Source organism: Acomys russatus, chromosome 29 (genome assembly GCF_903995435.1).
Source record: "Acomys russatus chromosome 29, mAcoRus1.1, whole genome shotgun sequence".
Lineage (NCBI taxonomy): Eukaryota > Metazoa > Chordata > Mammalia > Rodentia > Muridae > Acomys > Acomys russatus.
This window is the reverse complement of record NC_067165.1, coordinates 30413765-30477798: the sequence shown is the minus strand read 5'-3', so window position 1 is coordinate 30477798 and position 64034 is coordinate 30413765. Positions and strand designations below refer to the sequence as shown.

Here is a 64034-nt window from a genome sequence, read left to right as displayed (position 1 = left end):
AGGTTTCTCTGTGTAGCCTTGGCTGTCCTGGACTCACTTTGTAGATCAGTCTGGCCTCGAACTCACATCGATCTGCTTATCTCTCCTCCTGAGTGCTAGGAGTACAGGCGTGTGCCACCACACCTGGCCTGAAAAAGAGATTTCTTAAGAACAAGACACTATCACTGAGATCTTCCAAGTCTTTAGGAGCTCTGGGCCAAGAGCTTCAAAAAAAAAAAAATATATATATATATATGGAAAGTGTTTCTTTTGATTGAATTGTACTTAAATTGTTGAAACATGTCTTGCTGCTAAGAGGAACTCAGGAATTTTTAAGTACCCCATTTTTGCATCACATATGCATGTGTTTATGTAAAATAAAATAAACACTCATAGCATAGAGTAGAATTAAAAGGTGACTTTTAGCGAGGTGGTGGTGACACACACCTTTAATCTCAGCACTTGAGAAGCAGAGGCAGGTAGAGCTCTGAGTTCGAGGCCAGCCTGGTCTACAGAGTGAGTTCCAGGACAGCTAGGGCCACACAGAGAAACCTTTTCTCAAGAAGAAAAAGAAAGAAACAAAGAAAGAAACAAAGAAAGAAAGGAAGAAAGAAAAGTGACTTTTAGCCAGGTAGCTAATTTCTCAAAATAGAAATAAAACTCTGTGTGTGTAAATTGGAGGCTTTGTGGTGCTAGGTTCATGCCACACAAGGCTTCTACCACTGAGCCTAACCAAGAAAGACAGGGTTTGTTTTCTTCCTTTTTGAGACAGGGTCTCTTGTAGAAGCAGTCAGTAATTAAGTAATTAAGGATGACCTTGAACTTCTGATCCCTCCTGCCTCTGCCTCCCAAGTTCTGGAATTGCAGTTGTATGCCATTATGAAGGGTTTACACAGAGTGGTGATTGAACCCGGGACCTAGTGCATGATATGCAATCCCTCTATGAACTAAGCCATAGGCACAGCCCAGGAGGCAGTTTTTAAGTGTTCAAGACCTATTAGTTAAGGCCCCGCAGGCAGTAATGTACAGTTGGAACATTTCAGGCTTCGTGCTCACTCTCTTTCATACAGAGTTCAAAATGCTGAACATCAAGGTGGAGATAGGACCTCAGAGAAATCTTTGAAATTTGAAGACACCTATTTTCTGTGAATGTCAAACAGGTGGTTTCAACTTTGGTCTAGGAATTTGTAACCTTTGTAAATGTCTCCTCCTGGTGGTCAGGATAGGAAACGGTCTAATGTGTCTCTCCTATCCAATTTGTCTCTCTTTTTTGGAGAATGTTTCTTTTTCCTCAGTGTTTCTCATCATACAACAAATATTTGGAAGGAAAATCTACCATACAATAGGTCTTGGGATCCAGGATTAGTCACTATACTGCTCCCGCCCCATTTGATTTTGCCTTCCATTTGATAGGCAATAGAGGATAGATAGGTGATCTTTCCTATTCCATATTGTAGAAAGACGTGTGTGTGTGTGTGTGTGTGTGTGTGTGTGTGTGTGTGTGTGTGTGTGTGTGTGTGTGAGAGAGAGAGAGAGAGAGAGAGAGAGAGAGAGAGAGAGAGAGAGAGCACCTGCATGCCCATGTTATTAATTAGCTTAATCCAAAGTGTCCATGGTGTGTCTGCTCTGAGCTACCCTCCTTCCTGTCAGCAGCTGGAGTGCAGGATTGACACTGGCAGATATAAACTAGACTCTGTATTTCTTATTTGCTGTTGTTGTCTGTTTTGGTTCCTACCCACCCCCGGCCCCCAATACAGGGTTTCTCTGTGTTAGCCATGGATGTCCTGGACTCACCTTGTAGAGAAGGCTGGCCTTGAACTCACAGCGATCTGACTGCCTCTGCCTCCCAAGTGTGCCACCACTCCCAGCCTTTAGATTCCATATTTCAAGAAATAATTGAGCCCCAGAGTTCAGAAAATGATGAAGAGTGACAAGGATGCTCCTGAGAGAGGCTCGGACTCACAAGACTAAGGTATGTGACTGGCTGCCTGAGCAGAGGGGCGACTCCAAGCTCTAAAATGACCGACTGCCTTCATTTCCTCCATAAAATCTTTGGCCCATGGTGACATGCTAAGCTGTGATGACCAACTGCCTTCTCAGATCCCTGGTTCTCTGTTTGTTTGTTTATTTATGTATTTATTGTTTTTTTGAGACAGGGTCTGTATGTATTATCCTTGGCTGTCCAGGACTTGATTTGTAGACCAAGCTGGCCTCGAACTCAGCAATCCACCTGCCTCTGCCTTCCAAGTGCTGGGATTAAACCTGTGTGCCACCACGCCCCGCCCCGATCCCTGGTTCTCTGAATAGAGGGCTAAAGACTCAATTCCTGTTTCTGTTCACTGGCAACCCAAGTGCTGGCACTCTAGTTAAAAACACACTGTCTACATGCAGCTAATTAAATTCTTTTTTTTTTTTTTTTTTTTTTTTTCAGTGCTGGGGATCAAATCCATGGCCTGGGCGTTGTTCTAGGCAATTACTCCACCTGGGCCCCAGCCTCCACCATCTCCTCCTTTCCAATACAGGGTTTCTCTGTGTAGCTTTGGCTGTCCTGGACTCACTTTGTAGAGTAGGCTGGCCTCAAATTCACACAGATCCACCTGCCTCTGCCTCCTGAGTGCTGGGATTAAAGGCATATACCACCATGCCCAGTTTAAAGGGAAATCTTACTATAGAACAATTTTTCTTAGAAACTGAAGGATTCTTCCATTTTCAGACTTCTAACTAAAACTATAACTAAAGGGAGGACTGAGCCCTTAAACCAGTGGTTCTCAATCTGTGGATCATGACCTCTTTGGGGGGGGGGGTTCGGAACAACCCTTTCACAGTTGTCGCCTAAGACCACCAGAAAACAAATATTACATTGCAGTTCATAATAGTAGCAAGATTACGATTATGAAGTAGCAACAAAAATAGTTTTATTTTGGTTGGAGATCCCCATAGCTTGAGGAAAGGATCGCAGCATTTGGATGGTTGAGAACCATTGTCTTCAATTAAGGCCTAATTCTGGTGTCTGCTGTGAGTTATGGAAATCCTTCCTTTTTGAGTCTTGCCGTGCCGTGTGTGTGTGTGTGTGCGGTTTTTTGGAGCAGGGTCTCTCTGTGTGGCCTTGGCTGTCCTGGAACTTGCTTTGTGAGTCTAGCCTTTCGTAAGCATCATCTGCTCCCTCCTCTCTAGGCAGCTGTCCTTTGTAACACCTGCCTGTGACATCAGTGGCCCATACATTGACTGTGCCCTTCCTAAACTAGGCAGAGGGGACTGGGGATGATGCAAGCCCTGAATCTCAGCACATGATTGTGCATTTCAAGGACACCGCTATAACACTCTGTGTGTGCTTATATAGCTTACACCTGCTGTAACACAGCCACGTGGCACTGGATGGTTCAATAGGTTGCCCTCTACAATACTGCAAGGGTTCTGGTCATTTTGCTGAAACTCTGAGGTTAATAATTTCTGACAAAAAAATTCACGAGGCTAAAACTTTTTTTGTTGTTGTTTTCTCTTGTGATGCTGGAGACTAAACCCAGGACTGTAGGCATGTAAGGCAAGGGCTACCTTTGAGCTGTATCACAGGTTGCCTTATAGCTCAGTTTTAAATGCTCTAAAAATGTAGTGCCCAATGACTTGTATGAAACTTGTGAGTCATTTAAAACAAAAACCTATAAAAACACCACGTTGACAAAAGGCAAGCCCTGGAGTTCTCTTTCTACATCATATGCCTTGGTCAGCCTGCCTTGGATAGAGACCACTTCCTGGCTTTGCTTTATAGTTTTCTGATCCGTGTGGAATCATACTGTTACTTTTGTTGGAATGCTTGGTCACTATTGATTATAAGATTCACCCAGTGGCTGGGCATGGTGGTGCACGCCTGTAATCCCAGCACTCAGGAGGCAGAGTCAGGCGAATCTCTGTGAGCTCGAGGCCAGCCTGGTCTACAAAGCGAGTCCAGGACAGCCAGAACTACAAAAGAAATCCTGTCTCAAAACACATTCACCTAGTATGGGGTCCTCAGGTATGCTGGCATTCCCAGCTCTACTTTTTTCTTTTCTTTTTTAAAAAAATATTTGTTATATATAGAGTGTTCTGCCTGCATGTACACCTGCAGGTCAGAAGAGGGCATCAGATCACATTATAGATGGTTGTGAACCTTGCTGGGAATTGAACTCAGGACCTCAGGAAGAGCAGGTGGCTCTCTTAACCACTGAGCCATCTCTCCAGCCCGCCAGCTCTACTTTCATATATTTAAAATGACTGTAGTGAGCTCAGTCATTTAAAGCCAATGGTAGATGAACAGCACAGTATGGTGCTTGTATAGCATTCAGGAAGCCATGGGTTTATCTCTGGGAACATACAGTGCCCCTGTTGCTTGGTAAACACCATGATCAAAAGCAACTTGGGAAGGAAAAGGTTTACCTCAGCTAACACTTGCAGGTTAAGCATTCACTGAGGGAAGCCAGGACAGGAACCTAGAGGCAGGAACTGAAGCAGACTTAGGGAGGAGTTCTGCTTACTGGCTTGACTCACATTTCTTTTTTTGAGTGTGTGTGTGTGTGTGTGGGGGGGTTTATGAGCAGTTGTAAACTGCTATGTGAGTGCTGGGAATCAGACTTAAATCCTTTGAAAGAACAGGAGCTCTTACCCTCTGAACCATTTGTCCAGCCCGTTTCCTTTTTTATATGCACCAGGCTGCCTGCCTGGGGGTAGCACTGCCCAGAGTGGGCTAGGCCCTCCCATATGAATCATTAAAAAAAGACAAAGTCCCACAGCCTTGCCCACAGATCAATCTGATGGAGGCAGTTCCTCAACTGAGATCTCCTCTTCCCAGGTGACTCAAATTTGTGTCAAGTTGACAAAAACTAACAAGCACACATGCACAATTCATGTTGTATGTAGCACAGGTTAACTCTATGTGAAAGAACAGTTCACCATTCTTCTTTTGGAATTTGGCTTCTATTTATGCTGGTGCACATGCATTTATCATGGCATGTGCAGTGGCCAGTGGACAACTTTATGGAGCTGTGTTTTTGTTGTTTTTCAAGACAGGGTTTCTCTGTATACCCTTGGCTGTTTTGGACTCACTTTATAGACCAGGATGGCCTCAAACTCAGAGATCCACCTGCCTCTGCCTCCCAAGTGCTGGGATTAAAGGCATGCGCCACCACCGCCCGGCGTGGAGCTTGTTCTTTTTACCTTTATTTCTTTACGTGGGTGCAGGTGGTCAAACCCATCAAGTGTTCTACCCAACAAGTCATCTCAGAGATATCTGGCTCCACTTTTTAACACTTACTAATGATTTTACTATCAATTTTTATTTTATCTCCGTCCCCCCCTAAAGACAGGGCTTTTCTGTGTAGCCCTAACTATCCTGGAACTCACTCTGTAGGGCAGGCTGGCTTCAAGGTCATGTAGACCCATCTGCCTGTCTCCAGAGGACTGGGACTAAAGACATGTGCCACCATGCCCGGCCAAATATTTTTTTCTTACAAAAATATTTTTTTCTTACTTACCAGCTTGGCCTCTAACTCAAGAGATTTATCTGTCTATCTCCAGTGTTGGGATTAAAGACCTTCAATACCAGGCCAACATTCATTTTGTTATGTGTGCATGTTTGCATATGTCAGAGTGCACATCTATGTGTGGCGATCCAAAGATGACATCAGATGTCTTCCTCAATCATTCTCCACTTTATTGAACTCAGAGCTCCCTGAATGTGGCTAGTTTAGCTAGTGGCTTTCCTCAGGGTTTACCTGTCTCTACCTAACCAAGGGCTAGGGCTACAGGTGGGGACAAAGGAGCCACCAGTCCTGGCCAGCGTTTTAGGTGGGTTCTGGGGCTCTCAACTCTGGTCTTCATGCTAACACTTTGTTCACCACATCTCCCTGGCCTTGATTTGTTTTGTTTCTTGAGATAAGATTTCTCCCAAACAGGTCTCTCACTACCATATAGCTGAGGTCAGAACTCCTGATCATCCTGTGTCTGCCTCCAGAGTGCTGGGACTATAGGGTGGTGGCACATGTGGCATCAACCTGGTCTGTCAAAATATGTACAAATATATGTAGTTGTTTTGAGACAGAGTCTATGTATCCCTGGCTGTCCTGAAACTTGAGACTCACCCGTCTTCCTCCCAAGTGTTGGGGTTAAAGGTGTGTGTAACATCACATCTGGCTTCTATTAATATTCTTATATATGTATCCTCTGACAAGTTGTTCTGCAGTTCGGTGTATTTTCATATTTATTCAGTAAAGATAAGCTTTTCTTACAGTTTTTCTAATTCATCTTTTTGTTTTTGAGTCAGGGTTTCTCTGTAGCCCTGGCTGTCCTGGAACTCTCTCAATAGACCAGGCTGGCCTTAACTTCGCAGATCTGCCTGCCTCTGCGTTGGAATTCAAGGCATACACAACCACCATTCTGCTCTAATTCAGCTTCTATTTTTATTTATATATAAGCAGTTGTTTATATATAAACATAAAAATAAGCAGTTATTTATATATAAGTACTCTAACCCCTCTCAGGCTCCTTATGAATTGGATGCCCTGTAACTAAGCAGGCTTTTGTAGATGGTGATTGGCCAGATTCCTCAGTGCAAGGGCTCACTTACAGATCTGGAGTTTCCCACACTACTTGACAGGCATGAGTGAGCCACCTTGCAGTCAGTCAGATCTTCAAATGACTGAAACCTGAGACCAAACCAAAATCACTGTTAAGCTATGTTTTTGTTTTTGAGACAAGATCTAGGACCAGCTATGTAGCTGAGGGTAAGTTTGAACTTTAAAACATCTTGCTGGGCCGGGCATGGTGGCGCACACCTTTAATCCCAGGACTCGGGAGGCAGATGCGGGTGGATCACTGTGAGTTTGAGGCCAGCCTGGTCTATGAGTCTAGGACAGCCAAGGCTACACAGAGAAGCTCTGTCTTGAAAAACAAAAACAAAATCTTGCTGGGCAGTGGTGGCACACACCTTAATCCCAGCACTCAGGGAGGCAGAGGCAGGAGGAGGCCAGCCTGGTCTACAGAGCGAGTTCCAGGACAGCCAAGGCTACACAGAGAAACCCTGTCTCAAAAAAAAAACCAAAAAATAAAAAACAAAAATCAAAAAACCCACAAAAAACAAACAAAACCAAAACATTATAAGTTACAACCCCAGAAGTTGTGAGCTGCTGGGAATTTTGAGTCATCTGGAAGAGCAGAAAGGATTCTTATTGCTGAGCCATCTCTCAAGTCCCAATCTTATAGGAACATGGGGGGGGGGGGGAGAGAGAGAGAGAGAGAGAGAGAGAAGAGAGAGAGAGAGAGAGAGAGAGAGAGAGAGAGAGAGAGAGAGAGAGAACACATGTGCATAAGCCAGAGGTTGAGTTCTTTCTCTATTCCTTTCCACACACACAACCTGGAGCTCACCAAACTTGCCTAGACTGGCTGGCCATGAGTTCAAGGGGTCCTCCTTTGTCTCTCAGTGTTGAGATTAGAGATCTAGAGTCATCTTTTTCTTCTCTAAGAGTTTGTTAGTGTTTGCCTGCATGATATGTGTGTCCCATGTGCATGCCTGGTATCCTCAGTCCAGAGGAGGGCGTTAGAGCTCCTGGAACTGGATTTAGTTTTGAGTCACCAGTGTTCTTAAGTACTGAACTACATTTCTCTAGCTCCCAGTCATCTTAACTTGCTCGAACTTCTAAAAAGAGTGTAAGATGGGCTGGAGAGATGGCTCAAAGGTTAAGAGCACTGACTATTCCTCCAGAGGGCCTGAGTTCAATTCCCAGCAACCACATGGTGGCTTACAACTGTCTATATTGTAACCTGATGCCCTCTTCTGGCCTGCAGATGTACACTGTATAAAGACCACTGTATAAATAATAAATAAATATTTTAAAGAGTATAAGACTTTATTATATATTTTTGTGTATGTGAGCTTTTATGTTCCATATGCATATAGGATCTTGCAAATCAGAAGATGGCATTAGACAGTTGTGAGCCATGACGCGGGCACTAGGAATTAAACCTGGAAGAACAGCTGGTGTTCCTAACCCCTCAGTCATATCTTCGCCCCAAGACTATTTATTTTAAATTATGTGCCTGTGCACACTACATGAGTGCAAATGCCCACAGAAGGCAAGTATTGCGCCTCTTGAAAGCAGTTTTAAGCTACTTGCCATGGGTGCTGGGAAATCAAACTCTGGTTCCCGTGCCTGGGAGAGCAGTATGTATTCTTAACCTGAGCTGCTACAGCCCCAACTTACTCAGCTTTTCACATAGGTGTTGGGGATCCAAACAAACTACTGGCCAGGCGGTGGTGGTGCAAACCTGCAATCCCAGCACTTGGGAGGTAGAGGCAGATGGACCTCTGTGAGTTCCAGGACAGCCTGGGCTACACAAGGAAATCCTGTCTCAAAAACAAAACAAAACAAACAAACAAACAAAAAACCCAGAACTACTGGTTGTGAACTGAGGAGAAACTGAAAGCATGTTGAAGAGCACTCCATAAAGACCATCTTCCAGCTAACAATTTCCAAGCATGAGTTATAGCTGAGCTTCAAATTATCTCACATTTTTGAGGATGAGGACAAGCCCCACCCAGGACTTTGATGACAAGTCACTAAAGAAAAAACTCAAGACTCTTGCTGCCCTTTACTAACCACAATTAGAGTTTAAAGACCATTTTCTGCTAAAATAGATGAAAGTAAAAAACAGACCAACTTAGGCTTATATACTTATTTTCTGATACAGAGTGTCATTTGGGTCAGGCTGGTTGTGAATTATGTAGCCCTGGCTGGCTTTGAACTTTCTTGAAGGCTAGGATGCAAGTTAGTGGTAGACAGCATATGAAAGATCCTAGGCTTGGTCCCCGATAGGGTTATATATTTGACTATTTAGTCAGTCACCAGGGAACAGCACTATTGAAGAATTAGGTGTGGCCTTCTTGAAGGAAGTGTCACTGAGGGTAGGCTTTGAGGTTTCAAAAGCCCATGCCAAGCCCAAAATATCTCTCTGCCTATAGGTAATAATGTAGCTCTCAACTACTGCTCAAGCACCTGCCAGCCTGCCTGCCTATAGCCATGATCCCTACCATGGTGATAATTGCTTTCTTTTTAAAGAGCTGCCTTGGCCATGATGTCTCTTAAAAGCAACAGAACAGTGACTACAACACACCCCTAAACCCCTACTCTTAAATTTAGAACTTAAAAACAACTGCCACAGGCCGGGCATGGTGGCGCACGCCTTTAATCCCAGCACTCAGGAGGCAGAGGCAAGCAGATCTCTTTGAGTTCGAGGTCTGTGTAGCCAAGGCTACACAGAGAAACCCAGTCTCGAAAAACCAAAGGGAAAGAAAGCTGTCACATTGCATATATGCTGGGTCTCCCCCCTCCCCGCCAGAGACAGGGTTTCTCTCTGTACCCTTGGCTGACCTGGACTCTTTGTAGACCAGGCTGGCCTTGAACTCACAGCAATCCACCTGCCTCTGCCTCTGCCTCCTAAGTGCTGGGATTAAAGGCAAGCGCCACCACCACCTGGCTTACGCTGGTTTTCTTGAGATAGAGCCTGTGTAGCTCTGGCAGTCCTGGAACTCACTTTGTAGACCAGGTTGGCCTCAAACTCACTGAGATCCACATTCTCTCCTTCTCAAGGTCTAGGATTAAAGGTTTGTGCTCCACCATAATCAGGCTAAAACTACATGGTTGTTCATAACTACATGCTCCTTCTCACACACTAAAGACTTGACACAGGGATTTCTGTGTGGATCAGGCATCTCCAGGATCCTGGTATCTTGTTCAAAGAACTGAAGCAGCATGTACAAGTATCAAAGGATTTATTCACTCAGCTAAACCAGGCCAGGCTAAATCAGACAGCCCACTGCCCTAGGTCCCTGCTTTGTTCCAGTATGTGTCTGAACTAAGGAATAATTACTTGGGACTGGCAGAGAGCTGTACAGGTTAGCAATGCAGAAGTGTTACATGAAGATGGGTATGTGTACAACTCACTGAAGATGAGTCGCAGGTTGCTGAGTGCTTTCGTTGAAAATGTGTGTATAGTTCAAGCCAAGTAGCATCCTAGGGATGTCGAGCTAACTACTGCCTGCCTCATTCGGTGGCAGTTTGCTAAAGGATAGTGGATAGTGTATGGACACCCTGTCATTTATAATCTAAGTATCTTTGCTCTAACAGCTTAGTATCCTCAGATACACCCATTTAAAAATAAGTCACTACAAATGTGTGTGTGTGGGGGGGGGCACATGTGGAGGCCAGAGGAAAAGGGTCTCTCTGTATAGTCCTGGCTGTCCTGGAACTTGCTCTGTAGACCTCCCCAGTGGTAGAATTGAAGGTGTGTGCCACAACGCCCGGGCACACCATTTTAAGCACATTTTCAACTAAAAATGTCTAGCTATCAGACCAAGAGTCTAAAGTCAGCAACAATAATCCTCAGAACAGTAAGAGTTAGACTGTGAGGCAACTTCCCGGACTTAACCAGCTCACTTCAGTAAAGTCCATGTTCCTTTTCTCTACAGGGGCTGAAATGAAGTCTGCACTCTATCATTCTGAATCTCCTGTTGCTAAAGACATAGGCTCAGATAGCACAGCCACTTCCAGAAAAAGGGTTTGCAGGGCTGGGAATACATCTCAGTGGTAGAGCCTTGCCTAGGAAGCCTCAGGGTCTAGGTTTAATTCCCACCACTAGCACCAAAACACAATTTTTAACTCCTTGAAATTGAAGTTACCATCTGATCCAACAATTCCACTCCTAGTTATGTTACTAAGGGAAATGAACACATAGGCCCAAAAATCTCATACAAAAGTTCAGTATATTATTCATCCCTCAACCCAACTGGTGAACACAAAATACATACCCATCCACTGAAGGTATACTACTCAGCTATAAGAAACAAAGTATTAACAAGTGCTACAGCAGGAATGAACCCTAGACATGCTCAATGACAGTAGTCAACAGAATATATGCAGTCATACATATAAAAAACTTGGACAGTTCAACTGAAAAGACAGACGGTAAATGCCAGAGGCTGGGGGGGAGGGGGGGGAAAGGGATTTAAATGAGATGGTTGTCTTTTTCAGAAGGATGGGGGGCTGGAGAGATGGCTCAGAGGTTAAGAGCACTGGTTGTTCTTCCTCAAGGCCCTAGGTTCAATTCCCAGAAACATGGTGGCTCACAATAATTTCTAGTGGGATCTGGTGCCCTCTTCTGGCATGCAGACAGAATACAGTATAAATAATAAATAAATCTTTAAAAAACAATTGAACCTGGAACCTCATGAGTGCTAGGCAGAAACTCTACAACTGAGCTGAAGCTGTACCAAGAGAGCATCTTAAAATTAGGCAGCAGAGGTAGCTGGACAACTCTGTATGCTGAAGTCCACTTAATGTTCATGGTGAGTGAACTGCATATGTATGAATTATTATTCATATTATTTCAGTAACTTTTGTTTTACATTTAAAACAGGCCCCACTATGAAGCCTGGACTGACCTGGCTATCACGATGGAGACCATATTCTATGTGCCCAAGAAAAGAAAAAAATTCCCAGGTTGGGCAGACCTGAACAAAAAAGTTTTGTTTTTTTTTGAGCCAGGGTTTCTCTGTGTAGCCTTGGCTATCATGGACTCTTTATAGACCAGGTTGGCCTCAAATTCAGAGACCTGCCTGCCCCTGTCTCCTGAGTGCTGGGATTACAGGCATGTGCCACGACACCTGGCAAAAACCAGCATCTTAGTAAGATCCTTGGATGACTTAGATAATGTAATGTCTCAGTAAGTAGTATTCTAAAAGATTACGATCAAAATTGCTCCTCTAAACCCCTACCCAGATCCAGACAATGGACAGGACGTTCTCCACGGTTGAGTAGAGAGTGAGGACTGACTTTCACATGAACTCTGGTGCCCCATACTTGACCACGTTCCCTGGATGGTGAGGCCTGGTAGCACTCAGCAGGCTACCAAGAAGAGACTTGATACCCTATGAGCATATATAGGGGGAGGAGGTCCCCCTCAGTCACAATCATGGGGGAGGGGAGTAAGGGGAAAATGGGAAGGAAGGAGGAATGGGAGGATACAAGGGATGCGCTAACAACTGAGATGTAATATGAATAAATAAAAAAAATTGCTCTTCTAGCTAATCTTATTTCTCACAGACTAATTCTGATTTTACTAGGGCAGAGTTCTTCATTTTAATGGGCTGGGATTGAACCCAAGGCTTTACCCACAGCAGGGAAAGCCTCTTAAGGTTTTTACTTCGAGTTCTTCCTGTCTCTCCAGAGTGCAAGGAATATAAAAGTACATGTAGAGCAGCTTTTTTTCTGTCACAAGTGGCTGAACTGTATGAGCCAACACTTTTCAGATTGACTCTGCAAATCCTGCTTTTTCTTTACAATTGTGAGTGTTAGTGGTAAGTAGAACCTGCAATAAGCTGTTTTCTGTCACTCCTACTTACATCCTCAGTCCTGGCCGGGTGACAGCAACACAGGAACAGTAAACAAAGAATTAAAATCTAATAAGAAATGAGGCAAAATACACAATGATGTTAGAAATCATTTTATTAAAGGTAGAACTATTTACAGAAGTCAAAACAACAGGACAGAGGCACAGAGGTGCTGCAGTCAGCACAGGGCACTCACCTACCTGGGCATCTCAAGGAGCATTTTTTCTCTTCTCCACAAAGTCTGTTTCTGAAAGATTCCTAGAGAAAAGTCTCAGCAGTCCAGTTGTCATGATTTAACAGATAAAATAAAAAGACAAACCAACTACACTACCACCTTTCCCAGTTCACATTCTAGGAAGAAACTCCCCCCTTCTTTTAATTCTGTGTCTGGGAAAAGGAGAAGGTTAGCATGCAAACTGAGTATCTTAGGGTCAGAGAAGGAACTTCTGACTCTGAAAAACCCAAGCTACTGCTGCATTAATCAACGTTCATCACTAATTGTACATTCCAACTTCCTTCCTTCCTTTTTTTTTTTAAATTTTAAAACAGGGTCTCAACTTGCTATGAAGACTAGGATGGCCTTGAACTTCCAAAGATCTACCAGCCTCTGCCTCCTGAGAACTGGGATTAAAAAGTGTGCCATTAGCTGGGTTCAGTGGCCCACGCCTGTAATCCCAGCATTTGGGGGAAGCAGAGGCAGCCTGGTCTACAAAGCGAGTCCAGGACAGCCAGAACTACACAGAGAAACTGTCTCAAAAAACAAACAAACAAACAAAAAACAAAAACAGGAAAAAAATGTGCGACTGTACCTAGCATCTTTTTCTTTCTTTCTTTTAACTAAGACCTGGGATTACAGGCATGGGCTTTAAAACAAGACAAATTGTACTAAGAATCTAGAATGTTTTGGGTACTCACTGCAGGTACTATATATAAATTACCACAACCAAATAGAGTGTAGGTTCTGCAGCCAACCTGCTTGTGTTCAATATTGATCCCACATCATAGTTACACAAACTTAGACCAAGTTTGTTAGCTCCTTTGCCTTCCCTGAATTATTACACAAAAAGCTCCTGGAGTAGCACCTGAAACATGAAGGCTCTAGTAAATGTTATACATACAAACCCACATTAAATAGGGAAAGGACTGTGCATGTGTAGGCTGCACGTGACTAACATTGGTCTCAAGCTGGCTTTAAACTCTTGATGCTCCGGTCTTAGCCTCTCAAGGGCTGAAATTCCAAGTGTACAATACACCTCGCTAGATCTTCTACTTAGAATGTGCTCTCTCAGGTTAGCCTATCAATTATTAGGGTAGACTGCTAGTAAGGGATTTAGCCCCCACCTCACCCCAGATTTTTATTCCTTAAAGTTCTCTCTGTACTTTATGAATTTTTAAGGTCATGAACATGATGCAGGATGCCTACTGTACATGATCAATCTGGAATAACTTCTAGTAATTTTTGAGACTTTTACAAAACTAATAAATGAATGTTAACAGACACCACTAACCACCCCCATTTACTTGCATTTGTTCGTATTAAATGCAAATGTAGCTCTGGTAGAACCTTTGAGCATTAAAAAAATCTAAAATGGGGCTGGAGAGATGGCTCAGTGGTTAAGAGCACTGTCTGCTCTTCCAGAGGTCCTGAGTTCAATTCCCAGCAACCACATGGTGGCTCACAACCATCTATAATGTAATCTGATACCCTCTTCTGCAGATAAAGCACTCATATGCAATACATAAAATAAATAAATCTTAAAAAAAAAAAAAAATCTAAAATGTATATAGCCCAGACAGAAAACAAAAAAAATTCATTGCAACAGAGTCTTGTTGCATTATCACAGCTCGAACTTTTATTTATTCTAAGTTTTTTGAGACAGGGTTTCTTTGTTTTTGAGACAGGGTCTTGTTGTGCAGCCCTGGCTAGCTTGGAACTTGTTATGAGGAGCAGGCTGGCCATGAACTCCAAAGATCTACCTGTCTCTGCCTCCTGAGCACTGGGATTAAAAAGTGTGTCATTAGCTGGGCTCAGCGGCTTTGTAGAACAGGCTGGCCTTGAACTCAAGAGATAGATTCACCTGCCTCTGCCTCCCAAGTGCTGGGATTAAAGATGTCCACCACCACGCCCAGTTGAACTTCTATTTTTTTAAGATTTCATTTTTATGTGTATGAGTGGTTTGCTTGCATGTATGTCTGTACACTATGAGCCTGCAAGGTACCCATCAAAGTCAGGACATTGGATGCCCTGCAGCTGGAGTTAGGGACGGTTGGGAGGTGCCTTGTAGGCACTGGGAAATGAACCCAGATTCTCTGCAACAAGTGCTCCTTACTGCTGAGCCAGATCTCTCCAGCCCTCTCCTTGAACTCTTAATCCTCTTGCTTAAGCTTCTCAAGTGCTGGGGCTGCAGGAATGCACCACCATGTCCGGCTAAAGTGGAATACTTGCACTCTCAACTACTCTAATCTTTTCATAGTCCTGCAACACACAAAATAGAGGCAGGGCTGTGGAATCCAGGAAGGGGCTGCATGTCTTTACAAAAGTAGGGCTATGGCTCTAATGCACAAGCAGTCTTTCTTCAGAGACAACAGTTCACTCACCTTCTCAGTACCTTTCCTAAGAACATCAAATAGAGCCGTAAGGCTTAGCTGGAAAATTCCATCAGCCCAGGTCTTTTCCTCTCACTGGAGAGTGGAAGGCAGGACAAGGCAGGTTTGAGAACGCTAGACATGAATTCCTACTTCCCTTTGCATTCTTCAGATGTCATTTTCCCCAAAGGTCTGCACTGGCTGGCTTCCATTGCAGCATCAGTCACGAAATCTTGAAGGTCAGACACAGTAAACAGGGAAGGACATAACAGTAAGTCACTGGGGCATGGTGTGAGGTCTCACAACTTCAAATAGGAGATGTATGTAGAACTGAATTGCAAGTTATTTTCTTCTCTTTTTTTCTTTGTTTTGTTTTTCCGAGACAAGGTTTCTCTGTGTAGCCTTGGCTGTCCTGGACTCGCTTTGTAGACCAGGCTGGCCTTAAACTCACAGCAATCCACCTGCCTCTGCCATCCAGTGCTGGGATTAAAGGCGTGTGCCACCACGCCAGGCACAAATTATTTCTGAATGAAAATTGGCTCTCTGGCAAGCTTAAGACCTATGTGCAGACATTTTTTCTTCTTTCTCAATTTCCTAGGTTAGGGTATCAAGTAACGGTTTTATTATGGCATCTTCAGTCATAAGCACCATTATAATTTCTTATTCTTTTCTTTCTCAAATATGCATCGAAATGAACTCAGTAAAGAGTAAGAAAAATGTTGAATAAGCATTTGAAATGGACCAAGAAATTCTACACTATTTACACTATAAAATCATAAATTGAAAAACTAAAACTTTTATGGTTCAGGTACATAGTAAAACAAATTGTTTCCTTTCTTTAACTCATAAACAAGTTAGCCAAACTGACCTACTGACAGCTCAAGTTCCAGAGATACTCAAAATTGATAGGAGTAGGTCATCACTTATTTGGGAATGGAAAATACGACCGATGAAAGGAACCCCAAGACTATCAAGACCTGCTTTTAGGGGGATGCAGTTAAGAGTTTGATTATTCCAACCATGTGACCAGGCAGTCATCCTTGCTTGACGGTCCTGGATTCCAAATGACACATTCCTTCTCAAGGCACACTCCAACGGTGGCTCAGAAGTGATCCTCAGGGGAATCATTTAAAATGTGCACTTTGCATTGATTGTTATCTATTTTAGCAGCTAGAAAGGCAAAACAAAAATTAGCACACAAAGCTGCTTTAGAGACCAGGGAAACAAGTTGATTAATAATAAACAGGATGACTAGAAACAACGAAAATAAAGTACTGAGAATGCAGATCCTAACAACAAAGCTCATGTTGACTGTGTTTACTTTATACAGAAGAACAAGGCAGAATCCAATTTTAAAATGAATGTGAATCACATTTCAGATGGTCTCAGCTTAAATTTAAGTAAGAACATGAGGAAAAAGCTGTGTTATCACTTAGCCCAGCTTCAGGTTTCTGGTTCAACAGAATATTCAGTGAAGACAGAATGTACAAAAAGACATGCTCAGAGCTTATCAGTGTGGCAGGGAGCATGCGTTACAACTGGTATCTGGAAAGGAGGCAAAAATAAAGTTAGTTGCAGGGTTGCGATGTACCCTAGATTACATTAAAGAGTAGTCAGTCATAACAGGCAACAGTAATTTCCAGGGTTTGTTCTGTTTTTGATTCACGGTCTTAGACAGCCCAGGCTGGATTTGAAATTGAAATGTAGTGAAGGACCACTAAGAACTTCTGAACCTCCTGCCTCCATCTTTGAAGTAATGGGATTATAAGCAGGTGCCAAAATTTCCAGTTTATGATGTGCTGAGGATCAAACCCAGAGTACTATGCATGCTAGGCAAGCACTCTTAACAACTGAGCTTCGCCCCGGCCCTCCAGGTTGTAGTTTCAAAGTAACTACCCTTCTTCAGTCTAGCACTGGGAGTTTACAGGGTCAACTTCAGCCCTGACTTTTGGCTGTTTCTACTTTCAACACCCTTCTCTAATTCTTACTCAGGTTCAATGGCATCTCAATAAGCCTACAGACTCACACAGAGGGGTCCAATGACAAACGCAATCTGTGCCTTGTTAAAAACACCTTGATACTTGGGTAACTGGATTTTTGTTCCTTTTCCTAGTTTATAAACCTAAGAAAAAGTAGAGGGCGGGCCTTGTAATAAGAAATTCTAAGGATTATCCGAGAAAAGTTCCTATAAACTGTCATGACTGGGCTATTCACATTTGTGTTCTCTGAGGGCATAAATAAGAACCATATAGGTTATGCTCTCACGACACCAGCTGTATTTCTCATTGGCTTCAATAATCTAACTACACTTAAATCTAAGCAACACAATTTTTTTTTTTTAGACAAGATTCACTGTGTCACTTCAGCTGGCCTTAAGCTCACAGGGACCCCTGGCTCTTCCTCAGGAGTGTTAAGGTCAAAGCGTTTGCTGCTGCTGAGCAACACTACTGTTTTAGCACAACACTCAATGCTCCCTGGCGAGACAAGCCCAATAGTGTGTCTAACAATACAAACATATCAGATCCAGACAGATTCTGAATAGAGCTGCTGGTTCTACCCCACGTCTGCTTAGTTCTTTTGATTCATATCTAATTCAGGACCCAAGTTAAGAACAAAACCAAACTCAAACACTAGTCCTTGTTAACATTAAGACAAAATGGCTACAAACATTAAAAGGCAATGTCTTCTCATTTCTGTGCCCTGGAAAATGACAATTTCTGAAATCTTAGCATATGAAATGCATCTTTGAAGGAATAATCATGTGTTTATGAAGGCCATTTAAGTTTTAAGATGTTAATTGTATGAGAAAAAGCCAGGCTGAGTAAAATATCCTGAGCATTTCACTTCCCTGTACTGTCTGATTCTGTGTACATATATTTGTGTTGATGGGAACTGAACCCAAGGTCTCACACAACCTGGGCAAGCCCTTCACACGGAATACTTCCAGGCCCTTCCCAATGACCAAAAGCCACTAATAAAACGCTATTCTTGAACCATATCCTATCTGCAGCCTAAGGACAGCAAAGGTTTCCTCCTCTTGAGATGTTGGTCTCTGGATTGATTCCTTTCTGCTACCTGGCTACAAAGGCACTTGCTGCAAACGTGCTGCCAGGCAGGCTTCCTACTCTTCCACAACTATGTCCTTACATAATCTGTGTAGAAAGGACATAACACAAACTGCATAACACTGTGCTCCATTTCCCTAATGCAGGCTGCTGCTTCATCCCCTGCAACCTTCAAACATTCTAGGCAGGAGCTCTACCCCTACCCACCCTTCATTATCTGAAGAGTCTTACCTACATTTCCTCTAACCCATTTCGTTAAAGACTCTGCCAAGCTCTTGAATATTAAACAAGAGTTGGGGGGGGGCGGTGTTGAAACTAGAGATAGATCTGCAGTCAGAAGAGCTAATTATTATTTTTCACCTAAGTCCCACCCACAGTTTGTCTTGTTACCAACCTCTTCCATTTCTTCTTGCTTTTGGTCTCCAAGAAATCATGGTCAGGAACTGACTTGTCAAAGTGAGGTTATTTTCAAAAAAGGGTGATTCCGTTCTCCCCATGGGTAGATAGGAGCAAGTGACTGGAGCTGCTGCAGTGTACTGGGCAAAGGCTACACTTCAAGGAAAAAGCCTGCTATTGTACGCGGAGCCTCTAGCTCATTAACTAGGACTCTGCCACTGAGCTAAATCTTTAGCCCTTTGTTTTTGCAGACAAGATCTCACCATGTAGTTCTGGTTAGCCTCAAACTGAAGATTGCTGCCTTAGGTTCTGGAGGTCTTTGGTGTTACATCACACCAAAGTTATCTTTTTTGTTTTGTTTTGTTTTTAGATACGATCTCCCTGTGTAGCCCTGGCTGGCCTTGGATTCTGGGAGATCCATCTGTTTCTGCCTCCCAAGTACTGAGGTTAAAAGCATGAGCCATCCTAACAGGGGCTGATCCCCAAGGTTTTTTGGTTTTTCTGTGCAGTCCTGGCTGTCCTGATACACAAAATAACCTAAGAGCAGAGCAAACAGAAGGTTTCAGCTCTTGTCTAATGACTCAGTATTATTGTGTTAGCTAGGTAAATAGGCCTACCACCAACTAAGCTAGGACCCCAGCCATTTCTGTTCATGAGCTAGAATAGCAAAGCCAAAGAGACCCTGACTAATTTAAAGCCATTATTTTTAAGTTTTTCACTTGCCATCCTTTTAACATTAGGAAAAATAGTTTTTCTTTTATTTTCCGAGACAGGGGTTCTCTGTGTTGCTTGGCAGTTGTAGAACCCACTCTGTAGACCAGGCTGGGCTGGGATTAAAGGTGTACACCACCAAGACTGCCTGAAGACAGTTTTTATTATTTAGATAGTCTATGCAACACAGACCAAGTCTCAATCATGTATGAAGCTGGCCTCAAACTTTGGTTTTCCTAACTCTGCTCTTCTGGGTGTGGGGATTACAGGCATTCATAGCGTACATGGCTTGGATAGAATTTTTTAAAAGAATGTATAAGTAGGTTTTCCACACTAATTCAGTGCTGGACTTTTTTGGCTTGTTCAGTAATTCCATTTTTATTTTGTTATTGTTTTGTATTCCTTGAGATAGTATCTGATTATGTACACCTGGTTGGCCTGGAACTCACTGTGAAGACCAGGGTGTCTTTGAACCCCTCTGCTTCTGCCTCTCTAGTACTGAGATTAGGAGATTAGAAGTCCAGCTTTGTGCTTTTACATTCAAACACAAACACATCTGATAAGTAAAACCCTTCAGCAAACTTTCATCACATCCTTAAAAATGTAGAAAGACTGAACGAACTTGAAGATGGTGGGACAGTTTAATAAACTAGTACTTTAAAAGACTTAAATACTACTACTTACTAGATAGAATTCAGGAACAAGAGCCGGGCGTGGTGGTGCACGCCTTTAATCCCAGCACTCGGGAGGTAGAGGCAGGCGGATTGCTGTGAGTTCGAGGCCAGCCTGGTCTACAAAGTGAGTCCAGGATGGCCAAGGCTACACAGAGAAACCCTGTCTCGAAAAAACAAAACAAAACAACAACAACAAAAACAAAACAAAAAAACAAAAACAGAATTCAGGAACAAACATAAATTTAGATTTTTATTTTGTCTTTTTTTTTTTTTTTTCTTCCCCAGAGCTGAGGACCGAACCCAGGACCTTGCGCTTCCCAGCAAGCGCTGTACCACCAAGCTAAATCCCCAACCCCAAATTTAGATTTTTAAAATAAAAAATAAATGACATTTTTAAACGTTGGAAGGCACTTAGGAACTTTGCAGGATAAAGAGGTGGCTCGGCAGTTAAAAGCACTGGCTGCTCTTCCTGAGGACCAGAGTTTGAGTGCCAGCCACCAATTTTTAAAATGGTGCTTTCTTTTTCAAATCAAATATAAGCTTCACTAAGTAAAAACTAGCTCCCCCCCACTTTTTTTCCTTTATGTTTTTACTTGGGTTTCTTATTCAAACTCAAGTTTTGTGTACATCAGACAAGCTCTCTGCCACTCAACTACATTTCCAGCCCCAATTTCTCACAGATCAAAACTTGATAATAATTTGACCTAAAAATTTAAAATAAATGGTAAAAGAATATTCAATTATCAACATAAAACACAAGAGAGAAGCCAGGCGGCGGTGGTACACGCCTTTAATCCCAGCACTCGGGAGGCAAAAGCAGGTGGATCACTGTGAATTCGAGGCCAGCCTGCTCTACAAAGTGAGTCCAAGAAAGCCAAGGCTACACAAAGAAACCCTGTCTTGAAAAACGAAAAAACAAAACAAACAAAAAAAACCACGAAAGGAAAAATAAGACTTTAATAATCCTTAAGTCTTGGGGAAAAACAACTCTTTCACCTTTTCTCTTTTGGAGTCATAGTGCTGAGATAGACCCAAAGGCTTGTACATGATGCCAAGCACACATTCTACCACTCAACCATACCCTCAGTGTATTTTACTTTAAATTCAAACTAGGGTAGCTTTAGTTTTACAGTATATATAAAAGTTATCATTTATTTCATTTTATGTCTATTTCCAATCTAGTAGTTAAGTTGTGTAAATTATGTATAGTGGTCCGTGCCTGTGATTTCAGGGCTTGACAACTGCAGACAGGATATTCAAAGGCAGGCTGTGCTGCAGGGCTAGTTCAAATCCAGCCTAGGCTACACTTGCTTCAAAATAAAAGTACAGGTATACATGGGAGTCAGGGTTCCCACTCCAGCCTTGTCATTTCATAACAATCGTAAGGTTGCCAGTAGCTGTAGATCCTTATTATTAGTTACCTTCCATCTATGAGTTGCTGCTATGTATGTAAGACATCTGCTTAGTATGGAGGATGGTACACAGAACTCAGAGCAGTTAGCATCCTGCTATTAAAAAAAATAGCTTGCTATGCAAAGGAAACAACAGACTACTTGTTTCCATACCTCACAGAATTGAAAATCAAATATTTATCAATCATTCAGTCCCAAGCATAGATGCCGTATATCATGTATCAAGCTTTCTCCATCTGTTCTAAATATACAAGTCGTTTTAAAAAGTCCTACCAAGTTTCTCCCTTTAGTCAGCTTTATTGTCTAGTTTAGGGCCAAACCAAACAACCTGAACTGATATTCTTGCTAATCAGCCAACATTCACTTTCTGAGTCTCAAACATATTTTTAACTTAAGTAACTCCTGAGCCTGTTTTCTGACTGAACTCCTAAACAAGGATACAGTGGCCTTGCCTCAGTGACCTGATTTTCTAAAAACAAACAACAACAACCAAAAGAACCTACTAAAACTATCTTCTAGATCCATTTCATTTCATTCTTTTTGTTGTTGTTGTTCCCCTCACCCCCCCACCCCCACCAAGACAGGGTTTCTCAGTGTAGCCTTGGCTGACCTGGACTCACTTTGTAGACCAGGCTGGCCTCGAACTCACAGCGATCCACCTGCCTCTGCCTCCTGAGTGCTGGGATTAAAGGCGTGTACAACCAGGCCCGGCCCCATTTCATTTCTTATCACTTCCTCGGGACTCGGAATACTAGTGACATTTTCAGTCTTTTATCAGTGTTGCTCAGTAGGAAACCAGGTCCTCAACCTTTACCATAGTTTAAAATCTCAAAACAATTAGACCTAGGCAAATCAGTGTTAGGCATACTGCCAGGTGCGGTAGTATACACCATTACTCCCAGCACTCAGAGGTCAGACCAGCACTTCTGAGTTTCTGAAGCCAGCATGGTGTGTACAAGAGATCAGGCCAACCAAAGCTAAACAGTAAGACTATTTTAAGGAGGAAGAGCAGGAGGAGGAGGCGGCAGCAGTGGAGGCGGCTGGGTGGTGGTGGACGCCTGTAATCCCAGCACAGGTAGGTGAATCTCTGTGAGTTGGAGCCCCACCCCACCCCCACCCCCAAAAGGAGGAGAAGCAGCAGCAGCAGCCTGGTGTGGTAGCACACACCTTTTATCCTAGCAGTCAGGAAGCAAGCAGAGGCACGCTAATCTCTGAGTTCAAGACTAGCCCAGCCTACATAAAGAGAATTACAGGATAGCCAGGAATATAGAGAAGCTCAAAGAATTGAAAAATAATAAAATAGCAACAACAAAGTAATTTTTGGTAGCTCTTTTACCAAGATCTTCGTTTGAATTTCCAAAATGTAAGATAATCATGACTCAGGCATCACCTCGAGCTTATCTTGTCACCTCAGGTCTGATAAATCACCTCAATTTTTAAAAATATTTGGTTTTGGGACAGGGTTTTTCTATGTCTCACTCTGTAAGACCAGGCTGGCCTCGAACAAGGATCGCCTGTCTCTGCTGGGATTAAAGGTGTGAGCCACCATGCCTGGAATTCTCAACTTTTAACAAAACCCTCACCAATCAGGAGGTGAAAACAGGAGAATCAACTGCAAGTCCAGTGTTGGCCTGCACTCAGAGGCATCTCTGTGAGTTCGAGGCCATCCTAGTCTACAAAGGGAGTCCAGGACAGCCAAGGCTACACAGAGAAACCATGTGTCAAAAAAACAAAAAAAGTCAAATAGAGATAGTTACAATAAATGGACATAACTACATTACTCTTCATAACATCAAGTGCGTTTAAGAACAGCATTTACTAGTGCCTATATTTGAAGAACAGTGTCTCCCTGTATAGCCTCAGACTTTGATCCTCCTGCCATAGCCTCCAGAACACTCCAACAGGCCAATAGGAGATCCGTCAACACTAAACAGGCATTACTCTGTAGATCAGGCTGGCTTCCAATTCAAGAGAGCTGCATCCACCTGCCTCTGCTTCCTCAGTGCTGGGACTAAAAGTGTGCACCACCACTGCCTGGCTCAAAATCTTTTGAGCTTTACCATGATTTGCTGGAAGGGCATTTAAATTCTCCTGGGCAAACTAATTGAGGCATTTTAACAAAAGCTAAATAAGTAGGTCCCACTATACTCAACATGTTCAACAGGATTTGTTTAACATTTTGATCAGTATTAAGCACACTTCCTTTCAAAGCCCAAAATTTTAAACAGTAAATTAAAAGTTTTTTAAAAAAGATTTATTTATTATGTATGCAGTACTTTTGTCTGCATTATCAGAACAGGGCACCAGATCTCACTATAGATGGTTGTGAGGCACCATGTGGTTGCTGGGAATTGAACTCAGGACCTTTGGAAGACCAGACAATGCTCTTAACCTCTGAGCCATCTCTCCAGCCCGAGAAGTTTTTGAAGTATGTTATTTTCTGCTTAATCTATTTAAAAGTCAAAGGGAACTAAAATTTAGACTTACAACATTTTTGGCTTGAGCTGAGCATAAAATTGATCCCCCAAGAACACATGGCAGTAATAAAGCCCTCTGCGGAATATTCTGAGACCTAAACTGATGAAGTTCCTTTCTCTGCACAGCTGAAAACTCCAGGCTGAGCTCTTCCTACTGCTGCTGCAGCTTGCAGAACTGACCCTCACACCCACAGCTGGAGAGTTGAGTTAAGATGATTGACTTCTATGTGATTTTGTTTTGGTTTTGTTTTTGAAGACAGGGTTTCTCTGTGTAGGCTTGGTTGGCCTGGAGTCACTTTGTAGACCAGGTTGGCCTCAAACTCACCGAGATCCGCCTGCCACTGCCTCCCAAGTGCTGGGCTTATGGGCATGCGCCACCACTGTGCAGCTATCTTCTATGTGATTTCTAAAGGATGAAGCTGTATAAATTGTTTTTAAATAGACACCGACTACTTTGCCCAGGATAACCTCAGACATGTTACGAGTCTAATTCTATGATTTTTATGGCTTAATTTATTAGCATCTTGTCTTCCCCATCATGCTAGGAAACTAAACCCTGGGCTTTGGTACAAAGGAAAAGGTACTCTTGCCATTGAACTATTACCACAGATTTCTGCCCTATTAACAACTAGGCCCTAATAGTTGCCATCTGGGGTTGGGTATGGTGGCATATGCTTTAAATCCCAGCATTTGGGATGCAGCAGACAGATCTCCAAGTTCAAAGGCTACTCTTAGAAAAGACTCTTAGAAAAAAAACGTAAGTCATTAACTGGAAATGGCAAGTAAATAGTTGAAAGAAAACTAGTTTTTTTCTTTTAAATAACTCTTATTTATTATGTACACAGTGTTTTGCCTGCACGTATACGAGAGGAGGGCACCAGATTTCATTATAGATAGTTTTGAGCTACCACGTGGTTGCTGGGAATTGAACTCAGGACCTTTGGAAGAGCTCTTAACCTCTCAGCCACCTCTCCAGCCTGAAAACTAGTTTCTTCCAAAAATGTTTTTACATGGTCCTGATTTTTCTGAAATTTCTAGAAAGGCAGTATTTTCATAGATATAGGTACAACTGTCCTGAAAAATACTTGTAAAACTCATTTCTATAAACAAACTAAATGAACTCAGTGTCCAGGCAGCAGAGGTGGCCTGCACACATCCCAGACTGAACGTGGCTCACATCTGATCTTGGAGCTAAGCAGGGTAAGGTTGATCAGTGCTTGTACTGCACCTCCCTGGCCCCTGCTCTTCCCTGGCTAGGACAACACAACACCTCCAAGAGCTTTAGATACTGCTGCTTTTACCACAGTCCGTCCCAACCACTGAGTCATCTTTTGACTTGGGGAACAAGGGAAACAAACAGGACAGAAAACGGGAAGCCAGTGATCCAAGGGAAGGGAAGGGTTGTTGTTCTCATCACAGGACTCAGGGTTATCAGCCATCTTCATTCATCAGACAAGGCACAACACATTAAGACTCCTTCTTGCTACTCATTCCATTTGTTTTGATCATTCGACCCCTACAACCTCCCCCTAAAACTGTTTTTGGTACTAACAGCACAGTACAAAGAGAAATGAGTGTATGACTTCAAGTAAATCTCCACTGTGAACTGCACAACTTTCCCCTTTATCACGGGCAGGATCTAAGTAGACTCTCAAGGAAAGTAACAGAAGAGAACCGGCCAGACCAAAACAACCTGCAAGAGAATGTGTGCTGTATGGAACAGAAACTAAACTTGCTTGAAGACAGAGACAGACAGACAGACAGACAGACAGACAGACAGACAGACAGACACACACACACACACACACACACACACACACACACACACACACACACACACACACACACACACGGGGTGTCGGGAGGGGGGGGAAGCACGTCACATGAATCGTCCTGTTCAAAACCCTCCAACACAGCTTTCCTCTTGCCACCTCTTTGTGGCACACCATGCTATAAGATATAGCTGTTACCATCTGCCCCTTCTTCACAGGCTCTCTAGATCAGTTCTAATGTGACTGTTAAAGTTTCCTCAGAAAAACTTTATTGTCAGCCTGTACTGCCAGATACAACATGCCTGCCTGATACCTGTGAGCCCAGGCCTCACCCAAGGTCCTCTAAGTGCCCTTCAGGGCGACCCACACCCAGGAGTTCAGTAGAAGTAACTACTGTGCTACTCCTTAACTAGCTTCCTTCAAATAGGTTAGTATTGAATTTGGGAGGAACTCCTTTTGACTATAAAAAACCTAAACTTCACAGCTAATGAATCTTTTTTGCACAATTGGATCCATCACACCCCACCCCAAATCACCAACACAACAATTTGAACATGTTAAATTTTATTAAAAATATTAACATCATACAAATATTCCAATACAATTAAGGTACACGAACACTGTACCAAAAGCAGGTTTTTCTTAAAATGATTAAATGTAAAATGCCTTGTAAATGTCCCAATTTAGATATATACTGTATGAACACCAAAATTTTAGTGTTTGTAGGTACTTTCAGCCTAATTCTAGAACTAGCCAGAAAATATAACTCTAAACACTTTAGTGACTCATTAAAGCATATTCTACCTATGTTCTTTAGCAGGCCAACCTTTATCTGTGACAGTAAGTAATGCTCTAGGGCCCTGACATGGCTGCTACATAAAATGGAAGATCTTATTTGAACAATTTAAGTGTTCTTCCATAGTGCCCCTTCCCTTTCTGGTCCCATTAAGTGTATTTTGCTGCAAATGCATACAGTCCACACATTTGCACTGTTATTTCTCCTAACTTACATAAGCCTGTCAAAACATAAGTGTCATAACACCAACAAAGTTCCCACGAAGCATGCTCTTTCGTGCAAGCATTCACGTTCTACACCCCATTTTTTTTCTAGCACCAATATATCACAAAAACACAAAACTTTAACCCAACCCTGAAATTGCTAGTTATTCTGATTTCATTGTGATACACTGCTAGCCATTCTACGGTAAACTGAGAGCCAAGCACTTGCATTCACAATGCTGACTAGTACATGTGTAATACCTACAAGACACTCATACTGACAGAAGGCAATGCTCCACATGAATACTCAAACAGTTCTTCAGACCCGAACACCCATAATTACTTTTAATCAATATAATTTACAAATTATACCAAAATTATTTTTGTCTAGTTAATGAATTGGTTTCCCTGAATTCATAATCATGAAATGCTGGGAGGCTAATTATTTTGGGGGTGGGAGGTTGTACTACTACGGATTGAACCTAGAACCTTAGGTACATTAGGCAGGTACTGCACCGCTGAACTACATCCCAAGACTTAACTTTTTTGAGGCAAATTTCCATTATGTTGCCCAGGCTGGCCTGAAGCTCATAATCTCTTTTTGCTTTGTTTTGTTTTTCAAGACGGGATACTTTTTTCTGTGTGGCAACTGCTCTCTTGGATTTGCTTTATGGACCAGGCTGGGCTCAAAATCAGAGATCCACCTGCCTCTGCCTCCTGGGTGCTGGGATTACAGGTGAGCACCACTATACTGGACTGCTCCTCATCTTCTTTCCTCAGACCCCCCCAGTCCTGGGATTACAAGTAAGCACTACCACATGTGGTACAGAGTGTGAATTTCTAGTAATCTCAAGTGTTAGATAATTCTAGCAGTATTTATTAATCTAGTCAGTTGACAGGACTGTGAAGGTTGTTTTTCTTTTTCTTTTTTCTTTTTTTTAAATATAGGACAGGGTGCCGAAGACCAAACTTAGGGCTTCCAACATGTTAAATATGAGCTCACCTTTATATTTCTGTTCACATTCAAGGTCTCAAGACATTAGTCATGTAAACTTCCTCTGGATCCCAAGTTACCATTATCAAGGTATCTTTAGACAAATACTACCATTTTATTAAATTGCCAAAACTTTCAGGTTTAATTTTGCAGTATTAAAGTATTATAGAACATATATAAGTACATATACACACATGCTATTTAAACCATCCAGCCTAGGCAATATCTTTACATTTTTACTAAAAATTAGTGTGCAATATGTATTAAAATGCTTATAAACTAATTTATCCCATAAAAATGTAATAGATATGATACCAGAAAGACTAAAATTACAGTAAAATAAAATATCATTATCACTTTAACAGATGCTCTAGATTGTAAGGGATCTGGCTTGAAAAATTATGACTGAAACATTTCATTACTTAATATCTGTAGGTCATTCCAGTTGATTTACTAATCTTATTATATGTTCCTATTGAGAATACAAATACTACTTAAAATCTTTTTCTATAAGTACAGCATAACAGCCTCCTTAAATCATGGGTAGCATTTTCCCACAATTAATGCCCCACTAGTAAATTAAAAAAATAAAAAATAAAAAATAAAGGAAGGAAGAAAAAGAAATAGAAAAAAAAAGTTCTTACCAACAATTCCACTGGTTATGGTCCCCAGCGAACCCCACCTAGCAAGTCGACATCATGACATGTCAGGGCAGGGCAGCCTCAACCTCGCTTCCCTGATAGTCAGGTGATAAAAGGAAGGAGTTAAAACAGGAAAAGAACACTTGCAGATTTCTGGACAACATCTGAAAATGATATTTAAATTTAAAAAAAAAAAAAAAAAAAAAAAAAAAAAAAAGCAAAACCAAACAAAACCAGAGCTTCTGGTAACCTCAAAATAATAACAACAGTAATGAATATATATATGTATATACACACACACATAAACACGTATTTTAAAAAGAAAAAATTTCTAGAAAGAGTACCAATAACTACTTCAAATTAATTAACATTAAATTACTGAACAATATATCAAATGAGTTAATATTTTAAATATTTTAAGGCCTTGTATTTGCATCTCAAAAATAAGACATGATCAACAAAGTTCTAATGTCAAAGTAAACATGTCTGGTTCATGGATCTGTTATTCTGACTTCACAGTCAGTCATCCAACCAATGGCTCTGCCAGAACTCTACCCCTAAGTTAACAGAAGCTCCCATTTTAGAGAAACAAATACATTTATATGTCCAGTGCAGTCTTTCTATAAGGCTTTCTCTTCACTGCTCATTTGGGAAATTTTAAATAATCAAAGTGCAGTGGAAACAGCAAGTACTGTCCTGGGAACAGTTCAGTAAGACTGTCTTTGAAAAGCAGACTTTTAACAAATTTACAAATCTTTATAACAAACAAGGAATAGCCTTATAGCAAGTATTTACTGGGAGGGTTTGGTTTTACAAATAATACACAATTAATAAAACATAGGTATGACTATATTAAATGGGCAAGAGGCAAATGATGTAATGAGTTTCAAGAATAATTTTATAAGGCTTTATGATAGGAGTGGAATTTTTCTAAAATTTAAAATACGTAATTTACTTTGATGTATGCTAACCTTTGTAAGAGGGTTCACATCCTAAACCAAAGTCCATGAAAAAACTGTCTTTAACTAGGAGAAAGCATTGGGCTTTCTTTTGCAGAATAACCACAGTTAACTAAGAAAAACAAAAATCAATTCTGTTGTACTTTTTTAAAAAAAGGAACTTTAAAACCATAACTCATTCTCCTTATCTTTTCATCAGGCAAAACTGAATTTAATTAGAAATCTGGCAACTTATTAGAACTTTTGTTTTAATAAGAACACCTTCATATAAATATACACATTTAAACAACTGCTATAAATGAGTGATCAAATAAAAATTTGCATTCCATTATGGAGAAGGAACAGCCTTGTTAATGCCAGGAGGATACCTACAAAGAGGCCTACCTCAATATAGGTATTACTTCCCAATACTCATTTAATCTGACAAGCTTATAAGTACAGCTTCATCAACTAGGTTGAGAGGGAGGGGAAGATGGAAAGGTAGGAGTCCCTCAGAACTCATGATTTGCCTATTTACTTACAAGTAAATAAAATTCCCTAGTGCAAATCTACAACTTCTCTTGATTAACATTTGTTCAATTTCCATGAAAAGGTGAGCAATAAGTTTACTTTTTTCTGAATGCTACAAGAGATAATTCCTATGACATAAAATAGAAAAAGCTCTAAAGTGAAATTTTATTTAGGGTCACTGATTCTTAATAAGTAAAACCTATGAAGCAAAGATTAAAATCTCTGCAGATTTATTTTTAATTAGTGAGAGGGACAAACAAAGTGCTCACTTACAGTTTGAAGTAGAATATACAATTAAAGAATTTTGAAATGGAACTTGAGTTTTACTATTTTTACTGAAGTTTGTATTGTAGGATTATTGGCAGAAGCACAATAAACTGCTCTTTTGGACTCACTTCTATTTCCTTTCATGATTTTCTTTATGACTAACATCTAATTAAACATTTTAACATCAATTAATTACATGTGTGTGTGATATAGCACACTTATGGAAGTCAGAGGACACTGGGGACCTGTCCTGTCCTTCTACCGTGTGAGTTATTGAGATCACACTCATAGTCAAGTCTGTCAGCACTTGCTGGACCATCTTGTTAGCCCATAACATATATATTTATAAAAATTAGCAATGAAAATTTTACTTATATATTTTGTTCTTTGCATGAAAAAAAAATTAGTACTTAAGAGTTTAATTTACAGTCAAGGTTTCAAATTATTGTATTTTCAAAGTTTAAAAGCAGCATTTAAAGAGTATCTGCTCTCTTTATTAGTATACATGGGCTTAAGAAAAAATTTTAAACTAGGATCAAAATCTTATTAAACAACACCCATGTTAACTACAGCAGGCCACGGAATTCCTTTACCAACTTCTACAAAATAAAGCCTGTTAAATTATTGTGCTATAATGAGTAAATTTTGAAAAAAAGAAATAGGTATTTGGCTTTCATCAGCAAATGTTAACTTTTAAAATTCAAAATGAAGTCACAAAACTAAAAATGTGATTGATTGACTGTGCCGACAAGGAAGTAAATGGCTTATGATTCTGAAACCTAAAACTGTGATCACAAAAGACACCAAACAGGAACAAAGAATAAAACAAGAGAGCCCATTTTAAGTATTCCTCAATGGCTTATGTCTTATCATTTAAAACATTAGAGGTGTTAGCGATGCAGCTCAAGGGTAGCATTTGTGTAAGGCCCTGGGTTCAATTCCCAGCACCAAATGGAAAAAAAATTTTCATAATGAAAATTTACATTCTTCTCTTCTCGTTTAGCAAAAAGTTATTAGAACAGATCAGAATTTTTAAAAGAAACAAGGAGATACATAATGCTGTCACTTGGCCAACAAAAACATAGCCAATAGACATGGTAAACATTTAAAAAGAAAACTATTAGCAGAAAGCCAAAGGCATAACCACTTGATATTAAAAAGCCTCTTCTAAGCCATGACTGCTTCCCAAAGCAAGATTATGGGGCGATAGGAATCACAGTCCTACATCAGTAAAACCGGGGTGCTGATTGTGAACACTAAAACTGGTTTAGTCCACAGTGCAAAACACGTCACAATACTAAGTTTTCTTTGTATGTATTTTTACTTATCCAGCAAATAAGGTCTTCAGTCACAAATTATTCTTGATTTGAAAGGATGTGGGTCAAAAAAAATTGTTGTCTGCTTCCCCAGCTCCATTTTGCTTAAATGAAATTAATCCAATACCTGTTCAAAAACCTTTGAGTCTGTTTGTTTTCTTTTAAGGATAAAATTTCAAAAAATTAGAAGAGATTATGAAAGAACACCAATCAATGAAATGGTATTTGGAATATGTGAATTTAGAAAACCCTCAAATCTAATATCCACAATACATGATGGAATAGACAAGAAATTTTTCATGAATTTGATCACTCACATAGGCAGTTCTATTTGAAAACAGTATTCCTTCAGGATTATGAATAAAATAATGTTTTAGGACACAATTGAATTTGAAATAGGTAATGTTTTGAATAGATTTTTGAGTTTTATTGAAATCTTACATGAACAAGAAATTGGAAATACAATCACATCAAAGAACAAATTGTCACGGCTTTGACGTTTAAGCCAAACAAATTTTGTAGGGCAGATTTCAAAAAGGTGTGAAGTTATAACAATTTAAAAACACAGTTAACCTGCTTCTAGGAATGCAAAACATACAGTCATAGGTTATTTTCAATACAAGGAAACTTAAATCTGTTTGCTTTAACTTCTTAAAACTACTAAGACAGAGCACTAGCTTGTACTTTTATTTACAGCATACTTCATACTCCTATGTAATCTATTCCAAATCCAAAAAAACAGAACTGTCCAAACCAAAGGTTCTGTAAAATCATGATTTAACAGTTTGTTCTGAAGCTAAAATGAAGCCTGGAACGATAAAAGCATTGTAACCCACAGAATAAGGGAACTCTGCAAGCCCAATAATGTCCAAGAGCATTTAGAAAAGAAGAAAAATAAAAAGCCTTGAGTATATACACAATAGTGACTTCTTCAGCTGAATACAAATGGCAGCAAACTGCTACTTAAAGATGAAACAGTTACGCCAATTTTGTTTTGAAGAATGTAGATCTAGAGCCAATCGAATCTTGCCAGTATCGTTTTCAAACCCTCACTTGTCTATTTCCACTGTTGCCCATAAGTATCCTGATAAAATTCTTGGTTGTCATTATTGTAACCATAGTTACCAGAATAGTCACCACCTTGCTGAAGCGGCTGCTGAGCGATGGGTTGGGAACCCCAGTTCTGTTGGTTGTTGGTCTGACGACGTTTGGAATCAGGCTGGTTGTACCCATCTGCCTTTCTCTTGCCTCCTACATTGCCCCCTCGATTGCCCCGAGCGCGAGAACCACGGCCTCTCTGCTGTTGTGCAGGACCCCCTCTGCCACCCCTTGAGCCTCTTGGTGGTCCCAAAGGTGCCCCCCTCTGTGAATAGCCAGCTCTACCTCTTGGAGGTGGTGCTCCCCGCCCTCTTGGTGGTGGTGGAGCACCTCGCCCTCCCCTTCCTCCTCTTCCTCTTACTGCATAGCCATCATCATAGCCGTAGTAGGGATCTTCATAGCCTCCACGATAGTCGTGATAATCATAACCATAGTAATCATCATAGTAGTCTTCATAACCATAATAATCTGGAGGGTAGCCATATCCACCTCTCCCTCCACCACGACCTCGACCTCTCATTGGAGGTGGCATTCGAGGAGGAGGGTGATAATAATAATCTTCATACCTAGCAATTGAAAGGAAGGAAGGAAATAAACAACGCATCAGTTTATTTCAAGATTCATCCTGGCTTTATTAATATGATCTGTTACCAAAGTCTTCTTTAGTCAAATAATGAAATATAAACTCACGCAGAGCTTCTGGAGGCCTGTCTAGCAGCTTGGCGTTCTTTCCTTTTCTTGTCTGGTGGCTTAGCTAAGACAATTTCAATTTCTTCCCCTTCTATTTCTTTTCCATTCATTTCATCCATAGCCTAAATTATAAAAGTAAATTTACTGTATAAGAAACAGTATTTTAAAACATAATTGGGGAAGTAGAGACCTGGCTCAGCAGTTAAGGGCATTGGCTGTTCCTTCAGAGAGCTCCAGGCTCAACTCCCAGCACCCACACGGCACCTACACCACCAGTTCCAGAAATGTGACACCTTCTTCTAGTCTCCTTGGGCACCACTCATGTACATAGGGCAGACATACATGTAAGCAAAAAACCTATGCACATAAAATTAAAGAAAAAAGTCTTGAGAAATCATGAACATCATTGTATTTTAGTAAGCATTTTAACTAATAATTTAAAAAAGTTAATTATTTTAACTTATAAGAGTAGCCTAGCTAGAAAGAACTCTTTCCTTCACCTTATGTTTCATACATAAATTACTGCTGACAATAAAAAACAATGCCTTCCTATTATAATTTGAGGAGGTAAAAGAGGGGCTGGAAAGATGGCTCAGCAGTAAAGAACACTTATTGCTCTTGCAAGACACTGGTTCAGTTCCCAGCACTGACATGGTGGCTCACAACCATCCTCAACTTCGATTCTTGGGGATCTGATATTGCTCTTGTAAACTCTTGAGGGCACCAAGTACACATATGGTGTGTACGTGCACACGTGTACACACACACACACACACACACATACCATACACATGAAGTAATTAATCTAAAAGGTATTCTTTAAAAAAAAAAAAAGGGCCAGGCGAGGTGGTGCACGCCTTTAATCCCAGCACTTGGGAGGCAGAGGCAGGTGGATCGCTGTGAGTTCAAGGCCAGCCTGGTCTACAAAGTGAGTCCAGGATGGCCAAGGCTACACAGAGAAACCCTGTCTCGGGGAGGAAAAAAAAAAAAAAAGGCGAAATTTAGCCAAACTCCGTAATTCCAAATTCTCAAACAATCCACTCCTGGGAAAACACCTGCAATACAAATCAACCAAAAACTAACTCTTCAGCTATCAATAAAGATATGACATTCAATATCCAAGTCTTGACCCAACATTTTCAAGGATATGAGCTTTCCTTCACATCTAACATAGAACTTATTATGTCCAAACTAAAAGCAGAGCACAAAAAAAGCAACCACTAAGAAAGCAAAAACTGTTTTTCCTCATTAAAAGACAGTTTCCACGGCTGGCCTGAAACTCTACACAAGAGGCTGGCCACAAAGTCATAGAGAGCCACCTGCCTCTGACTCCTAAAAGCTGAGGAAAACACTTAAAAAAAAAAAAAAAAAAAAGTGTGGGATATCAAACCCAGAAGTCTTGAACACACTATGCAGAGTTTATCAATGAGTCACAGGACTGCTTCAACTAAAGCAACCTGTCGTCTTCCTGCGTTAGGACTTGTAACCTAGGTGGTAAAACATTTGCCTAGCATGTCTGAGCAGTTTGATGCCCAGCACAACACAAAGAAACATGATGATTTGGGGGGGGGGGGCGCGACCTAATTGCTCTATCTATCCTGATCATCCCAACTTTCCGATTACAAATTTTATCATTTCACAGGCTTCTTTTGCAAACCATCCTACAAGTTCTTGCAAATACTTCCTACTAACCCACTCAATTATTTAGTACCACGTCAAAAGTATCTATAAAGTATTATATGAATTTATCAAGTGTGCTCTATATCATTAGAAAAGGAAGGGCCAGGCAGTGGTGGCGCACGCCTTTAATCCCAGCACTCGGAATATTTTTTTTGTTTCCAAGACAGGGTTTCTCTGTGTAGCCCTTGCTGTACTGGATCTTACTCTCTAACTCAGAGATCCATCTGCCTCTGCCTCCTGAGTGCTGGGATTAAAGGTGTGCACCACCACCACGACCAGGCTAAGCTATGAATTCTATAGTCAGCACTTCAATAGACCTCAGCAGATCAACAAGAGACAGAGCTACTGTGTTACTGCACTGGGGTCACTGGGGCTCCATCATCAGCACTTCAAACACAAGGAAGCTAACAAACCCTGCACACCAGGGACTCTCTAACCCTACTTCAAAGCAGCAGCTTGGGCAATAGAGAAGAATGTTAATTCCGAGCATGGCTGTTCTGGCAAAAAGATCACGTCCAAAGACCTTCTAGGTCCAAAGGTGAAATACATACACACCTTTAATCCTGGAAACAGAGGCAAGCAGATCTGAGTTCAAGGCTAGCCTGGTATAGAGGAATTTCAGGTAAAGAAAAGCATAGGTCTAGGTGCAGTGTGGTACGTGCCTTTAATCTCAAACAATGAAGGTAAAGTTAGTTTGTAGAAGGAAGCACCTATGTGTGAAAGTGATGTCAATTGAGTGGCAGAGAAAGAAATGACAGAATAGAGTATGTCCAACTCTCACAAGAAGAGGAAACAGAAGTTACTTAAGAGACAATGCAGAGAATGAAGAGAGAAGAGGCGGTTTACTGGGACAATAACAGAGAGACAGGTTGCAGAGTGAAGACAGACTGAGTCAGAGAATGAGAAGGAGCCAGCCTGGTCTACAAAGGAAGTCCAGGACTACACAGAGAAATCCTTGTCTCGAAAAACAAACAAACAAAAAAGCTACTTTATGTGGCTGGAGTGATGGCTCAGGTTAGGAGATGGCAATGAGCCTCCAGAGGACCTGAGTCTGGGTCCCACATTGGGTACTCACACCCACCTGTCACTCCAGCTTCAGGGAATTCTGGACTTCTCTAAGTGCCTGCACACTCACATGTGCACATGCTCTGACACACACACACACACACACACACACACACACACACACACACACACAACACATTATTTAAAAATCTTAAACTAAAGTGTCTACCAAGTTTGAAATTATAGCAAGGAAGAGTTGGAGAGATGGCTCAGTGGTTAAGAGCACTAGCTGTTCTTGCAGAGGTCCTGAGTTCAATTCCCAGAAACCACATGATCGCTCACAACCATCTACGATGGGATCTAGTGCTCTCTTCTGGCCTGCAGGTATACATGCAGACAGAACACTCATATACATTAAATAAACAAAATCTTTTAGGAAAAAAGAAAACTAGCCAGGAGTAGAGGTGCACGCCTTTAATCCCAGCACTCGAGAGGGAGAGACAGGCATGAATCGCTGTGAATTCGAGGCCAGCTTGGTCTACAAAGCGAGTCCGGGACAGCCAAGGTTACACAGAGAAACCCTGTCTTGAGAAAAAAAAGAAAGAAAGAAAGAAAGAAAGAAAAAAGGAAACTGACAAGGGGGAAAAAAAAAAACCACCCAAGATTCCTACCTTAACAGCAGCTCCTCTATCTTCGAAATGAACGAATGCATAATCTTTTAACTTCTTCACTCTCTCCAGTTTTCCAAATTCAGAAAATGACTTTTCTAGTATTTCTTCTGTCACCGTAGTAGCCAAATTTCTCACAAATAAAACCTTCACCTAATGGAAATAAATACACAAAATTGGCATTAAAAATTTTTTAGTTTGAATCTTTAAAAAATTACTTCTTGTCTTCATAGTGTGGGCTTTCGGCTTTTCTTCTCTAAACCAGCAAGTTTAAAAATGCAGTCATGAGAAGTCTGAGAAACATTAAATGATTCATTCTCACTTTAGCTACTACTTTACTAAGGCTTTTTAAAAAGTCAAGTTAAATAAACTATTGGCTCCTGTCTTTTCTCCCAACAGAACAGCTACCACTATCAGGCACCAAAACATAATTATCACTGTTAATTCACAAATTTATCACAGCTCCAAAGTACTCCTCAAAACAAGTCTGTTTAACCCTTACAACTGTGGATATTCACATAAAAGCTACACAAGAAACAACCTACTTGGGTTGGAGAGAAAGAACAAAATTTTGAAACAATCTACAATGCGTAAATCACTTATAAAAGAAGTATTGATGGATTAAAAAAACAAAGTATATTTTTCGCACCATACACCAAGATAAACACCAAACAAATCAAAAGTGTAAAAAAGTAATGTGGGGCTGTATATTAGAGGAATACAAGGGTGATTTCTTTATAGAGTATTGGTGGGAGAGAAGGGGTAAATGATATGATTATAATTTCCCAAAAAAGGACTAAAATTTTAAAGTTTCACACAAATTTTAAAAAGTACTGGGGCTGGGAGATGGCTTAGTGATTAAAAGCGCCAGCTGCTCTTCCAGAGGACCCTGGTTCAGCACCCACACGGCAGCTCACACTGTCTGTAGCTCCAGTTCTAGAGGACTTGACACCCTCACACAGACATATGGACGGGCAAACACCAATGCACATGAGATGAAAAAAAAATTTTTTTAAGTACTGATGAGAAGCAACTTATCACTAAACATCTAGAACCCAAATGAAGGAATAATACTATGTAATGAGAACAGTGGTATATGGAAAAGCTATCATCAACAAAGTCAGAAGACAAAAGACAAATATAAAAAACTTGCAACTTCCAACACAGTGAAGCATCAGGGCCTAAGAAACTAAGAAAAATAGGCAAAACTCCTGACTACATAATTCATAAAGAAATACAAGTAACTCCTCATATATTAAACACTCAAGCACAAACTTAGTAATAGAAACAAACTACTCGCAGCAGTGAGCAAAATGTAACTTTGGGGGCTGGAGAGATGGTTCAATGGTTAAGAGCTCTGTCAGCTCCTCCAGAGGTCCTGAGTTCAACTCCCAGCAACCACATGGTAGCTCACAGCCATCTATATTGGGATCTGATACCTTCTTTTGGCTGTAGATAAAGCACTCCTATATATAAAAATAAAGAATTAAAATCTGTTTTGTCTAGTTTGAGGTACATCTGCTACAGAGGAAAGCATGGGACTATCTTGATTTACCCTTCAGGCTTCCTAAGTGTCTATCCTACAATGTATTTGCCCTCTATCAACACACACGGTACAAGCTTACTTACTGTACTAGTATTGAAGATTATAAACAGTCCAATGCCCATCTAGAGCTAAGTATGCTATGAACATCAAAAAGTAAGAAGAGGGTTGGGGATTTAGCTCTGTGAGAAAGCGCTTACTAGTGCTCAAGGCTCTAGGTTGTCTTAGCTCTGAAAAAAAAAAAAAGGAAGTCTATGAGCTGACAGAGAGCCAGGATCTATACGGGTACCCAGCACATGAGAGGCGGAGGCAGGTGGATCACTTAGAGTTCCAGGCCAGCCTGGTCTACAAATCGAATCCAGGATAGTCAAGGCTACACAGAGAAACCCTGTCTTGAAAAACAAAACGAAACAAAAACAAAAAGAGCATTCTTTCCCGACTCTTCACATCTCTGAAGCTGAGATACAACATGTAGTCCACAGACATAACCACCATGACAATTTAACTGGCAGCATCATGTAACTTTTTAGTGTTATACATAATAATGTTATATCTTGTCTAAGGAAATTCTAAAAGAGTAATCCACAGATTATTAAAACTGCTTTACAGAGAGCTAGGCATGGAGGCGCACACCTTTAATCCCAGCACTAGGGAGGCAGAGGCAGGCAGATCTTTGTAAATTCGAGGCTAGCCTTGTCTACAAAGTAACTCTAGGACAGCCAGGGTTACACAGAGAAAGCCTGTCTCAAAAAACAAAAACAAAAACAAAAACAAAAATTGCCGGCCAAGCGTGGTGGTGCATGCCTTTAATCCCACCACCCAGGAGACAGAGGCAGGTGGATCGCTTGAGTTTGAGGCCAGCCTGATCTACAAAGTGAGTCCAGAACAGCCAAGGCTACACAGAGAAACCCTGTCTCGAAAAACCAAAACCAAAACAAACAAACAAATAAAAAAACAAAACAAAACTGCCTTATAGGAGTCATGGGACACATGATGGTAGGGAAAGTAGATTTGCGTATAATTTTCTGTGTAATTTTTTTAATCCTTGAATTAAGCTATTCAAACAAACTCCAGCTCCACGCCTTAGGGAGGACACGGCTGGGAAGGACAGAGGGTCATGGGTGGCCAGTAAGATGAATGAAAATAAACCTGATAATTAAAAAAAAAGTTATTCAAACAAAAAATTTAGCATACCTACTAAACAAACTGTTGCCTCAGAAAAAGAGCTATATGATTCACAAAGATTTGAGTCTAGGCATAGTAGTATACACCTTTAGTCCCAACACCTCTTTTGGGGAGAGAGTGGGGGACATGGTGCGAATCGCCTAATCTATCGAACAAGTTCCAGGACACAACTACAAAGAGAAAACCTCTCTCAAAAACAAAACAAAATTAAAAAAAAAAAAAAAAGAAAGAAAGAAATTTAGCGTGCTGGCAGACTGACCTCTAAACTAGACAGGCTTCCAGCAGTTTATTCACTTTCTGGAACGCAAGTGTAACTAGCTCAGTGATAGTGTCAGCCTCATGTGTATGAGGCTGTAGGTTTGATCCACAGCAGCATCAAAACAAGATATAAACAAGTGTAGAATTGTACTTTACAATGTTCAAAAGTTCTGGAGTGTGTTTCATTTGTACAGCATTTGCTAAGCACTACAAGGTCTTGGGTTTGAGCTGCAGCACTGCAAGAACATAATTTAAATATTTAGTAAGGAAAAGGGCACCTGAGAGTTACACTTAGGTTTTAGGTTTCAGTTGAGTATAAAACTGACTCAATTTGCCAAAGGGCAAACAGAGCAGAAGCTTTACCAACACAAAGTGTGAAAGCAACTAAGGTGCCAACTTTATTCTATTTCAAATTTACAGAATCCTCCTTGACCCTCTGAAATCTTGTTTTCATGGATTTGGGGGCGTTTCCTTTTGTTTAAAACAATGTCTCAAAACTAGCTATGTAGCCAACAACAGCCTTAAACTTTTTAAAAAATTAATTAATTTATTATTATACAATGCTCGGCCTACACGTACACCTGCACTCCAGAAGAGGGCATCAGATTACATTATAGATGGTTGTGAGCCACCACATGGTTGCTGGGAATTGAACTCAGGACGTTTGGAAGAGTAGGCGGTGCTCTTAACCACAGAGTCATCTCTCCAGCCCCAGCCTTAACTTTCTTTTTTTTTTTTTTTTTTTTTTTGCTTTTCGAGCAGGGTTTCTCTATGTAACAGCTCTGGCTGTTCTGGAACTGGCTCTGTAGTCCAGGCTGGTCTCGAACTCACAGAAATCCACCTGCCTCTGCCTCGCAAGTGCTGGGATTAAAGGCTTGCGCCATCACCGCCTGGCTAAACTTCTGATCTTATTGTCCTAACCTAGCAAGTACAGTACCACCATGGCAAGTTTTATTTGGTACTGGAGGTGGAAACAAGCCTTCTTGTGTACAATGTTGCCAAGTGCTCTTCCAACGGAATCCTATTTTGAACCAGAAAACAACAGTCACGAGATTAAAATCTTGCCATTTTCTGCCACGTTGGTACACATCTTTAGTCCCAGAACTTGGGAGGCAGATGCAGGCCATCTCTGAGTTCAAGGACACTCTGGTCCTAAAACCAAGCTCCAGGACAGCTGAGAGATGTTACACAAAGAAAACCTGTCTCAAAAAATGAAACAAGGGGCTGGAGAGATGGCTCAGAGGTTAAGAGCATTGATTGCTCTTCCAGAGGTCCTGAGTTCAATTCCCAGCAACCACATGGTGGCTCACAACCTTCTACAATGTGATCTGATGCTCTCCTCTGGCCTGCAGATGTACCTGCAGGCAAGAGTACTGTATATGTAATAAATAAATTTTTTTTAATGAAACAAAACTTGCCACATTTTCTATTTTTGAACTTCCACTTGAAAGGTTAGCAAGATTAAGTGAAAAGTGACTGATAAAGCAAAATTACTTGTTCCACCTTGAGATCTCTGGGGAATTTTACTTTTCCAGGGTATATAATACCCCTTTTTAAGTTTTATTTTTAAAAAGCAGCAGAGACTATGCTTTGTCTTCCAGGTAGTCAGAGCTGTTGTGTAGCAAATAAAACACACGACATCCAAGGTCCTGCCACTATGTACTGGAACAAACAATAGAGACTGAAATGAAATAAAGAACCAGGGCTCTTCAGAGTCCTAGTCCCTTCTCTGGACACTCAGGGAATGTGAGACAAAAAGCAGGAAGCAGAACTCCTGAGAGCCTCTCAGGTTCTTCTCAGTGCATCACCTCTGTTCAACCCAAAAATGCCTGTGTGTACAAAGATACTACACCTTACTAACATAAACCAGAGTACTCCAAACCAGCTAGAGTGAGCATATGCCTCTTTAAAATCTGCAATAAAAAGCTCAAAACCTTTCTGTCATGAAGAATCCTATCATTAATTTATGGTCATTGGTAAAGTTGCATCCCTGAGAGAAAAGCCATAAGTGAAGTACACAAACTCACTGCAAACAACAGATGGAATCCCTTCAGTCTCAGGACCAACCAAAGAAAAGAACCAGGACGCCAAAGAAAAGACCTTGACAATGAGGAGCCTGAGGGCCCGCCCTCCGTAGATATTTTAAAAGTCCATTTTGCCACTACTAAGTATCAGCAAGCATGGCAATCTTTTGTCCTTTTTATGGGGACAATACTCTAAAAGAAGCTATATACATTAAGTTAACTATAAATCTAAATAAAATATAACTCAAAGCCATATAATAAAAGTCATAGCGTAAGGGCTGGAGAAATGGCTCAAAGGTTAAGAACACTGGCTTCTCCTCCAAAGGTCCCGAGTTTAATTCCCAGCAACCACATGGTAGGTGACAAACATCTATAATGAGAACTGGTGCCCTCTTCTGGTGTGCAGGCAGAACACTGTATGTGAAATAAATAAATATAAAAAAAAACAAAAAGTCATAGCATGAGCTAGTCCAAACCCACACTACCAGCACTCAGGATTCTGGAGCAGTAAGATTCTAAGAGGCCATCCTGGGCTATACAGTGAGTTCCAGGTCAGTCTGAGCTATGTAGACAAACTATCCAAAATAGAAAAAATATATATATTATTAGCCAATGTTTTGTATTTTTAACGCTCAGTGTGTTATGAAATACATATGTAAAGAAATTGGATTTCTTTGACACATCTGATCTGGAGGAAATTAAGCAGATGCTATTAAGACAGGCTACTACATTAGTGTTCCATCAGCTTCTTTTTGCTCTTCTATTACAGTAAACAGCTACAATCTGTATTTACAATCACAAAGTCCCAGCTTTGAGTTCTCCCAGCCCCAGGTCACTGTATTTACCTTAGCCATGACTTCGGGATCTGGTTCTTCCACGGGGTCAGCCCATTCAACTGTAACTACATTTCCCCACACTTTTACTTTTCCACTCATCAGCCGGCGTCTGGCTTGTGCTGCTGACTTGTGATCCTCATATTCAAGGAAGCAGAACCCCCGATTCTTCTTTTTGTCATCGGGTTGATGATAGAGAATAACGTCCACCAAACCCTCTGTTAAACCAACAGCCAGATATATAAGCCAAAAGCATCCACCACACGTCTAGCGATTAGGCAGACCTAAATCCACTTGCCAATGAGCAAAACAAAAACAAAACAAACAAAAAAAAATTTGAAGAAGCCTCACAATAGTAAACATTAGATCAGCATTATTTGATGCAGAGTTTGGGACAGCAGTATGTGCTTTCTATTGATTTTTAAATTCTCTAAGTAGGTCCAACTACTATGAAGTTTTGCAATTAACAAAACTCGACCTCATAATCAGACATTATCAGGACCACAAGACTCATATTATTACATAAATGCAAGAGAACTAACTTCAACAACTAACTACAAACCCAAAAACAAACAAAAAACCCCTCCTCTTATACTCAACTTCATAGCTACTATTATTTCATGAACAAAAATGATTAATAATAATTTGAGTCTATCCCCTCAAACCTTGGTCCTTTCCGTTGTCCCTCCATGTATGTCCTCCTCTCTAGGTCAAGTGAACTAACCTTAAGTCCTTTCCATGCTTTTTTTGTTTGTTTGTTTAGTTTTGTTTTTCGAGACAGAGTTTCTCTGTGTAACCTTGGTTGTCTTGGGACTTGCATTGTAGACCAGGCTGACCTTGAACTCACAGAGATCCACCTGCCTCTGCCTCCCAAGTGCTGGGATTAAAAGCGTGGGCCACCACCGCCCAGTTTTCTATACTCTTATAAACAAATGTTTCTTCCCCCCTCCCACCCCAGGCTAGATTTCTCTGAGATCCGTGTGCATGAGCTACTTAAAATGCCTTGGACAAACTTCAAAAGTCCAAAACAGTGCTACTACACCCAAAGTATATTTTCCCTAGGCTTTCCTATATAATAAACAAGTCATACATCAGCTAAGTCCTCAAACCAGAAAATGACAATTCTCCTTTTTTTCCCTCTATTTCATCTCTACTGCCCAAATCCAACACATTTACTTTTTCCCAATCTCACTATTACCCCATCCATGCTTCTCTCGAACCTACTACTAATCCTGACGACAGCTCTAAGTCCATATCCACAAAGCAATAGAAAAAGCATTCTGTAAAGACAAAAAATCTATCATTTCATGCTTAAGACCTCCAAACATCTTCTAGTTCTGCATGCAATAACATAAAATTTCTTACGTGGTCTAAGAGAGCGCTGCCTACTTTATCTCATATAACTACATTTCATTACTTTTTAACACACATTAGCTTTCTATCCATTACTTTACTGTAACAAGTTACTTTTTGTTTGTTTTTCAAGACAAGGTTTCTCTGTGTGTAGCTTTGGCTGTCTTGGAACTCACTCTGTAAAACAGGCTGCCTTGCAATCAGAGATCCACCTGCCTCTGCCTCCTGAGTGCTGGGATTAAAGGTGTACGCCACCACGCCCAGCAACAGGTTACTTCTTGACTTGGACACTTGGTATATTAATCTTTTGGAACGCACTGTTCTTTGTATACTGTATACTCTTGGCAGAAATGACACTTTATCAGAAAAGCTAACTATGGAAACAATAGATATTTTATAGTTAAAATTCTGTATTTTCCCCCTTTAAAGTATTTTTCTACAATGTGGAAATATTTCTTTAATCATTTGTCTTGACTGTTTCCCCAGATATAGGCCCTATAGACAAAAAAATTGCTACTATCTACCACTGTATCCTGTTTAGCAGGAATATTCATAAGCATACACTGAAGGAATAAGTAGGACATGAACAGAAAGGATTGCTGTAGAGTGATCTAACTAAGACAAAATGGACAATGGAAATTAAGGTTTTAGAGTAGTAGAGTTTCTGAAGAAAAGATCCAGGATCTAATCTGGATAACATAGAACTGAAGTCTGGCCTTAGACAGGTCATTTATATAGATTGTAAACGTAGCCAGGTGATAGCGGTGCATGTCTTTAATCCCAGCACTTAGGAGGCAGAGCCAAGTGGATCTCTTTGAGTTCAAGGCCAGCTTGGTCTATAGAGAGAGTTCCAAGATAGCCAGGGCTTGAAAAACCAAAACAGAGTTGGGCACAGTGGTGCATGCCTATAATCGTAGCACTCAAAAGGCAGAGGCAGCCTGGTCTACAAAGACACCCTGTCTCAAAAAAACTAAAAAATAAACTAATAAGTAAAAGAAGCAAGAAAAAAAAAAAAATCAACTAATTTAGGACAGGAGAGGAAGAATTAGCCTCTGGCAACATTTAGGTTAAAGAAAGGGTAAAACCAGAGTAATAAATGACAGCTTCAAGTAAAGGGAGAAGACAGAATGATTAGATGACAAAAACATAAAGAAATATAGTAGTCTTTAAAAGAGAAGGTCATGGTCTTAAGTAGTGTTTTCAAATCATAATCTCAACATTCCTTCCTTCCTTTCCTTCTCTCACTCACTCATGTGTAAGAGAGGAAAAGATGGAGACAGACAAGGAGACACACACATATACAAAGAGACAGAAAGAGAGACAGCATGCTTGCGCGCAACCTAGCAGATGCTCCTCTCCTATGCCATGATGCATCTGTGGAAGTCAAAGAATAACTCTCTCCTGCCAATTTGTGTAATCTGGGGATTGAACTCAGATCATGAAGCCTGCAGCAAACACACCTCTACCAGCTGAGCCATCTCACAGATCCAATCACAACATTTAAAAAGTGATATGCAAAAAAATAAATAAATAAATAAAAAAGTGATATGCAAGCCAAGTATGTAATTCCAGCACTCTGGAGGTGGAAGCAGATAAATCTCTGTAAGTTCAAGTTCAGCCTGATCTACATAGCAAACACCAGGCCTGTGAAGGCTGTGGAGTGAGACTCTGTCTTGAGGGAAGGGGAGGAGAAGCTGGAGAGGTGGCTCAACAGTTAAGAGCACTGTCTGCTCTTTCAGGGTCCTGAGTTCAACTTCCAGCAACCATATAGTGCCTGAACCATTTATATTGGGGTCTGATGCCTTCTTCTGGCATGCAGGTATATTAATACAGAGCTCATATACAATAAATAAATCTTAAAAAAAAAAAAAAAAAGCTGCTAGGGAAATGGCTCAGTGGATAAGGAGTACTTGCTGTGAAAGCAAGAGACACTAAGTTCACATCCCCAGCACCCACATAAAAAGTGAAATTGAATAGAAAGTAGAATGAAATAATTTGTAATAAATCAAAGTATGGTTTCATTTGATTCTTTATACATATGATTCTTTATACATACGATATTCTGTTTTGCTTTTTGAGATAGGGTTTCATGTATCCCAGACTGCCCTATGTTAGCTATGCTTGGCAAACAGCCAACCTCCAAGTGCTAGGAATACAAGCATGTACCCCCGTGCATGACTCCAGTTACATGTATTTAAATATGTGAACCTGTGATATAAAATAAATTCTCAATCAACTACATGGATTCAATTAGAATATTTCTAAAATTATATAAACAGGTCAACAGGAAGAAATAAGAACTCTTTTCTCCTTAATCCTAAAAAGTTATTTGAGGAAAAAGCTTTCACTTGAGGGCTAGAGAGCAAAGGCTCTGGCAAAAACGAAGATCTGTTAGGACGAAGAGAAAAAGAAATTCCATGAAATGAAGAATACTTAGAAATCTGTTTAGTCCAACCACTATGAAAGCAGAAAGAAGTAATTTATATATATGAGACTTGAACTCTTATTTACGGTATGTCTTCTTTTGGGGGAGCACTTATATTTATAAGTAATACAACAGATTGCCACAAACCAACTTTTAAATGCATTTTTGTTTTACCTGTGACTTTACTGAACTCTTCCAGAATGTTTTCTTTAGTCTTATTCTTTGGAATGGATCCAACAAAAAGTCTGTTGTTTGCCACAGAAATGCACACTCCCAGGTGTTTACCAGGACGAATCTCATAGCTGTCACACTGCAAGGAAGAAAAGAACCAGAAACCCCAAACCACCCCAGACTGAGGACAACTGATATCACTCTAAAGAGCCCCACAATTTAAGGTCAAACACTCACCAAGCTCCCTCAAACTTGCTGAAACATCAATGTGTATTTTAAATTTGTTACAATCTCCAGTTATAGCTTGGTTTTATAACCTACTGTTCATCCATATGAAGAAGGGCTCAAGGGTATTGGCTTTAACATTCAATATTTCTTTCTTTCTCTTTTGGATTCTTGAGACAGGGTTTTTGTGTGCATGGCCCTGGCTGTCCTAGAAGTCACTGTGTCAACAAGGCTGGCCTTGAATTCAGAGATCCACCTGTCTCTTTCTGCTTCCCAAACGCTGGGATTAAAGGAGCATACCCTCACTGCCAGCTTCATATTTCAATTGAATCTACCTGAAAATTCTTTTCCAGGGAATTTCAAAAGAAATATATGAACTGTCTATTCAGAGTCCTTGAGGATGAAATTAGACGTATATAAGTAACAACCAAAACAAAAAAATGTAAAAAGGAACAATTAGATTTAATGAATGCCAAATAAATTTATAGGATTTTCACACTGTATACAAATCAACTGTGAACAAAGCTGTAAACTATCAAAACTCTTTCAAAACATTATGAAGAAAACTATGTTATTTGAACTCACTATAGTGATGGATTCTTTAACAACGTTTAGTTTATGTTTAACATTACTTACCATTAGTTTACTAAAAGAAATGATTTAAAAAGTCATCCATACACTGTCAAAAATGAGAAAATAAAGCCTTGAAACTTTCCTAATATTGAAGAAACAAGTTTGAAAAGAAAAATCCATCAGAAAAAAATGAAGCATGGACTAGGAAAGGACTAATTCAGAACTCACTAATGAAACAAAGCCACTAGGGACACAGCTGTGCTACAAGGCGAAGGGCAAGAACTGCCATACACAGTGCATATCCGCCAAGAATCTGCCAAAAACAATGGCATAGTCCCTTAGGACACAGAGAGCCGCCGTCCTACAGTGAGAACACAGACCACCTACAAGACTTACTGGATGCTCTAACGAGCACAAGGTGGTTAAAAAAAAAAAAAAAAAAAAAAAAAAAAAAAAAGCCTTAGAGAAAATGAAAACTATTACATAGCAAAAAAGGAGTGAGGTTTTTTTTGTTTTTGTTTTGTTTTCCCCTTTTCGAGACAGGGTCTCTCTGTATTATTAGCCTTGGCTGTCCTGGACTCGCTTTGTAGACCAGGCTGGCCTCGAACTCACAGTTATCTGTCTGCCTCTGCCTCCCAAGGGCTGGGTTTAAAGGCGTGTGCCACCACTGCCTGGCTGAGAGGTTTAAAATATTAAAAAAAAAAAAAAAATTTTTTTTTTTTTTTTTTTTTTTGGGTTTTTTGAGACAGAGTTTCTCTGTGTAACAGCCTTGACTGTCCTGGACTTGCTTTGTAGACCAGGCTGCCTCTGCCTCCCAAGTCCTGGGATGAAGGTCGTACAACACCACTGCCTAGATTAGAATACAATTTTTTAATTCTACAGTTAGATTGTGGCAAAAATAAAACAAATTCACACTATTTCCTAAACCAAGTCCTAAAAAAGTCCTGTCTTCCAGTTACCTTCATTTCAGCCTGCATTGTATTTACTACCAATCCAAAAACTGGACAGCAATAAGTAACCTTATTAAAAGAAAAAAACCTGCATTTGTTTGATACTAAATAAAAAACTGAGGTTTTTTTGTGTGTGTCCTAACCAATCAGTTCACTTAGAATTATAATCAGAAAAAAAATAAAGCAAAGGTTACATACCAACTCAGTTACTATAAAGGTATTAAAAACAATGACTAAAGAAAATGAAACAAAGTTAACTGCAAATGTTTTTGAACTGAAGTTTATTCTCTCAAATGGTAAGTTCTTGAACAATGGGTATTTATCACATACCAGTTTAACTGCTTCCTGGGCAGCCTCCTTTCCACAGAAGGTGATAAACGCATATCCTCTGTTCTGACCAGAGAGTGGATCCATCATGAGGCGTAGATCCCAGATAGGACCAGCCTTCTCAAAAAGGGGCACCAACTCATCCTCATACAAGTCTCTTGGGATTTTACCTACAAAGACCTGAAATAAAACTTCCTTGTTAAAATCCAACGTAAGCATTTCATTTTAGAGCCGGAGTCAGACTTCCTGCCTCTTGTTAGGGGATAAAGGCATAAGATACTTAAGGTAAAATGAAGACAATTTTTTTCTTTTTTCTTTTAATTTTTTAAATAATTTACTCAGATTACATCTCGATTGTTATCTCCTCACTTGTATCTTCCCGTTCCCCGCTCCTTCCCTCTTTTACCTTATTTCCCTCCCCTAGCCTGTGACAGAAGGGGGACCTCTTTCCCCACTATATGATCACAGCCTATTAGGTCTTATGCGGATAGCCTGTTTCTCCTTCCTCTGAGTGCCACCAGGCCTCCTCACCAAGGGGAAGTGGTCAAATAGGGGGCACCAGAGTTTATGTCAGAGGTAGCACTGCTCTTCACACAACTGTGGAAAATGTGCTGTCCGCTGGCTAGATCTGAATAGAGGGGTCTAGGTTTACTGCATGCATTAGCCTTGATTGGAACAGTAGTTTGTGTAGGCCCCCCCTGGGTCCAGATACGCCAGCCTTGATAGTCTTCTTGTAGGATTCCTGGACCCTCTGGGTCCTTCTATCTCCCCATTCTTCCATACCACTCTCATGAGGACAATTTTTTAAAAGATTTATTTATTTATTATTTATATGGTATTCTGTGTCCATGTATGCTACACACCAGATGAGGACACCAGATTTAATTATAGATGGTTATGAGCTACCATGTGGTTGCTGGGAATTGAACTCAGGATCTTTAGAAGAGCAGCCAGTGCTCTTAACCTCTGAGCCATCTCTCCAGTCCCCAAATGAAGACAATTTTAATCTGGCAGTTTATTTAGATTAAATGTGAACCCTAACTTCTGATAAGTCAGGTAGGTGAGATTATGCAGGCACTTGAGAGGCAGGGGGAGGCGGATCTCTGAGTTCAAGGCCAGCCTGATCTACACAGGTAGTTCCAGCTCTGCCAAGAACACATAGTATTACTCTGTCTCAAAAACAAAACATAAAACGATCTTGAGGCCATCAACAAAGAGTTAGAGTCTAGGGGCTGGAGAGATGGCTCAGCAGTTAAGAGCACTATCTGCTCCTCCAGAGGTCCTGAGTTCAATTCCCAGCAGCCACATGGTGGCCCACAACCATCTATAATGTGATCTGATGCTCTCTTCTGGCCTGCAGGTGTGCATGCAGATACAACACTGTATACATAATAAATAAATAAATCTAAAAAAAAAAAAGCCAAAAAAAAGTTGGGCGTGGTGGCGCACCCCTTTAATCCCAGCACTCAGGAGGCAGAGGCAGGCAGATCTCTGTGAGTGAGGCCGGCCTAGTCTACAAAGTGAGTCTAGGACAGGCAGGGCTACACAAGGCTACACAAAGAAACTCTGAGGAAAGAAGAGGCGGCAACACACACGCCTTAAAATTGATACTGGGGCCAATGAGATAGCAAGTAAAGACGCTTTTCCACAAACCTGGTGACCTAAGTTCAATCCTCAAACCCACAAAAGGGGGGGGGGGGGGGACGACAAACCATTCCACAAAGTTGTCCTACAATTTCTACACACATACCTACACACTAGACACTTACAAATGAACATTTTTTTTTCCCTTAAAATAATGCAAACTACAGTCATCTTTGCTTATCCACTTACAAACAAAAAAATTATGATCTTTGCTTTTGGTCATTTGAAAAGCAAGTTTTAGCTCTCATGAGCACACAATGTATAGTCTAAAGACACCACTGTTTCCTTTAGAAGTATTTAAATAGGCCTGAGTACATTTTTTATTTTCTTGTCACTCTAATAAACAACCTAAACATTTAACTCTAATGTATAACAAAAATACTCAACAAATAATGAGCACACACTATAACTATCTAAGAATTTAGCCTTACAATCCTCACTCCCATCATGCTGTTTAAGAGACTCCTACAATCATAGGAAGGCAGCACATGCCTGTAATCCCAGCATGTGAGAGGCTTATACAGCAAGTTCGTGTCCAGAGTGGACTATATGAGAGCCAGCAAAATGCCTCAGAGGATTAAAGCACTCGTCACATAAGCTAATGATGAGTTCAGGACCCAGAACTCACAGTATAAGGAACAAGCTCCCAAAAACAATCTTGACCTCCAACCCTTCACATACCCATACCCATACCTCCTACATTACACACACACTGCAAATGAAATCCCATCTCAGCAAACAAGCCCACCCCTGTGCCATTCAATCTAGTTTAAGTTTGTTATGAAAAGTCCACAATTTCTCTTTTCTTTTGTTTTTTTAATCTTTCATCAAATACTGTGCACTGTGTTCCTGGCATTATGCTAAGTACTAAATATAGACAATGGAAACATAAAATCAGAAAAAGCCACTGCTACAACTGGCTACTTTTTGTCACCTAGTTTCTCCATTAAAAAGAACCAAGAACGCTACAATAACAGCAAGGGGGGGACTAGGGCTGCAGATGTGGGAAAGATGCAATGAGCAGGGTGCTTGCCTAGGACACAGGAACTCTGTGTTGGGTCCTCAGCACTGCAAAAACCTGACGTGGAACAAACTTGTCACCCCAGCAATATGAGCAAGGAGATGGTAAGTTAACTAGATCTAGCACAGCCTGAGTTACACCCTGTCTAAAAAGAAAGAGGAAAAAAAAAAACAAAACAAAACCTCAAACAAACCAAAGGCATGCCAAGTGGAGGCAAGAGCAGACAGACCTCTGAACTCAAGGCCAACCTGGCCTACAGAGACTTCCTGATGGCCAGGAATGCACAGAGAAACTCTGTCTTGGGGGGTGGGGGTGGGGAGGCCAAAAGCCAGAGAGAAACTTTCACAAAAACCTAAGCGCCACTTCTCGGAGTATGAACCAATGTACTCAACTCTTTCTCTGATTCCACACCTTCACTTTCCCTTATGAAATTCCCTCCCATTCATAATGTATTTGATTAACTTCTAAGAACATTTTATGTGCTGAGAGACAGCAGAGAGTAATGCCAAACACAGCTTAAAAAGTACTGATACAAAAAAAGAAAGAAAAAGTACTGATACTACAGCACATGGTGTCACACACTTTTAGCCCTAGCACTTGGGAAGCAGAGGCAGCAAAGCCAGCCTGGTCTACACCAAGGGAGTCTAAGACAGCCAGGGCTACACAGAGAAACCCTGTCTTAAAAAAAAAAAAAACAGAACCAACCAACCAAAAAACAAAAGGCCAGGCATGGCCTTTAATCCCAGCACTCACGAGTCAGAGGCAGGCAGATTGCTTTGAGTTTGAGGCCAGTCTGGTCGACAAAGCAGGTCTAGGACAGCCGAGGTTACAGAGAAAAACCATGTCTTGAAAAAACAACAATAACAAAAAACAAAAAACAAAGCCGGGCGTGGTGGCACACGCCTTTAATCCCAGCACTCGGGAGGCAGAGGCAGGCGGATCGCTGTGAGTTCGAGGCCAGCCTGGTCTACAAAGTGAATCCAGGATGGCCAAGGCTACACAGAGAAACCCTGTCTCAAAAAACCAAAAAACCAAAAAAAAAAAAAAAAAAACCAAAAAACAAAAACAAACAAAACCACCCCCCAAAAACAAAAAAAACCAAAAAAACAAAAAAGAAAGAAACAACTGCTTCTCCCTTTAGCAGTAAGCTCCATTAAAAGGTATTTCAGATAAACCCTGCCCACACCTGTAATCCCAGAGGCAGGTAGATCTCTGAGTTTCAGGGCACCCTGATCTACAAAGTGAATCTAGAACAGCCAAGATAACACAAGAGAAACCCTGTCTCTAAAAACTCTAGCCAGGCATGGTGATGCACTACTTTAATCCCAGCACTAAGGAGGCAGAAGATAAATATGAGTTCAAGACCAGCCTGGTCTAGTCTACAAAGTAGTCCAGGACAGCCAAGGCTGCGCGCGCGCGCGCGCGCGCACACACACACACACACACACACACACACACACACACACACACACACTATGTATACCAAGGTTAGTTATCCCTGCTAATAATAACACCAAATACACAGATATCATCAATATAAAAATAACCACATTTTGAAAGGAAGCAAGTATTTTACCCACATCATACACTAGATAAAATTATTAGATTTTTGGCTAAGGGATAAGAACACTCACCTCTGTTCCAATTCCAGGCTGCACACCTGAGTACACACTATCTGGTGGAGGGCCGCCATACTTCCTCTGCCCTGTAGTTACATCCAGAGTGTAACCAGTCCTCTCAAGCAAAGCCTAAAGATAATTACACGTTATACTTGAAAATATAAATACACACATAAATCAGTGCATTAACCTTTTCTAAAAGATACTATAATTTTTTTCTTTTCTTTTTTGAGACAGTGTTTCTGCCTTGGCTATCCTGGACTCACTTTGTAGACCAGGCTGGCCATGAATTCAGAGAGATCCACCTGCCTTTGCCTCCCCAAGTGCTGGGATTACAAGTGTGCAGCACCACACCAGCTGATATTGTAACATCTTATGGAATGTATTTTATGGTCAGATTTAGGGGGCTGGAGAGATGGCTCAGAGGTTAAGAACACTAGCTACTCTTCCAAAGGTCCTGAGTTCAATTCCCAGCAACCACATGCTGGCTCACAACCATCTATAATCAGATCCGGTGCCCTATTGTGGCCTGCAGGCGTATATGCAGGCAGGCAGAACACTGTATAAACAATAAATAAAATAAAGCATTAAAAAACAGGGAGAAGGCTACACAGAGAAACCCTGTCTTGAAAAACAAACCAAAAAAAAAAAAAAAAAAAAGGGAACAGCTGGAATTATAGCTCAGTTGATAAAAGTATTTGTCTAGCATGGATGAGGCCCTAGATAATATCCCCAGCAACACATAAAAACCAAAGAAGGGGCCAGGTGGTAGTGGTGAATGTCTTTAATCCCAATACTCAGGAAAGATCTTTGAGTTTGAAGCCAGCCTTGTCTACAAAGTGAGTGAGTTTCAGGACAGCCAGGACTACACAGAGAAACAAAAAAAGAAACAAAAACAAAACAGGAAAAACAAAAAACCAGGTATGGTAGTGCATGCCTTAAACCCTGGCATAAGCAAGGCAAAGGCAGGAGATCCAAAGTTTAAGGCTAACCTCAGCTAAATAGATAGCCTGTGCTACATGAAATCCTGTCTTAAAACAACAAAGCATTTTATAATCCCCTATAATCCCAGCACTCCAGGATGGGGCAGGGCAATTCAGAGTTCAGAGCCAGTCACAGATATACAGGGAGTCTGAGGTCCGCTTAGGCTGTGTGGGCTACAGAGACACCAAATCCAAAGAAAAATGAGAGGCACTAGGTAGTAGAGGCAACATGTCTTTAGTCCCAGCACTGGGAAGGCAGAGGCAGGTGGATCACTGAGTTTGGGACCAGCCTGGTCTACAGAGCAAGTTCTAGTATGGCCAAGGCTACATAGAGAAATCCTGTCTAGAAATTTGCCCTCCTCCCGAAAAAAGAATGAGGGGCTAGAGAGATAGATAGCTTAGCATTTAAGAGTTTGCTCCTCTTCCAGAGGACACTGCTTTAGGTAACAGTAACCGCGTGCAATGTCTCATTATTAACTGTCTGTTATCTACAGGTCCAGGGGGCCCAATACCCTCTTTTGGACTCTGTGGGCACTGTAGTCATGTGCACAAACCCACATTCAGCCACACATATACATAATGAAAAACAGTAAAATATGTAAAAGGGGATGGCTGGAGAAATGACTTTGAAATAAAAGAGCACCTGCTGCTCTTGCAGAAGTCCTAGGTTTGCTTCCCAGCATATACATGGCAGGTCACAACTATCCTTAACTATTCCATTTGTTTGTATCTTTTTTTGTTTGTTTTTTGTTTTTTGAGACAAGGTCTCTCTGTGTAGCCTTGGCTGTCCTGGACTCACTTTGTAGACCAGGCTGGCCTCAAACTCACAGTGATGTGCCTGCCTCTGCCTCCCGAGTGCTGGGATTAAAGGCGTGTGCCATAGCCCAGCTTGTTTTATATTCTTACCATAACACAAACTCCAAAACTAACCAGACAATCTCACAGTATATACTCTAAATTTGGCAACTAACAAATAAATATACTCAGACTTCAGAAAATAAAATCTTATTATTTCTTGATTATCATTCTATCTCATTAACATTAGTTAATCAAAGTCATAGAAAAGATGCCCTTGCCCTCAAAGAGCTTGCACTATAGATAATATTTATATGAAAGGCCTATAGAGTATTTTTTGTTAGCAGGGCGTGGTGGTGCACGCCTTTAATCCCAGCACTTGGGAGGCAGAGACAGGCTGATCACTGTGAGTTCAAGGCCAGCCTGGTCTACAGAGTTCAGGATAGAGGGCAATAGAAAAACCCTGGGGGAAGAGGGGATCTTCTGTTGGCACACAAAATATGTAAACTACCAAGAAAGAGAAGAGCTTTGCACATTATATTTTTAATTAACAGAACACCACAACTTATGTTTATTAGGTTAGTTAATCCTGGAATTCCACAGGTATAGATGTTTTATACCTTCCATTTTTCTACCTTTGAAAAAACTCATGGGAGCGGGAGGGAATACACAGAAAGACCTTCTGCAAAACAGTGGGGTGCGGTACTCCAAAAGCCTAAGAGCTGGGGTTTTAGGGTCTTTGAGGGGTCTTTCTTCCTCAATTTAGGGTTAGTGAGCCAAACAGAATCTCTATATAGTAGTTTGGAATTCGTGTAAGAATGGGGCTAGTTCATTTCACAAGTGACAAGGAGAAAAGAATAAAGGTACTTTACAAAGTTAGTTATATCTACACATAAGCCACCTGTGCAAACAACTCCCAATACAGTTCCAATTTAAATCTGGGAGGACAGCTCAGGATAGGATGCTTACAAAGTGTGAAGCTGTGGGTTAGGTCCCAAGGGCTGGGGATGGGGGTAATCTCTGCAATATCAAAACTACCCATTTAACTAGGTCTTTTAGGAAAAGCCTAATTTACCTTTCAAAGCAGTGTATCTAAGTAATAATAATGACTGGGGATGGTAGATACAACTCTAGGAGGTAGGCACAACCATGACCATTTTATAAATACACTGAGATCAGAGAAAACTCAAAAGGAAGAAAAGCAGGTTAGAATACAACAGCTCTTTCCCAAAAAGAAAAAGTCCCAGGCTCATAACTTTCAAATCAGCACTCAGGCGGCTGAGGCAGGATCACCATGAGTTTGGGACCAGCCTGAGCTACACGTTAAGTTCCAGGCCAGCTTGAGCTGCTAATGGAACCCTGCACGAAACAAATAAAAATATAAAGAGTGCTTATAAAGTAATACATGTCCCTCCTTGTCACAAGACCAAGGATGAAGAAAGAGTGAATTAGAGCTTTCCACCTAATATTGTAACTCCCAAGTCATGTTTTTACCTTGATCTTTGCCTCGTCGGGCCCTTTTGTGGACTCTTGCACCTTGCTGCCTTGCTTCTCTCTTTGCCTGTAGGTCTTCATAACTCCACATAAAAATGCACTTTTGTTCTAAAACATGCAAGCAATTTAAAGGGAGAATTACCAGGAATCTCTGAAGGGTCAAATACACAATTAAATTTAAATGATGGTTCAAGACCAACTTTTTGTTTGTTTGTTTGATTTTCACAGGGTTTCTCTGTGTAGCCTTCAAGAGCAACTTTTAACAATACTATTCATTCCATTCATTCTGCAAATACTTTGATGTGCCAGAGGCTGAAGCAGACAGCATTAAGACAGTGCCTCAGGGAGCTTACCTTCCAAACTGTAGGGGAAAAAAATAGTCTTACATTTGTTAATATTTAATTGAATATGAACTATCTTTCCAAGATGGCTAAAGGGCTGGGCATGGTGGCGCACGCCTTTAATCCCAGCACTCGGGAGGCAGAGGCAGACGGATCGCTGTGAGTTCGAGGCCAGCCTGGTCTACAGAGTGAGTCCAGGACAGCCAAGGCTACATAGAGAAACCCTGTCTCGAAAAACCAAAACCAAAACAAACAAACCAAGATGGCTAAAGGAATTTCTCTCACAAAAATCAATAAATAGCCCCCCAAAAAATTTTAATGTAAACAATTATAACATATAAAACCTTAATAGTGACAATAATCAACCACGAATTTTAAAGTTTTTAAAGTAACTTACTGTATAAAAACGAAGACTTTTGCTTTGTGCTTATGCTTCTGAAACTCTTTTGACACAGACGATCTTTTTTCCCTTTAGTTTTTTTCATAGGAGAGATAATCACAAACAAAACAGACCACTTCCCCACAGGAAACAAAGTACTGTCGCAGTTCAACAGATACAGATCATTAGCTGCTCAGATGCATTTGCTAGTCCTGACCTTACCTGAACATGAGATAAGTCACTGTCCTTGAACTGCTGTAGTACAGACAGAGCTCCTTCTTCATTGAATTCCCTGAGAGCATCGATTGCTCTCTCATCAAGATCGACATAAGCTACCAACCCTAAAAATTAAATTGAAAAGGGTTAACATTATTGCAATAAAAGGAGTAAGCTAAACTGTCCAGTAAGGTCTAGTAGAGTTGTCATATTCGATACATCTCTGACAAACTGCATTTTCATTTAACTGTATGTATATACATAGCTATACAAATAATATATAACAAGGTTAAGTGCAAATACAAAAATCAAAGATAAAATGTCAACAACTATAAACATGAATTTTAACGTAAAAAAAAATAACTTTAGTGGGAAGGTTCTAAAGTGTTTCCAACTCCCCAAACAGCAGTAAGTTCTGAAAGTCTGATGCACATACAGATGAATCATTCATTCACTTAAGGAATTCTGGTTTATATTAGAGTGGTAAGAATATATTGTCTTTCCCAAGACTAAACATTCGAATTATGGGTTGTTATACTTGTTTACTATAGAAGTTAGGAGAAAATATGTGAACCAATTTTACTTAATTTTTTCCACTCCAAAGAGTGTCAAAGGTTTTCCCTATAAAGCACAAAAATAAATTAAAATGTATCTATCCAAGCATCTACTTTGCTGCAGTCAGAATGTGGAAAGGCTTAATTTTAAATTCTACAAATGCAAGTGCAGCTTGCTAAATCAATTCTGAAAGTTGTATTTTAAGTCAGTCTTTTGCTCTTCTGAAGTAACAAGCTGAGACTTAAAAGAAGCTGTGGCATTCACAACATTGTCAATAATGACAATCTCAAATATCAGTAAAAAAGTTACAGATTTTTAAATTATGCAGAAAATAGATGTGCTGCATTCTATAAGTGTAGTCTATTTAACTACACACAGAATATGTACTATGTTTAAAATAACTCAATACGTAAGGAACCTTTTCAGAATTGGTCCAGTGTAAAATACAACTAGTTGACAGATGACTATCCCCTTCCCCAAGTCCATATGAACTAACATCAAGTGATTGTATTTTGGTAAAGCCAAAAAGAATTTTATTTTATACTGTAAATAAACTGAAAATAAAGTAATGCCACTTGCAAATTATTGTTTAAAAATGTTGCCATGTCATGTTTTAAAAGCTCAAAATGAACATGGCTAAGTAATAGAGTTTCTTTATTTGAATATTTCATACCACCACCCAAAGCCACAATTCAGGACAATCATCAATCCATCCTGTCAATCCAATCCTACACCCAAATCATCAGCCTCTTAGTAGTAACAAAACACTATACATACAGGGTGCGTCTCTAAACAGATCACTGCCAGTTCTCTAGGGCAGAATGTCACAGAAAGTTCCTGAGGACTGGTTTTCAAATGGGACCATCACCCAGGAGTCATTTTCATAAGCCATTTTAGTGTCTAAAAGTAAATCTCAGCTGTGAGATTTGAAATATTTTAAGGAAAAAAAAAAAGCACAGCTATGTCTACTATATTTAAGACATTTCTAAGAAACAATTCAATTCTCTCTCCTGATCTGGATAGGCACACAAACACAGAGTAAGAAAGTTTCCATCTATGGCCCCAAAGGAGGACACATTTATTTACGAACACCATTCCCTAAGGGTAAATATTTCTCTCCCTCTTTAAAACTTCAAACCACTTACAACCAACCATATTAAGATGTTCAAATTTGCTTAAGCACTTAACCATGGGACATTAAGGAGAAAAAAAACAAAAACAAAAACAGCTGTTACAAACCAAACACTTCCAAATTACTGAGAGATGTGAAGTTCTGTCTATTAGAAACTAGACAGGCCACAAACTCTCATGGAGTCTGACATATATTATCATTTCAGACAATACAGTCTAACTATTCCTCTTACTTTGCCACCTAATCAGACCTAAGCTGACTTAACAATCACTTAAAAGGCTAAAAGTAGAAAAGTAAAAGCAAAATGATGACTAATTTAGGTTAAGGGGAAAATGCAAAATTTGGTATGCTGAAACATACATTTTAATTGGCAGTAAATCTAAGATAAATTGATGTTCTGTTCTGAAGCAACTAAGACTGCATATTCAACACTAAGAAGGCTTCAAAATAATGAAATAGGAATAAAGTCAAACCCAATATGCCCTCAATGAAGGGAAAGTCATATTCAGCTCTACACAGATCAGAAACAGTAAGCATTATTTAACCTTAAAAATCTATAAAATTCAGAGTGGTTTGCCCTCACTTTCATAACCAGTCAGAAACAAGAAATGCATATTATACCTGTCTGAAATATTTCATCAAGTCTCTCTGCCACCTTCTGTGGGAGGCCTGCCTCTATCAGTGTCTTGTAGTGTTCTGTGTGAGTTACACTGGAAGTATCCATTGGCTCTTCCTCTTCTTTTAACTGTACCGCATTACCATTCACCTGATTAGCCATTTTATTATGCTGCTGGAAAAAATTCAGGAGCTATATTACATTAAGCCAGAAATAACTAGTTTGTAGGACAATGCATGATTTACCTGAACTAATTTGTACACATGCTGCTAATAACAACTATCCAGAAAGCTATATGCCTTTTTGTGAGTATCTGATTTAAATTTTCAATAAGAATCTTGTGAAACTATAGAAAATGTACATGGAAGTTATCGGATCCTTAAGCAACTTCATGTACTCTGGGTTAAGAGGGCTTTAATTTACTCAGGGTACAATTGCTGAGTAACAAAAGCAGCTGTTGTGTTCTGGGGAGCAGATCAACAAACCACCACAAAATCCTAAAGCCCCTTCAGCTTATGAATTGCTAAAACTTGGTTTAAAACAGAATGAACACCCACACATGACTTAATTAAGGTTTAAGAACTCTTCATTTTTCCTAGCCTTGTTTCAGAAACAACACAGGTATGAGGTAAATCCATGTTGTATCTAGTTCACTGAGCTGGTGGCTCGGGGTCTCTCCACTTCACTTTACAGACACAGCTTTCACATTGACTTTGTTCTAAGATTAATTTGCTATTCCCATTCACAGATTTAAAAGAAAAAATGACCAACTTTAAAAGCTAAGCCATTGTTTAAAGTCTACATAAAAATAAGTGAGCTATAGTTGAGATTGCTTCTTGTTAAAAAAAAAATCAGAGTATGAGTTGAATTTTTCTTGTGAGAGAAAGTTGCAAAAACTACTGAATAGACAACTTCCAAAAAACTTCACAAACACTATCTAATTGGCATAAACTTCGGTCAGATTTCTCAGATTAACCTACCAAAATCATTTTGTATGTTCAGCCTGTATATAATGCTGAAATGGACCAATTCCCTGAAAAGAGTAAATTACAAAAGCGTACAAGGCCAGTCTATGCTACCTCAAAGTCAGGGAACTCAAGTGTGTGTCTGTGGTAAAATTATAATGTGATGAAGATAACTAGTGGCACAATAAAGTCATTGCGGCACATATTGAAAATAAAGGCATGATGAAGGTGGGTCTCAAGAAAATACCTACTCTTCTTGAAGTAACTCAAGATAGCCAAAAAGAAGAAAATACAAGTCACCTAAAAGTACCAGAGCCTAAGATAACCAATCACTTCGTGATTACTCAAAAACACTACACAAATTACGCAAATGCGCCAGGTACTGTTTCCTGCCATAAAACAACTGTTCGTTTGAAAATCCAATAATACTTAGTTGGAGTTAAGGAGAGGAGAAAGACAAGAGGGGAGGCAACGGGAGAAAGGAAACTGTGAAAAGCGCTACTCTGAGAACGGCCTGAGCAACCAGCTGCATGACTCCCCACCATCACAGAGTTCTCCCTCACCCTCTAAGGTCTAAGAGACGCCGACTGTACTTAAACTCTGGGTGCTCAAATGTAAATCTCCAGGCAAGCCTCGAACTCTGTCGGATGAACTAGCAAAAATGGAAAATATCCAAAACTGGCACAAGAAACTATTAACACGTAAGATGAGCACAGAATACAACCTAGTCCTGAGAAGCATTCTAACTCCAACATCTTTCTGTGAACATGCATCCGTGGTTTCCCATTCCCTCCCAAACACTGCAGTAAGACCACCACAACTCAGAAGTCCTATCGCAAGACCTTCACAGCACTGCACCTGCGAATACTATGTTACAGGAGAAGCAAATTAACTGAGAGGGTCAAACAACATCTGTTAAGGTGGCCTGTTTTTTAAAGTATGTGCGAAGCAAAATGACAAGTTATGTATAAAACACAAGAAAGATATTGAAGGTATTTAAGACAATCGTTGATAATAAAACTGTTTTGAAATTTCTAGATTTTTGTCAACTGTTAACAAAAAAATAAAATAAGACTCCAGGAAATAAAACCTTCAGATCAAGGCAAAAATAAATAAATAAACAAATAATAAAAAACCTCTTCAAGCCAAATACGAAAAGTGCTCATTTAAAAGACTTTTGTGTTATGAGACCATTTAAAACTCATGTCAATTCAACCCAATGCCACACAGCCAAACCATATTTCTGGATGCAGCAAATATACTAACGTGACTGGAATCCTTTGATCTAAACATTTTTTGCAAAAAAAAAAAAAAAAATTACAAAACAAAGCCATTTTAAAAAGATTTATAAGGGCCGCGGGAGATTGGGAAGTCAGTACTAGCTCCTCCCTGACTTTTGGCGAACATCTCAAACCAAAATGTTAAGAGAAGGGCTTTAAAAGAGCCAACGAAAGCTAACGGTTATCTCAAAGCTCGGGAGTGTCAAACCCTTAATCACTACGACCGATCCCTGACACATATACACTGCTTCTAAAGGGCAGGAGGAGGGGGGGAAAAATCTCAAACAGATAACGAGAAAGGACTGAACCTTTCAAGAACCCCTGGGGCTTTCGTCGTGAAATTCTGGCCACATGGTTACTACCATGTAAGAAAAAAAAAAGCGCTTTCCAATGTGGAGCGCCTATGACATTCTCAGAATTACCTAGCTCAGGCGCCGCTCGAAACCAAGTGTCACGGCCTCTAGTAGTCATTTTTTCCTTCAAATCCCGGCTCCAAGCATGCAGGGTGGGAATGGGACAAGGAGGCAGCACTCCCCCCCTCCCCGCTCCCCATACCTCGGGCCCTCGGCACCGACTCCCACAAAAGTTTACTCCCAGCTCAAGTCACCCTAGGAATTACACCCCGCCCTCGGCTCACCCCACCCCCTCGGGCGCGACCCGGTTATCAACACATCCCACTCGCGGCCCGCAAAGCCGTGGGCCAGGCTTGACCGCAGACCGGGGGGGGGGGGGGCGGACGCACCGGGGGTTCAGGGGAAACGCCTGAAACCCTTCGCCCGGCCGGCGGGCGGGCGGAGGCGGGAAAAGCACCGTGAGACCGGCAGGCCGCGGACACAGAGGACCGAGGGACCGGGCACCGGAGGGGGCTGCGGAGGTTGAACGAGAGAGAGGAGGCGCCCGCGGCGGGACTCAGGCCCACGGCTGCGCGGCCCGCCCGTGCAGAAGCCGCCCCCGGCCCATCCCCACCCCCACCCTCGGGCCTCGGAGCAAAGACCCAAACTGCAGGCCAGGACGCCCGGAGCCTGGGGCCCCGGCCGAGTCCGGTCAGACCGGGACTCCCGGGTCTTCCCCGCGCTCCCCACCCCCCACGGGCCAGCGCGAGACTCACCAGGGCAGAGCTTGGGGCCGGCGGCCTGGCCCGTGAGAATCGGCGCGAGGCGCTTTGAAAACGACTAGAAATGGCGCGCGCGCCACCCCCTCCCCCCCCTCATGGACAGAGACGCGATCCCGGCAGCACGCGGGGTTTCCCGGAACTGCTTCCAGGGACTCCGAGCGGCGGAGCAATCAGCCCACGAGGCTGCGTGACAGGCAGCTCAGCTGGCCAATGAGAGAGGGGGAAAGCGGGCCCCCGTGCCGGCGACTCCGAGAGCCAATCGGTGCGGCCGTCGGGCTGAGCCAATGAGGGTTCTCAGCGCCACTGGCTGTGGCGCCTCCGGGGCGGGGGCATGCACACAAAGGGGTCTGTTGGTGGGAGCCCCTGGTTGTGGCGAGGCTGCGGGGCTGCAGGCCTTGCGTGGCCGATGCTCCTCCCTCTTCGTCAACAGCGGCTCTGAGGCTGAAAAATCTAGGCCTCGCTCGCCGCGTGGCCGCCTCCGGAGCCCCGCCCCCCTCGGGTCCCCTGCGTCCACGCTCTGCAATGGCGCGGCTACTCGGCGCGGGAGTCGCTTATCCCACCCCCCCCCCCAATCCTCCCTCACTCTTGCTTGGCTGTCGGGCCGCATAGCGTAGGTCCCAAACACACCCTTCGCTAGGCGCTCGGCTCCATAGCTAGATCATCTTGGCTCTAGTCAAAACACAATTTTTTTTTTTTTTTTAAATTCTTTGGTTTTTCGAGACAGGGTTTCTCTGTGCAGCCTTGGCTTGTCCTGGTCTCATTTTGTAGACCAGGCTGGCCTCGAACTCACAGCGATCCGCCTGGCCTCTGCCTCGCAAGTGCTGGGATTAAAGGCGTGCGCTACCATGCCAGGCTCCTGTCAAAACACAATTTAAGGATGGTTTGACTCGTTGGTATTTTTTATTTAATTAGTTTAGGGTTTCTCTGTGTAGCCTTGGCTGTCCTGAACTCACTTTGTAGACCAGGCTGACCTCGAGAACTCACAGCGATCCGAGTGCTGGGATTAAAGGCGTAACCCCCACGCCCCCACCCGCCCGCGTTTTTAAATGTGCCTCTGCACGTGTTGGGAACTTGGTAACCAAAGTGGCAGTGTTGGGAGGTGGGGCCTCTAGTGGGAGGTGTTTCAGGCACTAAGTCTCCACCCTCGATGGATACTTTGGAAGGCCTCCAGGCTATGTCTTTGACGTCTGATTGATTTTCTCTGCATCTTTTAGCCTTTCACCATAGGGTGACACGGCAAGAAGACCCTTATCCCGTGTGCCCATCAACACTGGACTTCCCCTGCCTACAGAACTGTAAAAATTTACATCCTCTTCTGGGGGCTCGAATGCAACCTTAAAAACCCGACTTTGAATCTAGCACCTGAGTAAAAAGTCTTGTGTAACCACAAGCACCTGTAAATGCCAGTGTTGGTGTGGGCTGACCCAGAATTGTTGGAGCTTGCTGCCAGTTTAGCTCCAGGCTCAATGAGTGACCCTGTCCCAAGGGAATAAAGCGGGGAGTGGAAAAGCAGGACACCCACCATCCTCCTATGACCTTGGTCTGCACCTCCCTTCACACACACACACACACACACACACGCGCGCGCGCGCGCGCGCGCGCGCGCACACACACGCAAGCAAGCAAATTAAATAAACCCTGTCCTCTATAAATTTTCCCATAGCAGGTATTTGATCATAGTAATACTAAAAAGGCTATGGCA

The 64034-nt window shown here is 41.2% G+C and overlaps 1 protein-coding gene across 3 annotated transcripts; it reads right to left on the bottom strand.

Annotated features, from left to right (window-relative positions):
* Nucleotides 1–31573: 31573 nt before the first annotated feature.
* Hnrnpr (heterogeneous nuclear ribonucleoprotein R) lies at nt 31574–62439 on the bottom strand. Of its 3 annotated transcripts, none has more exons than XM_051172091.1 (11): nt 62327–62439; nt 58979–59144; nt 56677–56795; nt 55735–55842; nt 52478–52591; nt 48182–48358; nt 46107–46242; nt 42167–42372; nt 36315–36464; nt 32959–33080; nt 31574–32834 (listed from the first exon to the last, which is right to left on the bottom strand). In XM_051172091.1, exons 2-11 carry the CDS (start codon nt 59133–59135, stop codon nt 32228–32230), a joined length of 1896 nt encoding a protein of 631 aa, XP_051028048.1. In that variant the 5' UTR covers nt 59136–59144; nt 62327–62439; the 3' UTR covers nt 31574–32227. The 3 variants fall into 3 exon arrangements, with proteins under 3 accessions (XP_051028048.1, XP_051028047.1, XP_051028049.1); XM_051172090.1 differs by having other exon boundaries at nt 58979–59147; nt 62327–62435; XM_051172092.1 differs by lacking the exons at nt 58979–59144; nt 62327–62439 and adding an exon at nt 61641–61749.
* Between the last annotated feature and the right edge of the window lie 1595 nt (nt 62440–64034).

Bases quoted from the DNA above. Each gene is read 5' to 3' on its own strand.
- Hnrnpr (XM_051172091.1), bottom strand. From the start codon at position 59,135: ATGGCTAATCAGGTGAATGGTAATGCGGTACAGTTAAAAGAAGAGGAA. The intron at 52,592-55,734 runs GTAAAAACATGA...AATTATCTTTAG, and splicing joins CCGACGAGGCAAAGATCAAG to GCTTTGCTTGAGAGGACTGG. The intron at 36,465-42,166 runs GTAAATACAGTG...TATTTCCATTAG, and splicing joins ATCCCGAAGTCATGGCTAAG to GTGAAGGTTTTATTTGTGAG.